Consider the following 71,582-nt stretch of genomic DNA (forward strand, 5'->3'; position numbering starts at 1 on the left):
ACGGGCGGTTCACAGTCACAAGGCTGCTGGGCTCTGAAGGATGCTGGCACCTTCAAAATGTCCGTGGGTAAATAATCGAAAATAATTACAAACCGGGCAGACTGTGAAGAAGAAAATTTCCACGGTGAGTTCCACACACACTGTTTAAAACAAAAAAACGTGAAAACGTGCTGCACATCACGAATTGTTTGAGACGTGCAATCAAAACCCAACAAGGGATCACTGTGCACCTTTGAAAGGCCATCCTGGGCCTACAAAGAATCAATACCGAAGAAGACATAGAGAAAAGGGAGCACTTCTATGGTGCCGATGGGATGTAATGGTAAGAATCACTACTGAGAGGAGTATGGAACTGCCTTCCTTTTATTTGGAAGACAAACACTGATTCCAGCGCAGGTCACAGGAGGACTTGAAACGTGTTCTGCTCTGTGCTTCCTCATCGTCAGCACCAACAAGGCAGGAAGAGGCCTCAACAGCGGCTCCACCTGAAGCTGGTAGACAGCTGCTGTGAGGGACCGAAATTCCTGTAAACCTTATACAAACGCAACACTGGAAATCAGCTCTACTTCAATATAAGATCAAAATGAAATTCCAGGGAAAAAAAGAAACAGAAAAAAGGGACAGGAAGAAGTGCTTGTGACTGTTTTCCCTAACAACAACGTCAAAGGCTGTGCTCACGGGCGCTTAGTCTTCACAAGGGCTGCGGGGTTGTGAGGAAACAGCAGCTGTCCTCAAGAAACATTCCAGGAGTGTTCGTCCAGAACCAATTCTAAACAAGGCAGATGTTCAAGAAGTCATTGGCAAGAGGTAAGTTTCACTCACACCCTTTAAAAAGAAAATCACAGAAAGTTATGTCAACATTGTTAGTTATTTGAGAAATGCAAATCCAGACTGCAATGAGATATCACCTCACACCTGTCAGAATGGCCATTGTCAAACACTCCACAGAAAATCAGTGATGGAGAGGGTGCTAGGAAAATCAGTCTGTAACCAGAACGGTTAATTTTGAATTAACACCGGGTCTGCTTCTGCAACTTTAGCCTGTATCTTGAGGATACTGTGGGTATCCCTAACGGCCTGCCTCAGAAAGACAACCTGCCCCTCCCACCTGTGAAGGACTGTAAGATTCTTGAATTCTGAGAGCGGGGCTACGATGGCGGAGGAATAGGACGGGGAGACCACTCTCTCCTCCACAAATTTATCGAAAGAACATCTGAACACTGACCAAACTTCACAAAACTACTTCTGAAGGCTGGCTGAGGACGTCAGGCTTCCACAAAAACTGCGCATTATCTTCAAAAGAGATTATGTGCCTAAAGCAACTCCCAGCAAAGAACTCCAGACGCTCGCATCATCCGCCACCAGCAAGTGGGGGCTGAACGTAGAGGAGCGGGCGGCATTGCCTAGGGTAAGGACCGGGCCCGAGTGCCCCGAGGGCAATCTGAGGGAGCTAACGTGAGATAGTAACCTAAACTGTGGGACAGCGAGAGAGAGAGAGAACTATCCCGCGAAAAGCCCAACTCTAAGGCACTGCCAGCCCGCTCACAGAACAAAGGACTGAGCGATACCAGAGGAGAGCTAGCCGGCTGCGGACCGCCCCATCCCCCGCCGGACACAGCGGGCAGGCGGGGCCCGCCAGAGCCGGAAAGGGGCAAACTCGGCTCCAGAGAGGGCACCCCCTACCAAACTGCAAACAGGCTCCCAGTTTCTAAGCAAAGACTGCCTGAGATCCCGGAGGGTCGACAGCCGCCGGGAGGGTCGCAGCCAGAGACCAGCTCCCCAGAACCGACACAAAGCACACCGGAGCCGGGCGCGCCCGTAAACCGAGGCGGGGACCAGGGAGGTGATAAGCCGCACCGCCCCAACAGGGGAGAGCGCCCTCGCCAAACTCCTGGCCGCCTGGGCAGCTCCGACCGTGAACGGCACAAGCCGCGGGCGAAACCGAGTCTGCGCCTTTGTGGAGTAACCGGGAGCCTGAACCTGAGCGGCTTAGACCTGGGAAGTGCACGCAGCTCAGGGCCCGCTCCCCGGCCGAGTAACCTGAAGCCTGAGCAGGGTAGACGGGGAAAGCACACATGCCGTGAGCGGGGGCGAACCTAGTGCGGCCGAGACACTGCGAGCTTACCACACACACGCCAGAATTGCAGTGTTCCTTCCTCCCCACAGCACGATTGAACAAGCGAACCTAGAGAGATCACCTCCACCGCTTTGTTGCAGGGCGGAAATTAGATACTGAAGAGATCTCCAAACAGAAGCCAAATAAACAGAGGGAAGCGCTTTGGAAGGGACAGGCCAACAGATTAAGATCCCTGTAGTTAATACCGACTGCATTGAAAAGGACCTACAGATCTTGAAAAGTATAAGCAGGAATAAGGATCTATCTAAAACTGAGCAGATCCCACACTGCTCACAACAGCTCCAGAGAAAGTCCGGGATATATATATTTTTTACTATTATTTTTTTTTTTTTTAATTTTTTTTTAATTTAAAAAAATTTTTTTTTCTCTTCTTTCCTTTTTCTTCAAGTCCTCTATTACACCTTTAACTTTCATTTTCATAACCCACTATTAACTTGCAAAAAAAAAACACAAAACCCTATTTTTGAAGCAAACTACATACATATATCTTATACCTTTTGTGTTTTCTTTTTTTTAATGTTTTTTTCCTGTTCTACATTTTTTTACTGTTTCTTTTTTTTACTGTTTTACTGTTTTTTTTTCTTTTTGCACTGTTTCCTTTTTTTCTTTTTTCTTTTTCTTTTTTAGATTGTAAGTTTTATAAGAGTCTAACCTCTACTCTAGATTTTTAATCTTTGTTTTACATATTTGATATCAACTTTGTACATTTAAGAACCCAATCTTTAGAACCCATTTTTACTCAGGAGTGTGATCACTGGCCTGATCACTCTCTCCCCCTATTGATGCTCTTTCTTCTCCCTCAGGGAACCTCTATCTCCCACCCTCCTCCTTCTCTTCTCAACCCAATTCTGTGAATCTCTGAGGGTGTTCTGGGTACCGGAGAACACTTCAGGAACAGGATACTGCCCAGATCTCTCTCTCCCCTCTTAATTCCTCCCTTTCTACTCATGCTCACCTCTGTTACCTTCCTCCGCCCTCTCTATGTATCTCTGTGAATCACTTTGAGGGTTCCAAACTGTGGAAAGCACAGAGGGAAGTGCTTACTGGCTAGACTGCTCTCTCCACATTTGAATTCCCCTCTTCCCCTCCTGGTCACCTCAACCCACCCCCCACCCCCACCTCATCTCTCCATGTAACTCAGTGAACCTTTCTGGGTACCCCTCACTGTGGAGAATCTTTTCACCATTAACCTAAAAGTTTTATTATTGAGGCTGTATGGATGGAGAAGTCTTGAGGCTACTGCAAGAATAAGACTGAAAGCCAGGGGAAACATTAATTAATAAGAGACCATCCAATAGCCTCCATAAATTCACTGAAACCAAGCTCCACCCAAGAGACAATAAGTTCCAGAGCAAGACATACCACACAAATTCTCCAGCAACGCAGGAACATAGACCTGAGCATCAATATACAGGCTGCCCAGAGGCACACCAAATCCATAGACATCTCAAAAATTAATACTGGTCACTCCATTACACTCTAGAGAGCAGAAATCCAGCTCCACCCACCAGAACACCGACACAAGCTCCCCCAACCAGGAAACCTTGACAAGCCACCTGTCCAACCCCAACCGCAGTGAGGAACCTCCACAACAAAGAGGAACTTCATACTACCAGAATACAGAAGGGCCACGCCTAACACAGCAATCTAAACAAGATGAAAAGGCAGAGAAATACTCAGCAAGTAAAGGAAAATGAGAAATGCCCACAAAGCCAAACAAAAGAGGAGGAGATAGGGAATCTATCTGAAAAAGAATTTAGAATAAGGATAATAAAAATGATCCAAAATCTTGAAAGCAAAATGGAGTTACAGATAAATAGCCTGGAGACAAAGATTGAGAAGATGCAAGAAATGTTTATCAAGGACTTAGAAGAAATAAAAAGGAGTCAATATAGAATGAATAATGAAATAAAGGAGATAAAAGACACTCTGGAGGGAACCAACAGTAGAATAACGGAGGCAGAAGATAGGATAAGTGAGGTAGAAGATAGAATGATGGAAATAAACGAAGCAGAGAGGAAAAAAGAAAAAAGAATCAAAAGAAATGAGGAAAACCTCCGGGACCTCTGGGACAATATGAAACGCCCCAACATTCGAATCATAGGAGTCCCAGAAGAAGAAGATAAAAGGAAAGGCCATGAAAAAATACTCGAGGAGATAATAGTTGAGAACTTCCCTAAATTGAGGAAAGAAATAGTCACACAAGTCCAAGAAACCCAGAGAGTTCCAAACAGGATAAACCCAAGGCGAAACACCCCAAGACACATATTAATCAAATTAACAAAGATCAAACACAAAGAACAAATATTAAAAGCAGCAAGGGAAAAACAACAAATAACACACAAGGGGATCCCCATAAGGATAACAGCTGATCTTTCAATAGAAACCCTTCAGGCTAGAAGGGAATGGCAGGACATACTTAAAGTAATGAAAGAGAATAATCTACAACCCAGATTACTGTACCCAGCAAGGATCTCATTCACATATGAAGGAGAATTCAAAAGCTTTACAGACAAGCAAGAGCTGAGGGAATTCAGCACCACCAAACCAGCTCTCCAACAAATGCTAAAGGATCTTCTCTAAACAGGAAACACAGAAAGGATGTTTCAACACGAACTCAAAACAACAAAGTAAATGGCAACGGGATCATACTTATCAATAATTACCTTAAATGTAAATGGGTTGAATACCCCAACCAAAAGACAAAGGCTTGCTGAATGGATACAAAAACAAGACCCCTATATACGCTGTCTACAAGAGACCCACCTCAAAACTAGAGACACACACAGGCTGAAAGTGAAAGGATGGAAAAACATATTCCATGCAAACGGAGACCAAAAGAAAGCAGGAGTCGCAATACTCATTTCAGATAAAATAGACTTTAAAATAAAGGATGTGAAAAGGGACAAAGAAGGGCACTACATAAAGATCAAAGGATCAATTCAAGAAGAAGACGTAACAATCATAAATATATATGCACCCAACATAGGAGCACCACAATATATAAGGCAAATACTAACAAGTATGAAAGGGGAAATTAACAATAACACAATAATAGTGGGAGACTTTAATACTCCACTCACGCATATGGATAGATCAACTAAACAGAAAATTAACAAGGAAACACAAACTTTAAATGATACAATAGACAAATTAGATTTAATTGAGATTTACAGGAGTTTCCACCCCAAAACAATCAATTTTACCTTTTTCTCAAGTGCACATGGAACTTTCTCCAGGATAGATCACATCCTGGGCCATAAATGTAGCCTTGGTAAATTCAAAAAAATTGAAATCATCCCAGCCATCTTCTCTGACCACAATGCAGTAAGATTAGACCTCAATTACAGGAAAAAAACTATTAAAAGTTCCAACATATGGAGGCTAAACAACACGCTTCTGAATAACCAACAAATCACAGAAGAAATCAAAAAAGAAATAAAATTATGCATAGAAATGAATGAAAATGAAAACACAACAACCCAAAACCTATGGGACACTGTAAAAGCAATACTAAGGGGAAGGTTCATAGCAATACAGGCGTACCTCAAGAAACAAGAAAAAATCAAATAAATAACCTAGCTCTACACCTAAAGCAACTAGAGAAGGAAGAAATGAAAAACCCCAGGGTCAGTAGAAGGAAAGAAATCTTAAAAATTAGGGCAGAAATAAATGCAAAAGAAACAAAAGAGACCATAGCAAAAATCAACAAAACTAAGAGCTGGTTTTTCTAGAAGATACACACAATTGACAAACCATTAGCCAGACTCATCAAGAAACAAAGGGAGAAGAATCAGATCAACAAAATTAGAAATGAAAATGGAGAGATCACAACAGACTCCACAGAAATACAAAGGATCATAAGAGACTACTACCAACAGCTATATGCCAATAAAATGGACAACTTGGAAGAAATGGACAAATTCTTAGAAAAGTATAACTTTCCAAAACTGAACCATGACGAAATAGAAGATCTTAACAGATCCATCACAAGCACGGAAATCGAAACTGTAATCAGAAATCTTCCAGCCAACAAAAGCCCAGGACCAGACGGCTTCACAGCTGAATTCTACCAAAAATTTAGAGAAGAGCTAACACCTATCCTACTCAAACTCTTCCAGAAAATTGCAGAAGATGGTAAACGTCCAAACTCATTCTATGAGGCCACCATCACCCTAATTCCAAAACCAGACAAAGATGTCACAAAAAAGGAAAACTACAGGCCAATATCACTGATGAACATAGATGCAAAAATCCTTAATAAAATTCTAGCAAACAGAATCCAACATCATATTAAAAAGATCATACACCATGACCAAGTGGGCTTTATCCCAGGAATGCAAGGTTTTTTTAACATCCGCAAATCAATCAATGTAATACACCACATTAACAAATTGAAAGAAAAAAACCATATGGTTATCTCAATAGATGCAGAAAAAGCCTTTGACAAAATTCAGCATCCATTTATGATTAAAACCCTCCAGAAAGCAGGAATAGAAGGAACATACCTCAACATAATAAAAACTATATATGACAAACCCACAGCAAACATTATCCTCAATGGTGAAAAATTGAAAGCATTTCCCCTAAAGTCAGGAACAAGGCAAGGATGCCCACTTTCACCACTACTATTCAACATAGTTTTGGAAGTTTTGGCCACAGCAATCAGAGCTGAAAAAGAAATAAAAGGAATACAGATAGGAAAAGAAGAAGTAAAACTCTCACTGTTTGCAGATGACATGATCCTCTACATAGAAAACCCTAAAGACTCTACTAGAAAATTACTAGAGTTGATCAATGAATATAGTAAAGTTGCAGGATATAAAATTAACACACAGAAATCCCTTGCATTCCTATACTACAATATTGAGAAAACAGAAAGAGAAATTAAGGAAACAATACCATTCACCATTGCATCAAAAAGAATAAAATACTTAGGAATATATCTACCTAAAGAAACAAAAGACTTATATATAGAAAACTATAAAACACTGATGAAAGAAATCAAAGAGGACACAAACAGATGGAGAAATATACCGTGTTCATGGATTGGAAGAATTAATATAGTGAAAATGAGTATACTAACCAAAGCAATCTATAGATTCAATGCAATCCCTATCAAGCTACCAATGGTATTTTTCACAGAACTAGAACAAATCATCTCACAATTTGTATGGAAATATAAGAAACCTCGAATAGCCAAAGCAATCCTGAGAAAGAAGAATGGAACTGGAGGAATCAACCTGCCTGACTTCAGGCTCTACTACAAAGCCACAGTCATCAAGACAGTATGGTACTGGCACAAAGATAGAAATATAGATCAATGGAACAAAATAGAAAGCCCAGAGATAAACCCACGCACATATGGACACCTTATCTTCGACAAAGGAGGCAAGAATATACAATGGAGAAAAGACAATCTCTTTAACAAGTGGTGCTGGGAAAACTGGTCAACCACTTGTAAAAGAATGAAACTAGAACACTTCCTAACACCGTACACAAAAATAAACTCAAAATGGATTAAAGATCTAAACGTAAGACCAGAAACAATAAAACTCCTAGAGGAAAACACAGGCAAAACACTCTCCGACATAAATCACAGCAGGATCCTCCATGACCCACCTCCCAGAATATTGGAAATAAAAGCAAAAATAAACAAATGGGACCTAATTAAAATTAAAAGCTTTTGCACAACAAAGGAAACTATAAGCAAGGTGAAAAGACAGCCTTCAGAATGGGAGAAAATAATAGCAAATGAAGCAACAGACAAACAATTAATATCAAAAATATACAAGCAACTTCTGCAGCTGAATTCCAGAAAAATAAACGACCCAATCAAAAAATGGGCCAAAGAACTAAACAGACATTTCTCCAAAGAAGACATACAGATGGCTAACAAACACATGAAAAGATGCTCAACATCACTCATTATTAGAGAAATGCAAATCAAAACCACAATGAGGTATCATTTCACACCAGTCAGAATGGCTGCTATCCAAAAGTCTACAAGCAATAAATGCTGGAGAGGGTGTGGAGAAAAGGGAACCCTCTTACACTGTTGGTGGGAATGCAAACTAGTACAGCCACTATGGAGAACAGTGTGGAGATTCCTTAAAAAACTGGGAATAGAACTGCCATATGACCCAGCAATCCCACTGCTGGGCATATACACCGAGGAAACCAGAATTGAAAGAGACGCGTGTACCCCAATGTTCATCGCAGCACTGTTTATAATAGCCAGGACATGGAAGCAACCTAGATGTCCATCAGCAGACGAATGGATAAGGAAGCTGTGGTACATATACACAATGGAATATTACTCAGCCATTAAAAAAAATACATTTGAATCGGTTCTACTGAGATGGATGAAACTGGAGCCCATTATACAGAGTGAAGTAAGCCAGAAAGAAAAACAATACAGTATACTAATGCATATATATGGAATTTGAAAGATGGTAACGATAACCCTATATGCGAGACAGAATAAGAGACACAGATGCATGGAACAATTTTATGGACTCTGAGGGAGAAGGTGAGGGTGGGACGTTCTGGGAGAATAGCATTGAAACATGTATATTATCATATGTGAAACAGAACACCATTCCATGTTCGATGCATGTGACAAGGGCTCAGGGCCGGGGCAATGGGATGATCCAGAAGGATGGGATGGGGAGGGAGGTGGGTGGGGGGTCCAGGAAGGGGAACACATGTAAACCCATGGCTGATTCATGTCAATGTATGGCAAAAACTATTACAATATTGTAAAGTAATTAGCCCCCAACTAAAATAAATAAATTTATTAAAAAAAAAAAAAGATTCTTGAATTCTTTGTGTGGCAAATGGCGCCCCTCACCTGCTTAGCACTCGGAAATCCACATTTGCAGAGGCCAGAATCCCAGATAGCTGTGGCATCTTTGTTTGTTGATATGACAGAAGATATTCCATTTCACACCACCCATGAAATGACTGTAAGGAAATAAAACTAACACATTCTGCCGCCTGAGGCTTGCCATTCTAGGAGATACTCGCAAGGATTGAATGGTCATTTTACTTTGTTTCCTCACCTCCCCCCATCTCTGATTCGTAAGAGCACCTGGCATCTAGGCCCCGATGAGGTGGCTATTAGGAGACGCTAGTCTGCCGTCTTCTCGGTCAGCCAACTTTCCAAATACAGCTGTGTTCCTTGCCTCACCTGGCCTAGGGTGTGGCCAGCAGAGTGAGCTTGAACTGGGTAACAACTGGGCGTGCCAGTGAGGGAGCTTTGCTGCTTGTGGCTCCACGTATTGAGACGGGATCCTACGCAGCTCCTGGACTGGCTGCTCTGGGAGTCTTTCCCTCAAGATTCCATGATAATGGCACCAGCTGCCCCCAGGGCGTGGCAGTTGAAATAAGGGTCTGACTTAATTTCTAGGGTAAGTCTATGCAATTCAGTAGCCGGCTCATTTGTTTGTGGTTTGTGAGCCACTCTGTGTTATAAGTTGATGGGATCGGGTTTTGTAGGGTAGATCACTCTGATGTGCACACTGCGAACATTTTTGAAGAAGGAATTCATAGGGCCTGGACTCCATCTTAGGCCTCTTCATGTTGATCATGTTCGGCCACCTCTCTAATGGACTCTGAACTAAATGCTTAGTTCCTATGGAAACGACAATAGAAGGATAAGACCCCCTCTGGACAGGGGAATCTTGAAGACTGTATCCAGGTTACTCATCACCTAAGAGAAAACATACACGGATCCCCCTACCTCTGGAAAGGTCATAAATTTTTCTGTAACCTCGGGCTTATTGATTATTAACTCTTTGGAATGTAACCTCGGGCTTATTGATTATTGACTGTTTGAACACATAACACATGAATGATGGGGTTATTGTGATTGTATTTATCTTTCCTTAGTTTATGTAAGTATCAAGGAATTTGGGGTGGTGGGCTCAGACACGTACACATGGGGTATAAAAGATTTTCACAAATGCTGGTCGGGGTCCTTGGCTAAGAGGAGACTCTGCCTTGGGCCCGCCGGTGTAATAAACTGCACTCCACTATCTGCATCGTCCTTCTGAGTGAGCTTGTTTCACGGAACGCATGGCTACAACATTTTCCTCCCTCACTCTGGACTTTTCCTTTTTGGGACAAGCCAATTTGGTGGAAGGACCCTGTTTGGGGTGGGGGGAAGGTGTTTTTTGGGCTATCGGAGTGGGAACTGATTCAACTGGGAGCTAATTCTTGTGGGGCAGGACTAGTCCAGTTGGAACTGGTTCATTTGTTTTGTCGGGTGAACTGTATTTACTTGATTTGGGAGCCAGATCATCTAAGTATTGGTGCTGGACTTTGTGCTGTTTTTGTTGGAATTTGTCTACATCCTTTGTGTCTGGGTGTTACAAAGCTTATAGAAATAGGGAGTACTCCACCTATCCCAAAGGAAAGCCCTCTGGGGCATACATTAGATAAATGGACAAAATATAGCCATGAGCCTATGACTAAGAAAGATAGAATACTGTAACAAAGTGAGGACCCAATATATTTTAGGATCAGAAGAGCAAAGGCCCCTGAATGACTCCCCCAGTTATCATACAATCTCATGGTTAGAAATGTTCTGCAAAATGGCAGGAAAGAAAGATGACATTCCAGATACAGAAGCATTTATGCTATTACATCAGGAGAAAAAGAGTCGAGGACTGCTGCCTTGCGGGGCAGCAGCCTGAAAGGAAGCCCAAAGGAAAGCGCTTTCCACACGGGGAGAAGGTGGGTGTGGGGAAAGGTTATGCCAGAGCCTGAACCCCACTGGCTGAGCAGGCCACGCACGCCGTGTCCTCAGCATGTTCGCCACTTTCCTTGCCTCTTGTTTACACTGCTGATGGGGAGCAGACAGACATTTCCATGGTAACCCCCGAGTCACTGGGACCTGGCCGGGTGTCACCACCCCAGACACCACGGGGCACGCAGTTTGGCCTGGGGGCACTTTAGCAGTGGGGCGACTCCCCTTGTGCGGAGACCCCAGGGGCCTTAATGCATACGCCAGCCTTCTGGGTTCCTCTGGATGCACACTCCTTTCTCCACCTCGGATCTTCTTACCTGAGAAAGCACAGCCCTGATCACTGAGAGGACCCACTCCACGTGACTGAGTATTTCACCTCCATATCGACCACTCCCCACTCCACATGGGTGGACAGTCACACGCTTATGGATTTGACATTAACTGAAGAGGAAAGAATGGTTATTGACAAAGTTAGGGAGGAAGCGCACCAGCTGCATCTGGTGGATCCCAATGCAACTCAGGAAGCTGATTGCAGTCTCCACTGTGAGCCCAACTGGGACCTTAATAATGGGGGCATCCCACTTCTAGAACATTATGGACATATTTTCATGGGTCTTCAAAAAGGAGTGCCCAGACAAAAGAGCTTAAACAAAATTCAGGAGCTAAAACAAAAACCAAACGAAGATCCATCAGAGTGTCTAGAAACGCTTTATCAAGCTTATAGGCGTTACACAGGGGCACACTCTAAGGCCCATGAGAACACAAGGATGGTAAATATGACCTTCATCGGACAAAGCACCCCAGATACAAGGAGGAAATTACAGAAGCTAGACGGAGCCTTTGGAATGAACCCTTCTCTATTAGTAGATATTGCTTTTAAGGTATTCAACAACAGGGAACAGCACAGAAACAAGATGAAAAATGGAAGGCAACTTTTCTGGCAGCAGCGCTGAAGACAAACAGCCTTAAGGAAGGAAGGTAAGCCACCCCTGGGGAAGGAACAGCGTACTTATGTAAGGAGAAAGGGCGCTGGAGGAAAGATTGCTCTAAACTGAAAAATAATAAAGGTGGGAGCCTCTCTCACGGCGAGGAGAGGAACACTCCTGATGATGAATGCAGAGGCCTGGGGGCTCCCTTGGACTTAAAACGTCGATCTTAATTTCCCCCAGGAGGCCCAGGTGATACCGACAGTGGGGAGCAAGTTGATTTGACTTTCCAATAGACATGGGTGCCACCTACTCTGTGGTAAACACCGAAGAGGCACAGAAAACATCCCCGTCTATCTGGGTCATGGGGATTTCTGGAGAAGTAAAACAACTAAACATTTTTACAACCTCTGGAATGCTAACTAGGGGATCTTACCCTTCCACATAGCTTCTTATATAAGGTAGAGGGTCCAATTCTCCTTGAGGACAAGATCTCCTTTGTAAATTAAATGCTCAAGTAGCCATCTCACCAGAAGAGCTTGACATCAGAGTTCCGCTGGAGCACTCCTTGTGCCTACAGGTGGCACCCATAGAAACCCCAGAAAAGGAAACAGAACTCCTTCTCCCTGAAGTCTACCACAAGGTAAGATCAGAAGTGTGGGCTGATGACACACTGGGGAAGGCCATAAATGCAAGACCAATATAAACCCCACTAAAAATGATGCTGGAACACCTAACTTAAAACAATATCCCCTGAGACGAGATGCCCAAAAGAGAATCCAGTCAATTCTGGTGAAGTTTTTAAAAACAGGACTGATCAGACCTTGCAGGTATCCATGTGACACCCCTATCCTCCCAGTGAAAAACCAAACTCAGGAGAGTATCGCCTCCTTCAGGACTTGAGGGCTAATAATGAAGTAGTCCACGACTTACACCCTGTGGGGCCTAATCCACACACTGCTCACAACTGTTCCTGGAGCACACAGTTGGTTCTCGGTCCTGGACGTGAAGGATGCTGTCTTCTGCACTCCTGTTGCAGAGGAATTGCAGCTGCTATTGGCCTTCGAATGGCAGGACCTGGAAACACAGGCAGTCCAACACTACTGTTCGACAGTCCTGCCTCAAGTATTCAAAAATTCCCCTACCTTGTTTGGGGAAACGCTGGCTAGAGACCTTAGAGACTTGATGTTGGATGAAGGACTCGCTCCAATACGTGGATGACATGCTCATGGCAAGCCCTACACATGACAAGTATCTAGAGAATACTGTCAGGACCCTGCACTATTTGGCCAGATGTGGATATAAGGTCTCCCAGGAAAAAGCCCAGATATGCAAACAAGTCACATATCTGGGCTTTGTCCTCTCCCAAGGACAACTGGATCACTTGCCTGATGGAAAGCAAGCAACTGCAGGTTTGGGAGCACCCAAGATCTGCAGACAACTGAAAGGATTTCTGGCAATGGCAGGGTTTTGTCCGATTCAGGTCCCAAATTATGGGCTCACAGGGAAACCCCTGAGACACTGAAGGGACATGACCTTGAGCCTTGGAGTAAAGAGGGCCAAACAGCTTTTGAGGCAATAAGAAGGAACGTAGTCTCAGCTCCAGCTTTGGACTACCAGACCTAAAGAAACCTTTCAAACTGTACATCCATGACACACAAGATAAGTGTTGGGGTGGTAATCCAAAGCCTGGGGAATGTCCCCCAACCTGCTGCCGACTTCTCAGAACAACTACAACAGCCTGTCAAGGGCCGGTCTCCTTGTCTGTGAGCTGCGGCAGCTCTTGTGACACACTTGAGGACGCTGAGAGGTGCACCCTGGGGCAATCCACGCTGTGTGTTCCTCATCACGGCCTCCTTTGCTGGAACCAAAACGGGGCTCCGCTGCCTTCAGGAAAGTGCCAAGCCGTTCTCCCCGACAATCCCCCTGTGGGACTTCAAGTCACTCCAGCCCTGAATCCAGCCACATGGCTCTCGTTTTATGCTGCGCCCACAGGTCATGGAGCTGCGTACTCCAGCGGACCGGACCTGACGGACAAAGCCCTGGCTGAGCCGAAAACAGAACTGGTCACCGAGGGACGCGGATCCGTGGGCCAGTATGAGCGTGCCCCGGTGTGCAGTGGTGACCCTGACACAGACATGGAGGCAGAAGCCCCGCCCCGGGAGCTCAGCTCAGAGTCAGAAGCCACTGCCTCCATGGGAACTCTGTGCAGCCCCTGGGGGTCAGGTGCCCCTCGGCCGCCTCCCCTTGAAAAGAACAGACAGGAGTGCGGGGGGCGTGGCTCTTTTATTATGATGGGTGGCGGGGGGAGGGCCGAGTGCGGCTGCCAGCTGGGCAGGCTCCAGGTCTGCAGGGACCGGGTGGGGGCCTGTGCAGGGTGCGGACAGTGCGGAGCAGGAGAAGGTGGATCAGCAGCGGACAGTGAGGAGCAGGTCCTGGAGAAGGAGGCGCCACTCTACTTCCAGTACCCGGTGACCTTGGCCTTCCCTGGGGTCTTGGAGCTGCAGGAAGCAGGGCCCAGTCAGGGGGGACGGGGTGGGGGGGCAGCCTCTGCGGGGTGTGGGGGTGCTGAGGTCCGATAGGGGCAGGGGCACACTGAGCTGCCTGCAGAGGCTTAGCCCAAAGCAGCCTCTGGTGGGGTCTCTGACCACAGGAGGGGGGATAGGTGGGAGACCATGAGAAGGGGGGAGGGGGAGGGGTGGGAGACGAGGGGACGGGGGAGGGCTGGAGTCAGACACTCACACTTTCTGGTTGTCATTGATCCTGTTTCAGAGAACATTGATCTGAAAGAAAAGGTGGCAAGAGTAGCCCAGGCGCCCTTTCCGCTTAGGCCCAGGTGGCCTGGGGAGGTGCGGGCATCCAGAGGGGACTGGGCGGGGCTAGCGGAGCTGAGCCATCCAGCCATCCTCCTGCCTGGTGTCTGCACGGCGGGGACCCCACTACCTCTCCCAGGACCCGCACTGAAACCCCAAGTGAGCATGGGGGGAGTAAAGGGGCTGGATCACTGGTGAGCCCCCGACTCTACAGGAGGCCTGGCCTGTGCGTTCCGTCCTCCCATTGGACTCAGGGCACTGAGCTGCTGCCTCAGGCCAGAAGTAGGGGCCCTCAGGGCCGGAACCCCAGGAAGTGTCTGCTCAGCCCCAGTGACCCTCAGGCTCTAGGAGCACCAGCCCCGGCAAGGGCGGGAGCACCATCAGACAGACAGGGCCCAGGGGCAGGAATGGGGGGGGAACAGAGGGCTGTGGGGGGGGGCAGAGGGCTGCTGGTGGGGGGCGCGGGCGTGGGCAGCGGCTGCTCACCTCCTATTTCTGCTGCTTGAACTTCTCCTGCAGGTCGAACTTCTCTGCCTCCAGGTCATAGGTGCTCTGCCACAGCTCCTTGGCCTTCTCCCTGCACAGGCCGGCGGGAGGGGTGGGCGGTAAGAAGGTCCCCACCTGTCTGCATCCGGATCCTGACCCGGCCCCAGCCCTGCTCTCCTTTGCCCCCAGGCCCCGCACCCTGGCTCGGCATGGGCAGTGCCCAACACTGCAGGTGGGACGCCAGCGCTGCTAGGACAAAGCCTCAGGACATGGAGCTGGGGAGCCCCGCGGGAAGGAGAGGTAGCCGAGCGCCACCTGCCTGAGAAGCCCCAGGCCATACCCCTGAAGCCCCCGGGGGAAAGTGGGGCAGCAGCGCCCGGTGACACGAGGCCGGATGCCCTCCGGAGGTGCAGCCCTGGCAGGCGGCCCACCTCAGCTGGTCTTCGTTCAGGTGGTCGATGGCCAGCACCTTCCTCCGCTCAGGCAGAATCTTCTTCTTCTCCCGCTCTGTCTCTTCCCACTTTTATGCTCCATCTGGAGAGAGTAAGAAGCAGGGGAGGGCGCTAAAGACGCCCTAACTTCCCCGCACCCCCAGACCCGGCAGGGAGACAGGCCTGCCTGCAGCACCCAGGCCAGCAATGCCCGGCATCCCCGGAAACACTGCAACCCCTCTCCACACCCCGCTTCCAGCCCGGCACCTTGCCCTCCCCAGGCTCCCCGAAAGAGAGGAGAAGGACCTGAGGACTGGAACCTACCTGGGCCTGCACAGCGGGACAGCGAGAGGAGGAGCCCCAGAGAAAGACAGGAGAGGCGACAGACAGAGGGACGGACAGGGACAGAGCGGAGAGGCATCAGCCGCCACGGGCGAGCCTGGACCCGCGTGCGGCAGAGGCAGGGCCTACTGCTACCAGGGCCCTGCTTGAGGGTCGCCAGGAGGCAGGGCCCAGGGGCTGGCCCAGTTCATGGCACAGAGAGTTCAGCTTCCCCTCCCCTTCCCTCCAGGAACTGGGGGGGGGGGGGGGGCGCACCACACTAGGCCCTGGGATAAGCCCTAGGAGGAAACCAGCCCGCATCCAGGCAGCACTCAGCTGCTTTCCAGGGTAGCTCCTCTGACCATCTCAGAGCAGGCAGACGGCACCATTAATGCCATCCTACAGATGGAGAGACAGCCTCCAGGCTGCGTGAGGCCACACCGGGGAGACCTGAAATGGCACCCGGCCTGCCGATTGCATCAGCCCCGGGGGACCAGGACTGGCAAGAGCGCTGGTGCTCTGGACTGGCCTGGAGCCCCCAGCCCAGCAGCTCCTCCCAGGGAAAGCCAGCCAGTGAGAGCCAGCTGGGGATCTGGGTGTGAGAAAGTGGTTTCGCCGCGGTGGCTGGGCATTTCTCTCCCAGGAACCACCCGCAACAGCGCGAGTGCCACAGCAGGAGAAGCCAGAGGCCCCCACCTTCTGGATGTAGCCTCCGAAATGCATGATATTGGACAGAACCTTCTTTTTGCGCGCCTCATCCTCCGCCTTCCTGCGGTTCTCCTCCTCCTCTCGGCAGGCGCGCTCCTCCTCTGGGCAGGCGCGCTCCTCCTGATTCCTGCGGGGAGAGAGTGGGTTATGCTGGAGGCCAGACGTCCTGAGTCTGGGCCGGCACTGAGGGCGCGCCTGGCACAGGCATGGCGCTGGAGGTGCCCGGCGGGAGAAGAGTGGCTGAACAGATGGGATCCCATTCCAGAGGGTCTGTTCCACTCCAGGCCAGGAGGCCCTGCGGTGGGGGCCCTCCTGCAGAGGCGCAGGAGCGGGCGGCAGGGCTCAGCTCCCCGGGGCGCGCTGGGCAGGGATGGGGCGTCTCCTTAGACACTCGGTGCATCCCTGTCTCCTCCGCTGTCAGAGACGGGACAGCGACCCTGGGCCCTGCGGACCGAGGCCGGCGGCCACTCACCGCCAGGCGCGTCTGCCGCTCCTTCTCGCGCTCCGTGCGGATGCGCTGCTGCTCCGCGCGCTCGGCCCGCCGCTTCTCCTGCTGGGGGGACCGCAAGGCTGCGGTCACTGGGGACGGACCTCAGCCCCCGGAGAGAGCCCGGCGGCCTTCGCCGCGGCCCCTGAGTGCCCGCCGCCCCCGCCCCCGCCGGTGCGGACGCCACCCTGTGCGGGGAGGTGGAGGCCAAGCCTTGTGGAGCAGGAGCCGGGCGGGGCGGAGGGGCTGGTGGGTGGAGGACAGAGAATCCTGACCTGGGCTCTGGGGTCACCGCATTTGGCCTCTATCAATGGGGCGGGATTGTGTCCAGAGGGCTGGAGGTGGGGGCGGGGATGCCGACTCCACCCTGCCCTGGCTGGTGGAGGAGGGAAGAGAGCGTGGGGCTGGGCTCTAGGGGCTCCTGCTGGACCCCCTCACAGCCACCCAGAGGGCGCGACACCCACGATCCTGTCTTTGAGGGAGACTAGCTCCTCCTCCTCCTTCTTGCGGTTCTGGAAATGCACCTGGATCTGCATCTGCAGCTCCTTGAGGTCCTCCAATGCGCTTCTGGTGGATGTCCTGGGGTGGGGATGGGGGCGGCACTCAGAGGCGACCCCGCCCGCAGGGCAGGGGCGTGGCCTTGGGGTAGTGGGAGCAACTGGGGCCGGAACCAAGGGTGTTGCTGGACACAGTGCCCCTCCCCGCCATGTCCTCCCCCAAGCCAGGGGGTCCTGAAGTCTTTAGTAGGGCAGGGGGCTGCCCTCCTTGAGCCCGCACTCACATCGAAGTCCACCCTGTCTCCATCAGGGATCTTGGGCGGCACCAAGTTGGGCATGAAGGGCCTGGTGGGCAGAAGGAGGGGTGAGCACCAAGCCCTCCCTGGACAGAGGGGCTGCCTACGGGGGTGGACAGGTCCCTCTCCTCCCTGCAGAAAGGCCGCCACCCAGCCACCCACGCGGTGACACCAACATGGTGTCCACCCAGGATCCCCACGCCCGCTCAGGACTGGGGCGCCTACAGCGTCCACATGTATCCCTACAGTTACCCAGAGTAGAAACCACTCATCTCATTCAGGAAGACGGAGGCTCAGAGACATAAGGTTTTGCTCAAAACCACGAGGCCAGGAAGTAGAGAGGCTTGGCTCTGCCCCTGGGATGATCCACACTCCCAGGAGCCCAGGATGCGGTGGTCGGCCTCCCACCCCTCACCCACTCGCTCTGGGACTCTAGGCTGCGACACTGAGCCCTGCTTTCCTGTCTGCCCTCTGGTGTGGGGATCTGAACCAAGGCACCGCAGTGTTTGCTCCAATGAGGAGATGGAAGGGGCTTGGGTTGTCAGGCTGGGCTGCTTTTGGAGCATCTCCTGGACTGTGCGGGGAGGCACCATCAGCTAGCAGGGTTGGCATTTCTGAAGCCCCGCCCCACTCTGTGCCCAGAGCTCCCACGTGTGTCCTGTGTGGCACCAAGTCGCCTTGTGTGGCCCTTCGTGACCCTCTGAAGCCACATGCCTAGACTGACATGCTTTCAGTGGCTCCTCCAAATTTGGCTCCTCCAGATTTTCTTCCCCCAGGTCCTCCTCCAGCCACCAAGGACAGTGTCCAAGCTCTCCTGTGGGGTCAGACAGGGTGTCCGCCCAGGGCCATGGCTAGCCTATCCTTTCCCTCTAGATGGACACACTGCTGACTGTAGCAGGGCAAGGCTTTGGTGATGGAGTGTGGGTGGTTTTCAGCCGCCCCATCCCCCCACCCCCACACACCCAGCAGAGACTCTTGTGCAGTACACAACCTGTACAACTGTACATGGTGTTCTGTGCTGCTGCACCCAGCCTGTGCGCACTGTGCCACGTGCACTCCAGTCCCGTCCCGGGGGTTCCCTCTCACGGCCCTCTGCTCCCAGGCCTTCACCACTCACCTGGGCTTGGGCTTGGACTCCTGCACTGGGCCATCTGGAGAAGGAAAGCACGTGAACTCGGGGTCAGGAGGCCTGGATCTGGCCCCACTGTGCCCCTGATTAGCTGGGCACCCGTGAGCCTCTGTTTGCCTGTCACCAGTGAACCCCTCCCGTCCCAGGATTGCAGGAGCACCCAGAGCACTAAGCTGCAGGGCTGTGAACCCCAGGCTGCACTCAGGGCTGTTGCTCAGGGGGTCTCGGGGACGCAAGTGGGACGCTCAGGAGGTATCAGGGACAGGATGCTGATGGCTCCCCAGGCCCCGCCATCATGGCTGAGACCCACCCAGGCAGTCATCTGCAGATGTGCCACCAGCCTCATCTCTGGCAGATGGCATGGTGTCCACCACAAGGCAGCCCCTTTGAGGCTAAATGGTGCTGATGGAGCCCTGCCTGCAGCCCCTGGGGGAAGACTGCCTTGGGCAGCAGCCTCGGGGTGGCGACTCTTCTGAACCTGCTTCCACTCGTCCAGCCCTGCTGGGTCAGGGCAAGCAGACCTACAGTGGGGCAGGGAGCGTGGGGCTGGCAACAGTGCGCTTTGGACTGAAGCTGGCACCCCTGGGTTGGGGTGCTCACCCCAGAGGGTCTCCAAATGGGGCCTGGGGGAAGAGCGGCAGGGGGACAGGCCCCTGCCCAGGGTGTGTGAGGACTGGCAGGTCAGCACTGCTTGCAGCCTCAGGGAAGCAGTCAGACCAGGGGCCTGAGCCCCGCGAGGAGTCTGTCACCTTGGGGTGCAGGGAGGCCTCCAGGGAATAGGTGGCCAGCCTGGGGTGCGGCTCTCACGCTCTCTCCTCTGCAGCCCACCCCCCTGCCGGCTCAGTGCCCCAGCACGGCCCTGTGGGCCCCCTGCTCCTAAAAGCAGAGCTCCTAAAAATAGAGTTGCTCAAGAGGCAGGTCGGCATGGAGGAGGGCTTCCAGCCCAGGGGAGGCATCTGAGATTGTGTCCAGGCACCGGTGGCAGGGAGGCAGGGGGCCGGGGGGGCCTCCAGCCTGGAGAGGGGCCGGAAGGCCTACACCGAGCCCCCATCCGCCCTTTCTAGCAGGTCGACCTCAAAGCCAAAAGGCCAGGGTCACCTTTCTTGGGGAGTAAAGCAGAAACCACAGAAGGCAGAAAGAATACTGGCCATACTGTTAAAGATCCAGGTTTAACACCCAGCTTTGCTGTGTGACCTTAGCTGAGTCACTTAACCTCTCTGTGCCTCCATTAACCTACCCCTGAAACAGAAGCGTGGAGGCCCCACTCCTCAGCCCTGTGCCTGGCAGGCAGCTGGACTCTTCCTGACCGCAGCTGTTGGCCCACCTGCAGAGCTGGACCAGGGCAACCGACCCTCCCAGATTCCTCTCCTGCCTGAAGACCCAGGTCAGAGGAGGAATTTGGGAGGTCAGGCCTCCCAGCTGCACCAGGACAAGAATGAGCCTCAAATGCCTGTCTCCAGGCCCGCCCCCCGTGTTCCTTCAGGAGGGAGTGGTTCTCCCTCCAGAGCTCCAGCAGGCGCTCTCCCGAGCGGGGTAGGGGGGCAGGGGCCCTGGGGTAGGGGCACTAGACTCAGGGTTAACACCCTGACCCAGGGAGCTGCGCCCTCCCCCTCAGGAAAGGGGTCTCTCCCCGTCACTCAGCCTGGGCCCTGTCCAGGGTGGGGCCCAGCCCTGCATCTGCCCAGAAGGGCCTCTGGGGACCCTGGTCCCCTGGAGGGTGGCCTTTCTCAGCAGATTCGACAGCTTCTGAACCCCAGGGAGGAGAATGTGGCCGCGAGGACTGTTCTGACTGGCATGGGCGCCCACGGCCTGGCTCTACTCCCTGGGGAGGGGGGAGGACCTGCCCAGGACTGTGAAGGGGCTCCTGGCCTGGAGGGAGGAGGCGCCAGGAGGGGGGAGTCCCCGAGGGCCAGTGCATCATTTCATTTAGAGGCCTGGCAGTTATCTCTCCATCCTACAAACGAGGAAACAGATCCAGGGAGGGACAGCTATTCACCCAAGATCTTCTACCTGCCCAGGCCTTCAGTGGGAGTTCTGTGACTCAGATCCAAGTCTCCAGCCTCCGGCTGAGGGTCGCTTAAACTAGGCTCAGGGATTCATCTCCGAGACCCCCTCCCCCCTGAAGCTCCCGAGGGAATGGGGCCTCTCCCAGCTCCGACACCCACTCAGAGTGGACGCTGGGACTTGGGACAGAGGGCCCACATTACAGGACACCCTCTGCTCTTACAGTCTGCCCCAGTCTTACCCAGAACAGGCGCTGCCAATGGTCTTGTGGTGTCTGCTCCACCTCGTGGGGTCTGGGCAAGGGCAGGAGCTGGACAAGCTTTAAGCAGGCCCATGGCCAGGCGGTGGGAGGAATGTGCTCAGGAGTCACTCCAAGCATGGCAGGGGCAGGGAGAGAGGGGGTCGTGGCTACTAATTTGGCAGGTGTCAGGGACATGGCTAAGGAAACGTGTACTACAGGTCATATAAGCCCATGTGGTTATCCACCTGCTCAGATAAGCTATTTAATACCAGGACAGACAGGCAGGGGACAGGAAGGAGCAGGCACATAACACAAGCCAGCTGTCTGTCCTGATGACCCCGATAAAGCAGACACCAGCAGTCGGGAAGGCAGGCTGGGGGCAGGGCAGGGGCAGAAGGCACTGTCAGTCCCCCCGGGGGTCTGGGGGCAGAAACAGGGCTCACCTACAGCTCAGCTGCAGTGATGTGTGGACAAGGATGCTTCTAGGCTACTGGCTCCTCTAGCAGGTGAACACCCTTGGGGAGAGGCAGGCTCTGGCCGCCTCAGTGAGCACACCTACAGAGGGGGTCTGCTTGCCCCCCAAGCCACGTGGCAAGCCCTCCCTACTGGGCACAGAGTAGGCCCACTGCAGGGAGTCAGATTCAAGGTCGAACTTTCAGCCAAGAAGGAGGGTTCTCTTCAAAGAGGCAGCTGGTAGAGTGAAGCGGCAGGGAAGATGGTTGAAGTTCACACCACGATGGCTTTAAAATTACAATCTGCTAAACCCACTAGATTACAAGGTCCACACGGCCAGCACTCAGGGGCCTCGCACTTGCTTGCACACCTGCGTCTGCGGCCTCCAGCACAGCTCCTGGGTCATGGAAGGGCTGGGAACTGGAGGACAGCCGGAGAGGAAGAAAAGCTGGGGGCGGCCTGCTCTCTGAATTCTCAGGGCCCCTGTCTTGCCTGACTCCTCCCAGGCTCTGAACCCCGGCCCTGCCAAGGGCCACCTGTCAGTGATGCAAACTCCTCTCTGTGGACAAGGAGAGCCTCTCCCTCTTCCCCCCTCATCTGACATGCATCCAGCCCCCCCTCAACTTTGCTACCTTGGGAGGCCTCTCTGTAACGCGTTCCTCACCCACTCTGCTATCGGCCTGGCCCCATCTCAGCTGAGACTGACCTTCCGTGGTCCCTGGGAGCCTCTGAGCCCAGTGGCCTGACTCGCCTCCTCCAGGCTCAGTGGCCCTTCCCGCGCCAGCAGATCCGGGGCGGGACTGGCTGAAGCCACGCGCCAGCAGCCGGCACCCAGGGACAGTGAGAGGCCAGGCTGCCACCCGCTCTCCTGGTCTAGCGCTCGGGCACCCAGCTGGGCTTTGTGTCCTGGCCCAAATTCTCCTGGAATTTATGAATTGCTTTTCCTACACCCTCCCTTAACTTGAGCTACTTCAGTGGGCGCCTTGTAAGCTCAAAAATCCTTCAAATGGGACAGAATTTGCTTGTGTGGATGCCTGGGAGAGGGGTCTGGCACTTGAGGCCCCACAGGAAAAGCCTGGCAGGTTTCTGGCATCCGTGGCCTGACTGTGTGTGGCCTCCAGGGACCGTGCTAATGAGGGATGGACTCGGAGTGCGGGCTGCCGTCCCTCCAGCCGCTGCAGCTGGCCTGCCCTGGACGCCCTGCCCTTGCACACGAGCTAAAGTCACCTCCCCGAGCTTACAGCAGAGGAGGGACGAGAACTCAGAGACGGTGCCTGCAGCCCTGAGGACCCACAGGAGGCCCGGCATGCGGGAGGGTGTGTGCCACACCCAGAGGGAGCAGGGTGTCCCCTCCGCGGTCCGTCAGGCACCCCAGGCTGCATGCTGTCCTCACCTGTCACCCTGAGGCCTCCCTGGGCGTGCGTCCCCCCAGGAAGGGTGAGTGCAGGGCCTTGGTGTGTGTGATGAGTGTGTGCAAGGGGGTGGGAGGCGTGGCGCTGCTCTCCACACCCTGCCCAAGCAGCCCCGATGGGCACCGAGGGCTCCCCCCAGGGGCAGCAGCACCAGACACCCAGACCCCCTGGGCCAGGTGGGCCAAGACCCCTCGGGCCCCCATGCTGGGGGGAGGGCTCTGTTGTGCTGGGCAAACCCACCCGCCGGGACCTTCCCAAGTTTACCACTCGAGCATCTGGCACCTTTCAGTCGCTTGCTGACCCGAGTTCCTGGAGGAGCAGTGCTGAGTGGGCCTGCCACTCTGGGGGTGCCCAGCCCATCCCTCCCTGGCTCCGTCTGGGAACTCCGTGGTTGGACGTGTGGAGGTGAGTGGGGGTGGCTGGCCAGGGCCTTCAGGTCCTGCTGCCCCCAGGTCCGGGCGGGCACGAGGCCGCCATGGGAGACCCCCTGCTGGAGGCGGGCCAGTCTGCAGTCACAGGCGGGGCCCCAAGGCCCTTCAGTCCCTGCCTCCAGGACGCGGGATGGGAGCCTCCCTCAGGAGCAGGCCCACAGCGGGGCTGGAGCAAAGGGTGTGTGGGGTGTCGCTAACTCCAGAGAAACCCAAGCAGACACCTAAGAACAGGTTTTTACATAAGTCTAGTGATGGGAAAGCGTGTGGACCACACACACACTCATGCACACACACATACACCCCACACATACACAAACCCTCAGCCACACACAGCATGCAGGGCTGATAGCACCAGGCTGGCCCTGGCTGCTTGGTCTAGACTCAGTTCAGCGTCCCCCGAGCTCGCCCGGTCCAGGAGGGCAGGGGAACGGAGAATCGGGTTTGGGGGGCAGGTGTGCTGGGCTGTGGCAGCAGAGGCTGCTGGCAGACTAATGACTGCCCCCCTTGGGACCCTGCAGCCAAAACATTCTCCCCACGCCTTTTAGTCTCCACTGAAAAGCAAAGCCTCCAGAAGGAATGATTTTTAAGGTATTATTGGTCACACCTGAGAGTGAATGAGTTTATCAGCTCTTTCCTGAGAGTGGCGAAGGGGCACAGGATGGCTTGGACAGAGCAGCAGGTGGGACGTGAAGGGGAGTGAAGCAGGGCCTGGGAAGGGTCAGCGCAGCTCCTCCAGCCCAGCCAGGAAGCCCAGAGACGGGGGCAGGCCAGCCTGTGGGAGGTGCACGGAGACACTGGTGTGACCCGACAGCCCCGGAGTAGCAGGAATCAATGTGGATGGGGTGGCGAGGCCGTGTGCAGATGCGCGGTGCCCGCAGCTGGACAAGGTGCCAGGCACACCTGCCCCAGATGGGCGGGAAAGCATTCTCCTGGGTCCAGGGCAGAAAGTGGGTGGGAAAGGCAACCAGCGCCGCTGCTGACCCGAGACTGGCTTCTCACACCTGCGGGACTGAGGGCTGTTAGGGTGAGGGGGTTCCTGGGGCAGGGCAGGGATGCCCTCTTTTTCCCAGCCCCCCCCCCCACTGGGCCAGAGCCCCTGGCCTGCAATGGAGGAGTGGGCATCTGCCAGCCAGCCCCTGGGCCCCCGCTCACCTCAGCACCCAGCAGGGGCTATGGCTTCTTCCTCCACTGGGGCCTCCTGCCAGCTGCCGACTCCCTCTGCGTCTCCTGGTTGTGGCATTGGGACTGAGATGGGGCTCAGGCTGGCGCAGAGCCCCCGGGCCCACCCCTTCCCAGGGGAGGACCCCAGGCCCTCCTCCTCTCTGCGCTCTGACCCGCAGGCTTCTCCACGGCCGTCCCGCGTGCAGAGACCCGTGTGCAGAGCATCTCCACTGTGCTCGGGGCTATCCCTCCCCTGACAGGTCATTCCATTACCCGAGAGGGCCTGCAGGGAGACTGCAGGGGGGCAGAGGGGCACGGTACCTGAGGACCCTGCTGTGCTGACTCCTGGGTCCTGCTGATCCACAGGTTGAGCCGCGACTTCACCAACCCTGAGAGCTGCAAGTTCTCCTGAAAGAGAGCTCCTACCTTGGGGCCGGGCTGGCGGCTCCAGAGGGCACCCCTCACCACATCTGTTCAGCTCAGGCCACGGGACCATCCCCTGGAGCTGTGTGCACAGCTGGGGTGGGCTTCAGCGACACGAATGGCCTGGCCCTAGAGTCCGCCAGACGGACGCAGGAAAACCGGAGCTGTCCCGCAGCACCCAGGCTCCAGCTCTGCAGATCCCAGGCTCAGCGGTCTGCAGACACCTGGCGGGCCAGAGCCACTCACCTTGCTGCTGGAGGCTGGGCTTTCTCGGCTCTGGCCCACCAGCCCTTTCTCGAAGAGGTGGCGCTTGCTGGTGACATCCACAGAAGCCACAAGGAACCCAGTGCGGGATGGGCTTGCACACTTGACAGACTCTGATCTCTGGGAGCAGAGAGCACAGGCCATTGACCCCTGATGGTGAGGCCCCCAGCATGCCCAGCACACTCCAGGGACTGGCCCTCTCACCTGTATGGCTAAGTGGTATTGCTCCAACTTCGGGCCTAATTTGACCGAGCTGGCCGGGAGCTTCACGCTGGTGGTACAGGGCAGGAAAACAGGGCGAGACACAGCAGGTGAGGCCCTGCCCGCCCCACGGGACACTGGGCCTGCCCCTGCACCCCACCTCACTCTGGCAAAGAGAATGCGGCCTCAGATACAGACTCTGGGGGCTCCCCTGTCCTCCCGAGAATGGTCCATTCGGCAGGGCCCCCCAGGCCAGAAACAGCTGCCGTCTCTGCCCCGGGGTGTCAGTCCCACCTCAGACGCTGCTCCCCTGTCTCCATCTTCCACCCCCTCCGGCCCCCAGGCCCCCTGATCCCAGGTCAACCCCATCCCAGATCAACCCCACCCTGCCCTCAGGTGCAGACAGCGTGAAAGCCTCACAACCCGGGCCTGATGCCCTCCTGATCCCGGCGTCCCTACCCTGCTCCCCCTGCGGCTGGCCGGCCTCCACTTAGGCCCCGCTCCAGACCCGTCCACTCACCAACCCCCCGTCAAGAGCTGCCTGGAGAGTTCTCTCCACCTCATGCCCCCTGACGCCCGCTGCCCTGTGCCCTCACCCTGCTCTCACACAGAGCTCTCCTAACCTCATGCCCCCCTGACACGCCGTGCCCTCTCCACGCTCTCTCCACCTCAAGTCCCTCCGCTGCCTTGTGCCTTCACCCCGCTCTCTCGCAGGCTCAGCTCTCCTGGCCTCAAGGGGCTCTGGCCCTCGGTTCCCGTTCTGAAGTCACAGCATCTCCATGCCCACTGGTTCCTGCATGTCTCAGTCTGATGCAAGGGCAGAGACTCTCTCATCCACTGTGTGCCCCATGCCCCCCTGCCCCGGTCTCGCCCAGAACCGCTGGCCTCAGAGACAGTCTTGGGGCAGACGGTGCAGCCTGCGTGCATGAAATCCCCAATGCTTGACTCAAATGCACAGCCCTCTGGGGGCTCCTGGGCCCTGTGGGGGAGGGGGTGCAGTGCTGCTGACCCCAGCGCACCCACCCCCCTCCCTGGGCACCCCTTGGCTCGTGACGGCCCCTACCGCCCGCCCCCTCCAAGCAGCCGGACCCTCCCCTTGCTCCACCTTGGGCCTCAGCCCTGCGTCAGACGAGCCCCGGGGCCCCCAGGCCCTGACCTGCTGGTTAAGGCCGCCTCTGAGCTGTCTCTCCGGGGGCTCATCTGGAAGGAGAAGGAAGATGCCAGTGAGTGGGCTCCCTGGCAGCCATGGCCTCTGCCAGGGAGGACTCAGCTGTCAGAACACAGCCCTCTCTGTGGTCTCCCACTCCCCTCTGCAGACCCCAGCCACACTCCCATGAAAGGCCCGCCTCTGGCCTGCGGCACGGCCCCTCCCAACAAGCCAGGTCAGCAGCCCCGCCATGAGGCTCCCAGATCTTCTCGGGGTGCCTCCTGCCTGCCTCCCCACTGCCCCGAGCCCTGCAGGGAGGGGACCACAGCAGCTAGGCTCATCTGGAAGGAGACGGTGCAGGGGCTGGAACACTGCAGAGCCCTGCTGAAGGTGGGTGAGGCCCGTGTGGGCAAGGGGGCGTCAGCCTCCGTGCTGGGGGTCCTCACCTGGACCAAGCAGAGGGCGAGTCACGCGGGAGGATGGGCATCCCAGAGCCCCCACAGGCCTGGCTCACCCCAGGAGCGGCGGGGCAGGAGCAGCAGGCCAGTCCTCCGCTCCCGCCTGCTGCCTGGGCTGTGGGGGTGCATCCATAGGCACAGGGCCCGGCCACCGGACAAGGCTTCCGGGGGCAGGGGCCTTCTAGAAGCATCTAAGGCTTCCCTGGAGTCTGCGCCTGGTATGAGGGTGTGGTGTGGGCGCCAGGTGAGACCCCAGCTCAGTCCCCTGTCCTGCGGGCGGTGGAGCAGGCAGGGAGAGGAGACACAGCTGCGGCCAGCGTGGAGGTGGGAGGACAGGAGACAGGGAGGCAGCCAGAGTCGCCGGAAGGACTGAGGGGTGGCAGCCAGAGATGCCCATGAGGATAGGAGATGGGGAGGAAGCCAGAGACCCAAGGAGGACAGGAGGGCGGGCAGGGGGGGCACCACGCACCTGCAAAGTGATAGCTGGGAGGCCACCAGCCCCGTGCAGCGTCCCCACCATGGACTCGAGCTTCTCAGGCGCAGCCCTCCGCTGCCCCATGGGACTGGATGGGCACTCCGCTGAGGCTGGCTGCTCCCGGGCCTGGGGCCGCACTGGGGCCAAGGCCCTGCCTGGGACTGGCTGCGTCTCCGGGGCCGGGGTCTTCTCAAAGATGGCAGCTTTCTCAAACACTAGTCTCTTCTCTGGGATGCTGGTTTTGTCTGGAACCGCCCTCTTTCCTGAGCTGGCTCTCTCCTCCAGCACCGCGATCTTCTGGGACACGGACCATTTACTGGAGCTGGGGGTCTCAGACACTAGTCTCTTCTCTGAGACGCTGGTTTTGCCTGGATCCACCATCTTTCCTGAGCCGGCTCTCTTCTCCAGCACCGCGATCTTCTGGGACACGGACCATTTACTGGGGCTGGGGGTCTCAGACACTAGTCTCTTCTCCGAGACGCTGGTTTTGTCTGGAACCACACTCTTTCCTGAGCCGGCTCTCTTCTCCAGCTCCGCGATCTTCTGGGACACGAACCATTTACTGGGGCTGGGGGTCTCAGGGTCCAGGCTCGCTGCAGGCTCAAGGGTCTTCCTCGCAGCAGATGGCTTCTCAGAGCCCCGCTTCCTGTCGCCTGCAGGCGCCCTGACCACCAGGGCCCCCTGCCCTGCGAAGCTGCGCTCGGGGCTCAGTCTCTGGCCAGGGGGCGACTGCACCTGTTCCTTGGGCAACAGGGGTAGCTGCCTGGCCTCCTCCTCCGCCCCCAGCGGCTCTGAGACCGGGGCCTCCCGCTGCCTCTGCCTCCGCTCCTGTGGCATCCTGAGGACGGCCCGGACATCCTCCTCATCTCTGGAGTCTGGTGCCGGTGGCTGGGGCCCCTCTGTTTCCTCCATGCTTGGTAGTCTGAGTCAGAAGGGAGATGGGTGGGAGACAGTGAGAGGCGGGAGAGACCCGTGGTGCATGCGACCCAGGGGGATGCCTTGGGGCCGCCTGGTGCCCTCGCCCCCACCTTGAGCCACCGTCCCTTAAATCAGGATTGCTTTTATCTGCTTTACCCATCAAGCTTCCGAAGTATCATCTGAACAAAGCACAAGAGGCTTTAAAAAAAAAATATATCAACTCCTGTAAGGTGCAACCACTCCATGTACAACAAACACTGCTTCTGTGTCAGGCCGTGCCCCTTACAGATGAGGAGCAGAGACCAGCAGGGAGCTGGCCTGAGCCACACAGCTAAGGGCTGGGAGCTGGGAGTGGCACCCAGGCCTCCGCACCTCCTTGGCCACATGGGTGCAGCATAGGCTGCACGCCCCGCGGCCCCCTTTCCAGGAGCCTGGGAGCAGCACACGAGGCCGCCCCAAACCTGGCCTCCAGTAGAGGGGCCCCTCCTGCGCCTCCACCCGCCTGCTCGAGGCTCGGGTGAGTTCATTTGCTGGCTGAGTCCACTGCCAGATCTGCGAACTGGGCTTGTTCGGAGGCAAGAGGAGACTTGTTCTCCGAGTGGGCCCCATCCCCAAGGACAGGCGTGTCGGGGTGCTCAGCCTCATGGCTGGTGCTCAGACCAGCGGCGCCTCCTTCCTGTCAGAGACACGGGGTCTGCTAGCAGGAAGGGGCCGGGCTAAAGGGGCATGGTCGGCCCAGGGCCCGACGACCCCCAGGCCCTGCCCTGGCACATGATCAGCGCACTCTCCAACCGCTGCCCACCCGTGAGGCGGGTTGAGACCCTCTCTCAGAAGCGTGGAAGGCTCTTATGCTTATAAAATACCCAGCAAGAGTGGCCCGGCTCACGCACACCAGTCCTGACTGCTGTCCTGAACAGGGTGGGGCCTGCAGAAGGTCAGCTCGCTCCTCAGGCAGGGGCGCTGGTCCACCCTCACCGGGACCGGGTCCCGTCTCCCACCCGCACCTCTCGGCGGCCGGGTCCTCCTCGTCGTCCGCAGGAAAGCTCAGGTTCTGGTATCTCGCTCCTGTTCCTCCTCGTCCCCCAGAGTCCACTGCCGGGCCAGGCTGCGGGGAATGGGGGGTCAGCCCAGCCTCGGGGTGAAGCCCAGAGCGTCCCCCATTGACATCAGACTGCCCAGTCCGCCAGACAGACTCGCAGATGAACTAGCCATCTCCAAAGGGGAATACAGCATTGCTTCCCTAAGCGCCTAGGCACTCCATCAGCCTCCTACACCTCCAAAAACCAGCCTTCCCGTGTGCGGGAGTGAGGGCACAGCCCGCTTCTGGCCCCCGGTCACTCTCCCAGCCACAGTCACTCACAGTCACTCTCACACTGGTCACTCTCACACCCACAGTCACTCACAGTCACTCTCTGAGCCATAGTCACTCACAGTCACTTTCACACAGGTCACTCTCACACCCATAGTCACTCACAGGCACTCTCACACTGGTTACTCTCCGAGCCATAGTCACTCACAGTCATTCTCACAGCGGTCACTCTCAGAGTCACAGTCATTCACAGGTACTCTCACACTGGTCACTCTCCCAGCTATAGTCACTCACAGGCACTCTCACACTGGTCACTCTCCTACCCATAGTTACTCACAGGCACTCTCACAGTGGTCACTCTCCCAGCCATAGTCACTCACATGCACTCTCACACTGGTCACTCTCCTACCCATAGTCACTCACAGGCACTCTCACAGCGGTCACTCTCAGAGCCATAGTCACTCACAGGCACTCTCACACCGGTCACTCTCCGAGCCATAGTCACTCACAGGCACTCTCACAGTGGTCACTCTCTGAGCCACAGTCATTCACAGGTACTCTCACACCAGTCACTCTCCCAGCCTTAATCACTCACAGGTACTCTCACAGCAGTCACTCTCTGAGCCATAGTCACTCACAGGCACTCTCACAGCGGTCACTCTCAGAGCCATAGTCACTCACAGGCACTCTCACACCGGTCACTCTCCGAGCCATAGTCACTCACAGGCACTCTCACAGTGGTCACTCTCTGAGCCACAGTCATTCACAGGTACTCTCACACCAGTCACTCTCCCAGCCATAGTCACTCACAGGCATTCTCACACCGGTCACTCTCATAGCCACCTCAGACCCTGCCTTCCACCATCCTGCCTCCAGCCCTGTGTCCCCACAGCACCCCGCCCCACCCTCCCACCGGTCATGCTCACCCACCTGCCTGCGCATCTACCTCCCCCCAACCCCCCACCCCCATTCTAGCCAAAGAGGAAAGAATCTCTGAGGAAGCAAGCTGGGCCAGCCTCCCACTGGGAACTGTGGGCTCACAGATCTACCCGCCAAACACCGAGAAAGGGAAGTGAGACCCACTCTGCACCGGGAGGGGAAGGGCTGTGACTGGACGGCCCCAGACAGACTGAGCTGGGCAGGACTTCAGAGGGGGGACTGGACAGCCTGGAGGCCAGAGGCGGGCCCACAGGGAGGGAGGTGGAGCTTCCCCCAGGGCTGGAGAAGCTCCAGGCCGAGTGGGTCGGGGGTACCCGTCCAGCGCTGTCTGGGCCCCGATCAGAAAGGTCCAAGGAAAGCCACCTTCACGCCTCCCAGCATCACTGCAGGGGAGTAAGGCCCCTCCCTGGTCAGTGCCCAAACCTGCTCCCCAGCCTCTCCACTGCCCTGTTCCTGCCTCGTCCGCCTCTACAGAGCCTCACATGCAACCACGGAAAGAGGATCACGGGAGGAGCAGGCATGTTTCCAGGGGAAAATCTCACAAATTTTATCAACTGAATGACATATAAAATCTATCTAAGAAGCTTCCTAAAGGAAAGAGCCCCCGGCCCCTGGGGAGACTTCTGCAGGACCAGGTCAGACAGCCTGCTTGATCCTCCCACCTAAGGGGGGTCACTTGCCTGCACCTTCCCAGTCCTCCTCCCTAGAAGGGGCAGGAGCCAAACCACGGCCCTGACCTCTTCATTCAGGCCCAGTGTCACGTTCGCTGACCCGGTATTTAGTAAACTCACATTTTTGAGCAGGTTCTACACACAAGCAGGTTCCAGGGCTCCCTCTCTTTGGGGCACATGTCTGGATCAGGGAATTGGACAATGTGCATGGAACCCACTTGTGAACAAAAGGCCAGGAGGGACCAAGGACAAGGGGCGGCAGGCCCGGAGGGGATAGAGCTCCAAGGAGATGGGTCTGCTGGTGGAGTGTATGCCCAAGCCTGGCCAGGATGTGCCAGGGGGGACGCTGGACTCAGCAGAAGGGGTGCCAGGACGGGGGCTTGGGGACCAAGGGAGACGCGGATTCACTTCGTGTGTGGGGAGCCACTAGGAGACTTAAGTGATGAGTTCAGGACAGATTTTGAAGGCAGAGGCCACTGGGTTTGCTGAGGGGCCGGATGGGGATGGGGGGCCAGCAAGGAAATGAAAAAAATGAAGGAAAACTGGCTTGAGCAGCTCCTGGTGATGCTTTTAGAAGGCTGGGGGCCATCGGGGAGGGAGAGATTCAGTGAGATATCTGCAGCAGTGGTGGGTGGTGGGGGGCGGGAGGACGTGAAGAGGGAGCAGACCAAAGAAGACGGGACACTCGGCAACGGAGGATGGAGGGGAGGAGGGAGGTGCCAGCCTGGCCGGACCGCTGGAAGTGCAAGACCACCAGGGGCAGTGCTGGGCAAAGAGGCTCCCAGACCCTTAGAAAGGACTCGACTGGACAAGAAAGGACAAGGGGGCTTCAGAAGGAGGAGCTGGCGATGCCCAGCATCTGAGAAGGGTTAACAAGAAGCCAAGCCACTAAGACAGGACTACACCTGCCGGAGGACATGGACACAAAGACTGCTTTAATTGAGGTGTGATTTACCCACAGTAAATGTGCACACCTTACGTGTCCTTCTTAAAGATGGACAGAGGAGGCAGAGGGGAGAGGGTATCAGAGATTTGCAAAGAAAATGTGGAGAGGTTGCCCTGTGAGGAGAGAAAAGGCCATGGGACAGGGCACATCCACAATGGTGCCCAGAACACTCATGGCACCAAACGTGGCGCCAGGTGTGGGGGCACAGCGCTCCACCTCAAGGAGTCACCAGATCTCTGCCTCACGCAGGAGCACGAAGGGGCAGCAAGCCCTAGGCCCCACACTGGCAGCCTGCCCACGCCAGGCCGTCAGACTCGCTGACAGTGCAGACGTCAGCCCCCTGCCTGTCAGGGCTCAACTCGCCCTGAGTAGGTGGGAAGGGCTCCAGCCCAGGCCCCACAGCCTTGATCACAGAGTGAAAACTGGACCGCCCCAGGCCTCTGCCCTCACTCACTCCACGGGAACCCACGGCTCCTCCAACCAGGCCCCGATGCCCTTGTCCAGGTGAGAAAGGCCCCGGGATGTGGCTTCCTCTGGGTCCACATAGTCAGCTCTTTCCCTGTGGACCCTCCCTCGAGTCCACAGTTTGGGGTCAGCTATGCCCTGCAGAGATGAGGGACCACTCCCCGCAGGGAGACTCGCCCACAGAGCTGGGACTCCCCCCCACACCTGTGGCCAGGTAGGGATGGAACGCCCTGGATTCCCTGGGCCTGAGCAAGCCTGTTCCCATGCAGGCCACTCAGCCCTAGGGGAGCTGCTGGTTTGTCAGTGGAACCTGGGTCAGGGAGCGTGTGATCTGTCAGAGCCTAGTCTCGAGGAAGTGACTCACCCCAGGCAGCTCCTTGCCTGGAGGGTGTCAGCCCAGGCATCCTCGAGTGACCCCCAGCTGTATGTCAAGACCCCACTGCTCACCTCGGTGACATGGTCACCCACCAACCACAGCCCCCAGTGCAAGAGAAATGTTATCTCCACCAAACAGAGAGCTACCCCGCTAAAGAGCAGGAGAGGGAGAGAAGGACAGGAGGGGCGGAGATCAGGCTCCCAGGGGGGCGGGTGATGCCCCAGGAATGAATATACGGTACCCAAAGGCAGAGGGCAGTGCGAAAGAAAGTTCAAACTTCTAGACAATTGCATTCATTTCACATGCTGCTAGAGTTATGCTCAAAATCCTCGAAGTTAGGCTTCAACAGGACGTGAACTGTGAACTTCCAAATTGTGAAACTGGGTTTAGAAAAGGCAGAGGAACCAGAGATCAAATTGCCAACATCCTCTGGATCATAGAGAAAGCAAGGGAATTCGAGAAAAACATCTACTTCTGCTTCATTGACTATGCTAACGTCTTTGACTGTGTGTATCACAACAAACTGGAAAATTCTTTAAGAGATGGGAATGCCAGACCACCTTACTTGCCTCCTGAGAAATCTGTATGCAGGTCAAGAAGCAACAGTTACAACCTTAAATGGAACAAAGGACTGGTTCAAAACTGGGAAAGCAGTACATTAAGGCTGTATATTACCACCCTTACAATAACTTATATGCAGACTATAATAACTTATATGTCTGTAACTTATATGCAGAGCACAACATGAAAAATGCAGCTGAATGAATCCCAAGCTAGAATCAAGATTGCCGGGAGAAATATCAGCAACCTCAGATAGGCAGATGACACCACCCTTATGGCAGAAAGTGAAGAGGAACTAAAGAGCCTCTTGATGAAAGTGAAAGAGCAGAGTGAAGAAAACTGGCTTAAAACTCAACATTCAAAAGACTAAAATCACGGCATCCAGTCTCATCACTTCATGGCAAACAGATGGGGAAAACGTGGAAGGAATGACAGATTTTATTTTCTGGGCTCCAAAAATCACCGTGGACGGTGACTGCATCCATGAAATTAAAAGATGTTTGCTCCTTAAAAGGAAAGCTATAACAAACCTAGATAGTGCACTAAAAAACAAAGACATCACTTTGCCAACAAAGGTCCATGTAATCAAAGTTATGATTTTTCCAGTAGTCATGCATGGATGTGAGAGTTGGACCATAAAGAAGGCTGAGCACCAAAAAATTGATGCCTTTGAATTATGGTGCTGGAGAAGACTCTTGAGAGTCTCTTGGACTGCAAGGAAATCAAACCAGTCCATCCTGAAGGAAATCAACCCTGAATATTCATTGGCAGGACCAATGTTGAAGCTGAAGCTCCAATATTTTGGCCACCTAATGGGAAGAGCCAACTTACTGAAAATACCCTGATGCTGGGAAAGACTGAAGTCAGGAGGAAAAGGGAATGACAGAGGATGAGTTGGTTGGATGTCATCACCCACTCAGTGGACATGAGTTTGGGCAAACTCTGGGAGATGGTGATGGACAGGGAGGCCTGGTGTGCTGCAGTCCATGGGGTCGCAAAGACATGACTGAGGGACTGAACAACAACAAAGGGCCCAGAGCAGTGCTCAGCACTCAGAAGCACAACGTGGTGGTGAATACAGTGACCAGTAAACCAATAAAGAAAGGAAGCAGTGAGGGCTCTGATGTGCCTAGACAACACCGGGTGCTCACAAGCACCATTGACAAGAGGGCCCCACAACCTTGAGGAATGAGGGGTCACCTCCATTCTGCAGATGAGGCTTCCAAGGCTCGCAGGATCAACAAGGTACCCAAGGCAGGATGGACAGTAAAAGAAGGAGCTGAGGTTCCCAGCCAGGTCAGCCTGTTAACCAGAAGGCCCAGTGCCAGGAAGGAAGCCCTGGGAGGCTCCACATTCTCAGGAGCCCAAGAGCTGAGCAGTCAGAGGGAGTGGGGTGCCTGGGAGGGGCTGGAAGTTGTGGGACTCTCCAGCCCAGCTTGAGCTCTGGCGCAGCCTGGGGAAGCAGGTTTGGGGAGACCCAGCAGCCAACAGCTTGTCGTTTAGAGCGCCAGGGTTGGTGCACGCCGACACCCGGGGGTCCCAGCCACGGCCACCAGCTGAAGCTGAAGCCCCAGCAGCCGCCCCCGCCTGCCCCTGCCCTCAGCACGTAGCCGGCATCGGGACACACGGCCCACTCCACTCCAGGCAGGCCTGTCAGCCCCCATGACCATCCTTAAGGCAGAAAGTGAAGAGGAACTAAAGAGCCTCTTGATGAAAGTGAAAGAGCAGAGTGAAGAAAACTGGCTTAAAACTCAACATTCAAAAGACTAAAATCACGCCCCCCACCCTCACCTGGGAAGCTCAGTTGACAGTGACTCACAGCCCTTCCCTCTGCCAGCTGGGGCTTGTTCCCGGGAGTGGGGCGGAGGGTCCCGGCTCCAGCTGCCTCCTAGGTGACCACTGGCAACACCTGCGGCTGCCCAGGGTGCTGGGAAGGCAGGGCGGGCTCCTCAGGGCACTCGATCCCACCCCTGCAGCCACAGGAGCCCAGGCCTCTGAGCAGAGGGCCAGCGAAGTCCAGGCCCCGCTCCATCGCCCTCAGTGGACATCTGAGGGACATCCTGTTGTTCCCTTCTGTGGTACAGGAAACTCCCTGCCTGCTGTGCAGGGGAGAGCCGGTTCGGCTCCATCCCCCAGGCCCTTCTTTCTGAGTCTGCCCTGCCCTTGGTCAGTAGCTGAGGGCAGGGGTGTCCCTGCAGGCAGGTTGACCAGCAGAACCCTTCCTTCCTAAGGGAATCGCACCAGAAGTCCACTGTTCGACAGGTGAGGGCTCAGCTGCCTGGGGAGGGTTAGCAGGGGAGGGCGTGGAGGCTGCCCCAGGCTCAAAGGGCAGGATGTGCAGACCTCAGGAGGGGAAGAGGGGGTTCAGGCCTGACAGCAGGCCTTGAGACCTGGGGCCAGTGTGCTGCCCGAGGGGAGCAGGCCTCCCCATGCGAGGGGCCGCTGTGGGTGGTCAGTGAGGTCCCCTCCATCCCTGACAGTCTAGGGAGAGGTGCCAGGGAGAACCAGGCAGCTTGGGAGGTGGCAGGGCTGCAGGAGGCCAGGAGGGGAAATGATTAACCCCCCGCTGCTCTGTCCTGGGCACCTGACCCATCCTCACCCACCATGGACAGGCCCGCCCTTCCTCATGGGGAGGAGAGGGCGGGGCACCAGGCTCTCGTCCAGGGCTGGGCGTCTGCATTTTGACCTGGTGCCAAGGATGGGGGTCCCGCTGGCCCTCCACTGCCCACCTGGGCCCTGCCTGGAGCCACGCTCCTCGCCCCCTCCTCTGCGCCCCCCACCCTCACCTGGGAAGCTCAGTTGACAGTGACTCACAGCCCTTCCCTCTGCCAGCTGGGGCTTGTTCCCGGGAGTGGGGTGGAGGGTCCCGGCTCCAGCTGCCTCCTAGGTGACCACTGGCAACACCTGAGGCTGCCCAGGGTGCTGGGGAGGCAGGGCGGGCTCCTCAGGGCACTCGATCCCACCCCTGCAGCCACAGGAGCCCAGGCCTCTGAGCAGAGGGCCAGCGAAGTCCAGGCCCCGCTCCATCGCCCTCAGTGGACATCTGAGCGGACGCGGACACCCAAGGCCCAAACGACAACACCAGAACCTCCCAGCCACCCAGACTTGTCCACACTGCGCAGGGCCCACACGAGCGTGTGCACATACACCGGAACACAGACAGGCCCCGCCTGGAAGCACAGACACTCCTGCATCAGACCCACACGCAGAGTCCAAGGCCTTGACGGCCAGCCCCACCCTCTGCACAGACCCTCGCTGGGTGTGACTGGCCTCTGAGACGCCGGGGCCCTGGCCAGAGCACCAAGCGCCTCCTTTCTTGGGACGTATCCTCCCCCTCTCCAGACCCCACAGGCCTCTGCACAGCAGTGAGGACAGAGTCCAGGGGGACCCCAGCCCTGGGAGGGTGCTGCCATGGGGGTCCCTGGAGCTTGGAGCCCTTGGGGGTGAGGGGAGGGGAGGGTCAAGGTCCTGATTGGAGGGCCTGGGAGGGGCTGCCCACACCTGCAGAGGCAGACTGGCCTCACCCCCAAACGCCCGCCTGGGGCCAACTTCTACCAGCCAGAGACTTCAGGTCAAGGAGTAGGGGCCCAGCTCCTGCCCATCCACTACATGGCCCTCAGTCTCCTGGGGGTGGAAGAGGGGTCAGGAGATGCTCTTGGGGGCACCCCAAGAGGAGTTCAGGAGTCACCAATTGCATGAGGGTGCTCCCTCCTCGACACCCACCCCCAGGCTTCTCACCCTGACTAGATGTCCAGCAGACAAGGACGAGACACCCAGGCCCCGGACCCTTTAAAGGCTCCGCTCCTGGGTGAAGACTGAAGCGCAGATGTGGAGAGTGCCAAGCGTGAGGTTTCCCAGCCCCGACAGCACCCCCAAAACGCTGCGCCCAGAGCCTGAGCCTCATCCCTGGGAGGGCACCTGCCCGCTGGGCCTACTCACTGACCCTTCAGGGCACTGAGGCCGCCTCCCCCCGGGATGGGCCTCTCAGACTCTCCAGAGAAAGACAGGCAGTCAGGGGCGGCTCAGAAGCGAGACTTGGGCATTTACCTCCGGAACGCCTCCCCAGCCCCCAGAGCGGCCTCTCCAGGCTAGTCAGCCCTCCGCAGGCAGCCTCCTAGGGCCTGAGTCCCCAAGAAGGAAGGAGGGCTGGAATGCCCCGGGTCTGCGCGGCGTGCGCCGACCCTGTGGCCCCGGAGCAGTCAGGACCCCGGCTCACCTGAACAGAACGGCCCAGCTCTTCCTGCTGACCGACGTGCCGTCGGACCGCCGCGAGTGCCGTATGCTCCGCGCAGCCCCGCGCCCAGCCTGCGGAGCAGGTAGGCTCACCTGGCCTCTTATCCCGGACCGCGCCCGCGCAGCCGCGCCGCCAGCCGCCTCGGATTGGCCTGCGGGTGGGGGCGGCGCGGACGGAGCCTCCCCGGCCCCCACCCCGGCCTCCCGGCCCCGCGCCCTAGACCGGTCGCCGCACCGAGAGACAGACGGACGGATGGACGGGTGGACGGGCGCCCAGGCCGCGCGGGGCAGGGCGGCCGCCCAGGGTGGGCACCCAGAGTTCCTGCTCGGAACCTCTCGAACCAGCCCGTCTGGCCGTCCACTCCCGCGGGTGCCCAACCGGGAGTGGGGTGCCCCGGGTCAAACCCGCTCTCCGCCCGCCTACCAGCTTGACTACGCGAAACCCAGCTGGGAAGCGGGCGGGCAGGCGCGCATCTTGGGCCGGGAGCCAGAGCTCTCCCCAGGAGCGCACGGGGCGCAGAAAACTGCGGGCACGTCCCGTGCAAAGCCCGCCCCTCCAGAAAGAAGAGCCGGGATCCCTTCTGCATACGCAGCGCTCACGGCTCCGAAGAAGCCAAGGCTTCGGAGGCGCGCTTGGACTTTGGGCTGGCGGGGCAGGGGGTTGAACCCGGCCGGCTTCCTCCGGCCGGCCGGGAACAGCGAACAGTGGAGTAGCGCGGGAGTTCTGGAGCGAGTGAGGGACCACCTGGCTCCCTTTAGGTGCACATCTGGCTGCGCGAGCCTCCTATCCAGCAGGACCTCAGTGGACCAGGGAGGGTCAGTGCCTAGCAGGGGAATCTTGTCTTCCCTGCGCATCAGAACTGCAAGGTCAGCGGCCATTGTTGTGGCTTCCAGAGGAATGAGGGGCAAACCTTGACACCAGTAGGAGAAGACAGGGGTAGGAGGGCTGAAAAGACCTGGCCTGCTGGGTCAACCCAGGCAGCTCTCAGCTGTGCTTTATGTGAGGGACGTAGTGCCAGAGACCTGACTTCCTGTCACGATTATGGGAAAGTGAGAGTCTTTATTTCATATGTCAAAGTAAAAACTGATCCTCAGATTAACTTTGTGGAACATCTGATCACAGTTCCTCTTTCTCCTTAAAATATATGTCATCACTTAAGTAGCGATCAAAAATTTGATGTTTTTAAAAACATTCTAAGAGAACGTGTCAAAGCTAGGGTTATGTTTACTATAAGTAAATGCATTTATTTGGTAAAAATTTCTTTGGAATGCTTAGTGGGTTCCCAGTGGGAATATGCTACTAAGGAAAAGAAGCAGACATGGAACTTAGATGATGTTGGAGGAGATGACAGTAAATGCTGGGGCTGTGTGTGGAACATCCAGGCTAAGTACTCTAAGGGTGAGGTTGCTCTGAGTTTATAATAGGAGGGTCTTTGACCTGGAAGAATGAATGAGGGAGGATTGATACAAAAAAGATGCTCAAGTCCCTTAAATAAAATGACAGAGTTCTTGCATAGAACACCCCACCCTACCCTCTTATATACTTTTAATCACCTTAATTACTTATAATGCCTAATATGATGGAAATGCTATGTAAATGTTGCTGGAGTGCAGTGAATTCTAGTTTACCTTTGGGAACTTTATGGAATATTCTCCCCAAATATTTTGGATCTGCATTTGGTTGAATCCATGAAATCGGAGCCCAGGATGCAGAGCGCTGACCACATCATGAATCATACTGGTCACCAGGACCACAGAGATACACAGGACGTGGCCCTTCCCTTACAGGAGTTGTAAACATGTCTGCACATCACCAGTAAGACATGGTGGTATGTGTGGCACAATACAGAGCAAATATAAGGCTCTGTGTTGTTCTAGAGAGAGACTGGTTATAGTAGGGGTTGAGGTGGGCGAGGCAGGCTTTGCAGCAGTTGTATCTTTACTTGTCAGTATCCTTTTGTTGCATCATATTCCAAAAGCAAAATTTATCAAACCCTCAAGATTGACCAACCTGTCATCAAATCTTCTTTCCCTGCTAAAAGAAGTTTTCTTGGAGGAACTAGTCTTTGCTAATTAACCCCACCAACAGAAATACACACCTTTCAGAATAATCAGTGAGTTCAAAACAGAACCATCCCTTCACTTAAAAGTTGATCAGGTTCTGTCATGTACAGCAGTTTTTGGCTGGGCTGCTTTTCTGTGTAAACAACAAATAATCGTGAAGGGATTTTACCTTCTGAGGACTAGACTCAAACCCAAGGTAGGGTGATCTACACAAATTTCTTCATACCCTTAGAAAATGAAGTATTTAGGCTGTTTTGAAACATCCTTGTGAATGATAGAGACATGAAAATAAAAAATAAAAATCATCCAGATTCTCCATAAAGCATAAGTATGTGTTTTGGTCAGACTATAAAATTCTCTACCTTATGTTAAAATGTAGAAAATCCTCTCCCATAAAGACACACATTTAGAATTACAAATTTTTCACTTGAGATTTTCAAGGGTAAAAGAAGACACTTGGGAAAAAAAGAAGCCTGGAGCTATTTTTGTATGAAAAAGAAAATTCAGGAGAATCAAAATCTTTTATTTGTGTTCCATGACTTAATAATTCAACTGTACTTTTCTTTCTCCGGAAGCAGATAGGCATAGACAATGATTGCAATAGGTAAATAGGTACTTTTTGTTTTAAAAATCTGATAACAGCTTTAGGATCAAATTCCTTCCAAATTTAATTTGATTAACTTCTAAATAAGAAATACCATTGTTTAAGTAAAATTATTCCATTCCAGAAAGTATTATAGTTTATTTGGCATGTGGGATCTGAGTTCCCTGAGCAGGAATTGAACCTGTGCCCCACTACAGTGGAAGGTCAGAATCCTAGCCACTGGACTGCCAGGGAAGTCCCTTCAGAGGGTACTATAAACAGCTAAAAAAACAAGAAAGGGAAATCATATTGATTTAAACCATGCTGGAATAAATATTTTGCATGTAACCAATAGCCAATAATGGTTTTGCTGATAGCTCAGTTGGTAAAGAATCTGAAATTGAGCTGCAGGAGTTGCTTGTATATTTTTGGGATTAATTCCTTGACCGTTGCTTTGTTTGCTGTTATTTTCTCCCATTCTGAAGGCTGTCTTTTCACCTTGCTTAGAGTTTCCTTTGTTGTGAAGAAGCTTTTAATTTTAATTAGGTCCCATCTGTTTATTTTTGCTTTTATTTCCAATATTCTGGGAGGAGGGTCATAGAGGATCCTGCTGTGGTTTATGTCAGAGAGTGTTTTGCCTATGTTTTCCTCTAGGAGGTTTATAGTTTCTGATCTTACGTTTAGATCTTTAATCCATTTTGAGTTTATTTTTGTGTATGATGTTAGAAAGTGTTCTTGTTTTGTTCTTTTACAAGCGATTGACCAGTTTTCCCAGCACCACTTGTTAAAGAGGTTGACTTTTCTCCATTGTATATTATTGCTTCCTTTGTCAAAGATAAGGTGTCCATAGGTACTTGGATTTATTTCTGGGCTTTCTATTTTGTTCCATTGATCTATATTTCTGTCTTTGTGCCACTACCATACTGTCTTGATGACTGTGGCTTTGTAGTAGAGCCTGAAGTCAGGCAGGTGGATTCCTCCAGTTCCATTCTTCTTTCTCAAGATTGCTTTGGCTATTCGAGGTTTTTTTGTGTTTCCACACAAATTGTGAAATTATTTGTTCTAGTTCTCTGAAAAATACCGTTGGTAGCTTGATAGGGATTGCATTGAATCTATAGATTGCTTTGGGTAGTATATTCATTTTCACTATATTGATTCTTCTGATACATGAACACAGTATTTTCTCCATCTATTTGTGTCCTCTTTGATTTCTTTCACCAGTGCTTTATAGTTTTCTATATATAGGTCTTTTGTTTCTTTAGGTAGATATATACCTAAGTATTTTATTCTTTTCATTGCGATAGTGAATGGAGTTGTTTCCTTAATGTCTCTTTCTGTTTTCTCATTGTTAGTGTATAGGAATGAAAGCGATTTCTGTGTGTTGAATTTATACCCTGAAACTTCACTATATTCATTGATTAGCTCTAGTAATTTTCTGGTGGAGTCTTTAGGGTTTTCTATGTAGAGGATCATGTCATCTGCAAACAGTGAGAGTTTTACTTCTTCTTTTCCAATCTGGATTCCTTTCATTTCTTTTTCTGCTCTGATTGCTTCCAAAACTTCCAAAACTATGTTGAACAGTAGTGGTGAGGGTGGGCACCCTTGCCTTCTTCCTGACTTTAGGGAAAATGTTTTCAATTTTGCACCATTTAGGATAATGTTTGCTGTGGGTTTGTCATATAAAGCTTTTGTTATGTTGAGGTATGTTCCTTTTATTCCTGCTTTAAAAGTGGGCCAAAGAACTAAACAGACATTTCTAAAAAGAAGACATACAGATGGCTAACAAACGCATGAAAAGATGCTCAACATCACTCATTATCAGAGATATGCAAATCAAGACCACAATGAGGTACCATTTCACACCAGTCAGAATAGCTGCTATCCAAAAGTCCACAAGCAATAAATGCTGGAGAGGGTGTGGAGAAATGGGAACCCTATTACACTGTTTTTTTTGCATTCCAAATATGTCCTTTTCATTATAGGGGACTGGAATGCAAAAGTAGGAAGTCAAGAAACACCTGGCGTAACAGGCAAATTTGGCCTTGGAGTACAGAATGAAGCAGGGCAAAGGCTAATAGAGTTTTGCCAAGAGAACACACTGGTCATAGCAAACATCCTCTTCCAACAACACAGGAGAAGACTCTACACGTGGACGTCACCAGATGGTCAACACCACAATCAGACTGATTATATTCTTTGCAGCCAAAGATGGAGAAGCTCTATACAGTCAGCAAAAACAAGACCGGGAGCAGACTGTGGCTCAGATCATGAACTCCTTATTGCCAAATTCAGACTTAAATTGAAGAAAGTAGGGAAAACCATTAGTCCAGTCAGGTATGACCTACATCAAATCCCTTATGAGTATACAGTAGAAGTGACAAATAGATTTAAGGGACTAGATCTGATAGACAGAGTGCCTGATTAACTATGGACAGAGATTCGTGACATTGTACAAGAGACAGGGATCAAGACAATCCCCATAGAAAAGAAATGCTAAAAAGCAAAATGGCTGTCTGAGGAGGCCTTACAGATAGATGGGAAGAGAAGAGAAGCGAAAATCAAAGGAGAAAAGGAAAGATATTCCCATCTGAATGCAGAGTTCCAAAGAATAGCAAGGAGAGATAAGAAAGCCTTCCTCAGCGATCAATGCAAAGAAATAGAGGAAAACAACACATTGGGAAAGACTAGAGATCTCTTCAAGAAAATTAGAGATACCAAAAGAACATTTCATGCAAAGATAAAGGACAGAAATGGTATGGACCTAACAGAAGCAGAAGATATTAAGAAGAGGTGGCAAGAATACATAGAAGAACTATACAAAAAAGATCTTCATGACCCAGATAATCATGATGGTGTGATCACTCACCTAGAGCCAGACATCCTGGCATGTGAAGTCAAGGGGACCTTAGAAAGCATCACTACGAACAAAGCTAGTGGAGGTGATGGAATTCCAGTTCAGCTATTTCAAATCCTCAAAGATTATGCTGTGAAAGTGCTGCAGTTGATATGCCAGCAAATTTGGAAAACTCAGCAGTGGCCACAGGACTGGAAAAGATCAGTTTTCGTTCCAATCCCAAAGAAAGGCAATGCCAAAGAATGCTCAAACTACTGCACAATTGCACTCATCTCACATGCTAGTAAAGTAATGCTCAAAATTCTCCAAGCCAGGCTTCAGCAATACGTGAACCATGAACTTCCAGATGTTCAAGCTGGTTTTAGAAAAGGCAGAGGAACCAGACATCAAATTGCCAATATCCACTGGATCATCGAAAAAGCAAGAGAGTTCCAGAAAAACATCTATTTCTGCTTTATTGACTATTCCAAAGCCTTTGACTGTGTGGATCACAACAAACTGTGGAAAATTCTGAAAGAGATGGGAATACCAGACCATCTGACCTGTCTCTTGAGAAACCTGTATGCAGGTCAGGAAGCAACAGTTAGAACTGGACATGGAACAACAGACAGGTTCCAAATAGGAAAAGGAGTACGTCAAGGCTGTATATTGTCACCCTGCTTATTTAACTTATATGCAGAGTATATCACGAGAAACGCTGGGCTGGAAGAAACACAAGCTGGAATCAAGATTGCTGGGAGAAATATCAATAACCTCAGATATGCAGATGACACCACCCATATGGCAGAAAGTGGAGAAGAACTAAAGAGCCTCTTGATGAAAGTGAAGGAGGAGAGTGAAAAAGTTGGCTTAAAGCTCAACATTCAGAAAACTAAGATCATGGCATCTGGTCCCATCACTTCATGGGAAATAGATGCGGAAACAGTGGAAACAGTGTCAGACTTTATTTTTTTGGGCTCCCAAATCACTGGTGATGGTGATTGCAGGCATGAACTTAAAAGATGCTTACTCCTTGGAAGGAAGGTTATGGCCAACCTAGATAGCATATTTAAAAGCAGAGACATTACTTTGCCAGCAAAAGTCTGTCTAGTCAAGGCTCTGGTTTTTCCAGTGGACATGTATGGATGTGAGAGTTGGACGGTGAAAAAAGCTGAGCACCACAGAATTGATGCTTTTGAACTGTGGTGTTGGAGAAGACTCTTAAGAGTCCCTTGGACTGCAAGGAGATTCAATCAATCCACCCTAAAGGAGCTCATTCCTGGGTGTTCATTGGAAGGACTGATGTTGAAGCTGAAACTCCAATATTTCGGCCACCTCATGCAAATTGTTCACTCATTGGAAAAGACCCTAATACTGGGTAGGATTGGGGGCAGGAGGAGAAGGGGACGACAGAGGATGAGATTGTTGGATGGCATCACCGACTCGATGGACATGGGTTTGGGTAGACTCCGGGAGTTGGTGATGGACAGAGAGGCCTGGCGTGCTGCAATTCATGGGGTCGCAAAGAGTCGGACACGACTGAGCGACTGAACTGAACTGAACTGAACTGATTACACTATTGTGTGGGAATGCAAACTAGTACAGCCACTATGGAGAACAGTGTGGAGAGTCCTCAAAAAACTGGAAATAGAACTGCCATATGATCCAGCAATCCCACTGCTGGGCATACACATCACATAAACCAGAATTGAAAGAGACACGTGTACCCCAATGTTCATCGCAGCACTGTTTATAATAGCCAGGACATGGAAGCAACCTAGATGTCCACCAGCAGACGAATGGATAAGGAGGCTGTGGTACATATACACAATGGAATATTACTCAGCCATTAAGAAGAATACATTTGAATCAGTTCTAATGAGGTGGATGAAATGGGAGCCTATTATACAGAGTGAAGTAAGCCAGAAAGGAAAACACCAATACAGTATACGAATGCATATATATGGAATTTAGAAAGTTGGTGAAGATAACCCTGTATGTGAGATAGCAAAAGAGACATAGATGTATAAAACAGTCTTTGGGACTCCATGGGAGAGGGTGAGGGTGGGATGATATGGGAGAATGGTGTTGAAGCATGTAAATTATGATATATGAAACAAATTGCCAGTCCAGGTTCGATGCATGATACAGGGTGCTTGGGGCTGGTGCACTGGGATAACCCAGAAGGATGGGATGGGGAGGGAGGTGGGAGGGGGTTTCTGGAAGGGGAACATGTGTACAACCGTGGAAGATTCATGTCAATGTATGGCAAAACCAATACAATATTGTAAAGTTAAAAAATTAAAAAAAATGAATTTAATCTAAAAAAAAAAGAATCTGTCTACAATGCTGGAGACCCCGGTTTGATTCCTGGGTCAGGAAGATCCCCTGGAGAAGGGATAGGCTACCCACTCCAGTGTTATTGGGCTTCCCTTGTGGCTCAACTGGTAAAAAATCCACCTGCAATGCAGGAGACCTGGGTTTGATCCCTGGGTTGGGAAGATCCCCTGGAGAAGGGGCAGGCTACCAAATCCAGTACTCTGGCCTGGAGAATTCCATGGACTGTATAGGCCATGGGGTCACAAAGAGTCAGACCCGACTGAGAGAGTTTCAATTTCACTTTTGATAGCCAATAATATTTGGAAGATTTGGAGATGATCTGGTTTGCATTACACATATACACTTTAAAATACCTCCTGAATTAAGTCAAGCTTTACCTCAAACAGATGCTGAGAAATATGAAAATACATAGAGTTTTGCTGTATTTAAGATCATCATCTAAAAACTGCTTGGTTTTTGTTTTTCCAGAGAGCACAGTCAGTTGAACTGGAAAAAAACTGAAAAGTATATTCAGTCCTCCAAAGACAAGGAAAACGCCAAGTCTCTGGACAAACCTGAGCAGTAAGCACACCGTTGGCCCCTTGGGCAGCATGTAGGCCATGGGGGGCTCTTTCCATTGGGAAAATAAAGTATCTTCTGTGCATCAGTGTCATGAATGATGTGAGGATGAACGTGTTTACGTGCATCGTCTTTCTCCTTAGTTCAGTTCAGTTCAGTTGCTCAGTTGTGTCCGACTGTTTGTGACCCCATGAACCGCAGCATGCCAGGCCTCCCTGTCCATCACCAACTCACAGAGTCCACCCAGAGCCATGTCCATTGTGTCGGTGATGCCATCCAACCATCTCATCCTCCGTCTTCCCCTTCTCCTGCTTCCCTCAATCTTTCCCAGCATCAGGGTCTTTTCAAATGAGTCAGCTCGTCGCACCAAGTGACCAAAGTATTGGGGTTTCAGTTTCACCATCAGTCCTTCCAATGAACACCCAGGACTGATCTCCTTTAGGAGGGACAAGTTGCATCTCCTTGCAGGTGAAGGGACTCTCAAAAGTCTTTTCCAACACCACAGTTCAAAAGCATCAATTCTTCAGCGCTCAGCTTTCTTTATAGTCCAACTCTTATATCCATACATGACCACTCGAAAAACCATAGCCTTGACTAGACAGTCCTTTGTTGATAAAGTAATGTCTCTGCTTTTTAACATGCTGTCTAGGTTGGTCATAACTTTCCTTTCAAGGAGTAAGCATCTTTTAATTTCATGGTTGCAATCACCATCTGCAGTGATGTTGGAATCCAGAAAAATAGTCAGCCACTATCTCCACTGTTTCCCCATCTATTTGCCATGAAGTGATCAGACCAGATGCCATGATCTTACTTTTGTGAATGTTGAGCTTTAAGCCAACTTTTTCACTCTCCTCTTTCAATTTCATTAAGAGGCTCTTTAGTTCTTTTTCACTTTCTGCCATAAGGATGGTGTCATCTGCATATCTGAGATTATTGATTTTTCTCCTGGCTATCTTGATTCCAGCTTTTTCCTGTTAACTTGGCTTCATTTCCTTAGGTTCCTTTATGAACTGTCACTAATCGCCAACTTTTCAGTCCGAGTCTTTTGCATCTCGTTTCAGTCCACATTTTCCGAAAGCATTTGCTCAATTCGGTGCAAACTAGAGCTGCTACAGAAGTTGTGTGAGGTGGGTGCTTGGGTTCTGATACTTAGTTGTGCTCAGTCATGTTCATATTTCAAACAAGTTGTCTTTTATTTACAGTAAATACTGCCAACTGAGTACCATTTGAAGGCATTTTATTTATTTTCCTCCATTTTGCAGAGAGCCCCTCAACAATTGTTAATGATTCCAACCAAATGCTTCATGAATAGCTGTATGACTCGACAGAAGAGAAATATTCTTCTGAAAATAAAGAACAAATGCTTGGCAGAAACGACCAACGTTAACATCTAAAACAGTTTGTCAAAATTTAATAGTACCATTCATTCTGGTTGTGGTAAATTATTTTGAAAAGTAGCCTTATGTCATTAAAGAGATTTTCAGAGGAAGTGATGCACAAATTCAAGTTAAACTGTGTGTTTTGGAAGAAGTGAGTGTGAACCTTTCAGGGATAAATCTAAATTTGGAAATTAAACTTTATAACTGTGTTTCGGTTTCCCACACTTTATGCTAAAAATGTCACCCAGAGGCAGGTGCAGTTGGACTGATGGCAGTGACATTATACTGTGGTGGTTCTCATGTCACAGGTGTATTTGGTTTCCTTGCAATTACACCACAGAAGCATCTTAGGCTGGTACTTCTCAGCTGGAGAAGCACAACCTTCATGCTGTTAGTGGTGCAGCTTTTTCAAAGTTATCTTTGGAGACGCTGTTCTTAAATATACCTAAAATGAGCACTGATGAAGTTTGGATGTGATCCATAATTATTAGTATGATATGAATATCTGCCACTGACTTAAGAAAATTCAAATAGTGAGTGAGAAATTCTTCTTTATCTTGTTTTACAGACATTAAAACATGGCTCAGGGGTTATGCAGGTTTTGGGTTTGGTTCTTGCCTTTGGCAACTACATGAATCGTGGAAGAAAACTCGGGGACAGGCAGACGGTTTTGAATTAGATATTCTCCCGAAGCTGAAAGATGTTAAAAGCAGTGTAAGTATTTTGAGTGAGTGCATGTAGCAAACTGAGGAGTGGATGTCTGTTTTGTAAAAAGTTGAACTGTAAACCAGTGTGATAAATGTTCATGCTCCAAGGTCCAAAGTTCTATTATGTTCTGAGCCAGATAAAGGTAATGGCCACCATATATTTGTGATCAAGAGAAGAATAATTTTCCTAAAGTGAGTAATTTTGAATCATGTATCTAACGAATAATTGAATAGACAGTATTTTAAAATAAAAATAATTAATTTTTACTTTCTTTACCATGTCTGCTAATATTTATTTATTTGGATCTGAGGACTAGTTAATTTTTATGATGTAGACAGTATAGCCATCACTTTCTTCTTCTTTCCATGTTACGCAAGTGACCCCCAACAGGCCCAGATTTTAAAAACAAAACAGAGATGAGTGAAAGTCACTCAGTCGTTTCTGACCCTTTGTGACCCCATGGCCTATACAGTCTGTGGAATTCTCCAGGCCAGAATACTGGAGTGGGTATCCTTTCCATTCTCCAGGGGATCGTCCCAACCCAGGGATCAAACTCAGGTCCTCCCCCATTGCGGGTGGATTCTTTACTAGCTGAGCCTCAAGGGAAGCTCAAGAATACTGGAGTGGGTAGCCTACCCCTTCTCCAGTGGATCTTCTCAACCTAGGAATTGAACTAGGATCTCCTGCATTGTCGGTGGATTCTTTACCAACTGAGCTGTCAGAAAAGCCCCAAATTTAAAAGATAACTCTCTTTTTCTCCATATAATCCTCTCTTTGATACTGGTATCTATGGGAACATCTAAGCCCTCTTCGTGAAGCTTCTTTAATCTCTATTCTTTAGAAATAAATTCTATTATTTTCAAAGTTTACAATGTCAGACTTTAACACTCTGGTAGTTTCCCTGATCTTATATTTCTACCAACACTCTCATAATCTCTTAGACATTAATTTTAAGCAAACACAACTAGAGAAGTAGAATTTTTTAAAAATAATTAGGATTCCTAAAGGATGTTCCCGTGCCTACCAATATCAAGTAGAGGATTATATGGAGAAAAAGAGAATCATCTTTTAAATATTTTTTCTCCATATGATCTTCTTCTTGATATTGGTAGGCATGGGAACATCTAAGCCCTTTTGCAAGAATAATTATTTTTTTTAATTCTACTTCTCTAGTTGTGTTTGCTTAAACTTAACATCTAAGAGATTATGAGAGTGTCAGTAGAAATATAAGATCGGGGAAACCACCAGAGTGGTTAAAGTCTGACATTGTAAACTTTGAAAATAATAGAATTTATTTCTACAGGATAGAGATTATAGAAGCTTCACAATGATCTATATGGTGTAGGAAATGTTTTTAAAATATTAAGTTCAAGTGAGGGAATTCCCAGGTGGCACTAGTGATAAAGAATGTGCCTGCCAGTGAAGGAGACATAAGAGATCCTGAGTCAGGTTCGATTCCTAGGTCGGGAAGTTCCCCTGGAGGACGGCATGGCAACCCACTCCAAGATTGTTGCTGAAGAATCCCATGGATAGAGAAACCAGGCAGGCTACAGTCCACTGGGTCGCAAAGAGTTGGACATGACTGAAGCGACTTAGCATGCACGCCCACAAGTTTAAGTGAACAATTGGCCTATAAAAATGAAAATATAGAGAATTATCCTCCTAGATAAGGAAATAATAAGGAAATAATCTCCCTGACAGAAGGGAGAGACTTATTTGGTTTTTTCTGCGGTCAACAGCTCACTGGTTTATTTAGTCATACACTCATATGTTCATTTGACATTGTTTTATCCAGCTTCTATGAAATGCCAGACATTGTACTTTTCCAAAATTGGGAAAAGCATAGTCCTTTCTTGGAACACCAACAGCATATAACTTTTGTGATTTTTATGGTTCTGTTTGTTCAAGTGCCTTTTTATTTGTATGACACACATTTTCTCAGGAACCTTCAACATGTCAACCTGATAAATCACATTTCTTCAAAATTTATTTATTCTTCTAAACACATGATAGGTTTTGAATAGTTCTTTTTTAAAAAGATGTATTTATTTATTTATTTTTATGTTTGTGCTGGGTCTTCACTGCTGCACATGCCGCTGATGCTGCTAAGTCGCTTCAGTCGTGTCCGACTCTGTGCGACCCCATAGACGGCAGCCCACCAGGCTCCCCAGTCCCTGGGACTCTCCAGTCAAGAACGCTGGAGTGGGCTGCCATTTCCTTCTCCAGGGGATTTTCCCCACCCAGGGATTGAACCCATGTCTCCTGCATTGGCAGGTGGATTCTCTATTGCTGAGCCACCAGGGAAGCCCATAATATGTTCAGGGAGTCTGTGTTGTGTTAGTCACTCAATCGTGTCCAACTCTTTGTGACCCCATAGACTGCAGCCCTCCAGGCTCCTCTATCCATGTGATTTTCTAGGCAAGAACACTGGATTGGGTTGCCAGGCAGGTTCTTTACCATCTGAGCCACCAGGGGAGCCCATCAGGGAGTCTAATAGATATATTAGCATATCCTGTCAGACTTGTTTATAAAGGAATGTTTCTCTTTTTATCAATGAGGGGAAAGTCATGGTTAGATTGACTATTCCAGAAAACTAAGTTTTTATTATAGGATATGTTTTTAAAAACGTGTATTTGGTTTCATACATCCCGATTATCTAGCATTTCTTTTGAGAATTAAAAAAACATGTATTAATACCTCTAAATGTGCCAGAAAGGAAGGTGGAAAGCTCTTCTTTGAAGATTGTTAGATATGAAGCAGTTTTTCTTCTTTAGAACTACATACATTGCATTTTTATAGCTGCATAGATACTAATTCTTGAATCTCAGTTGCTGACATAATATATAACATGAATTTGCATTTTCAAAGCTCCAGCTTACTTGAGATAATACTTAACTTTTAAATTTTCTTCATCTACTTAGTAATAAACTTCAGTCAAGCTTCCTGTGGGAGTGGTCCCTATTGGTTCAGCCATACAGAAATGCTGGTGTTATTTAGTCATTTCTGTTTAGATAGTAGTTATACCTGTTAATAATTAGAAATAAAATTAATGAATTAATTTTCTGGCTGAGGAAGGTGAAAGCAGGAAGGTGTGTACAACTGAGACAACTCTTGAAACAGTTGTGCTTCCACTTGGGGCTCAGGTGGGAACAGAGGTGGGGAGGAGAAGACTATCTGGGCCATTAAACTATAGTAACACGAAACAGAGAACTTCTCCTTTCATCCTAAATATTCTCATCTACATGTGTGGGTTTACTGGGATGAGTTTTATGTAATGCTGTATATTTAGTCATTTTTAAAAATGTATTTCTACTCACTTTGGTCTCTCTGTCTAGGACAATAGCAGAAGCCTGTTGTCATATATCGTGTCATATTATCTTCGCAATTTTGATGAGGTGAGATAATGTTCACAGAGTCACATTTTGTTATTCCTTGTTGTTGAGTGATGTGGTCGTGTTTGGTGTTGTTTGTCGTTGCTGCTGCTGTTCTGTCCTCATTTATTTAAATGTTCTGTGCTCCGTGCTGACCAGGACGCTGGGAAAGAACAGTGTGTGCTTCCACTGCCCGAACCCCAGGACCGCTTTCAGGCCTCACAGATGAAGTTTGAAGATTTTCAAAAAGACCTCAGAAAACTCAAGAAAGACCTGAGAGGTAACTTACAATGTTAAGGAGACTCAGTTGTTATTTATGCTTCTTTAATGAGAGAACAGATTTTTCAGTGTTTCTAAAGAAAGTAAACATCAATGTAAATAAACATTTTCATATGTGGCAAAAGAAAAAATTTATAAGTAATCTTATTCTTTTGTTGTTTAAAAAGTTATGTGTATTAGAAATCTAGTTATTTAATCACATCTTGGTTATTTGAATAGCAGCCTCTTTCATCAGGGACAAATTTTATTGTCTTACTTTCACTTTATGTTCAAGAATATTTGTACATTTATCATATCTTGTTAAAAGACACATATTTCCTCCCCACCCGCCCTTGGTATACTTGCCTAAGATTTTGTGGCATGTGAACTTTCCTGGGAAGAAAACGTTTTTTCATGTATTTGGTTAAAAATAAATGCATGTGTAATGCTTTATTGCTGTTGTTCAGTTGCTAAGTCATGTCTGACTCTTTGTGACTCCATGGACTGCAGCACACCAGGCTTTACTGTCTCTCAGAGTTTGCCCACACTCATGTCCATTGGGGCTTCCCAAGTGGCACTAGTGGTAAAGAACCCACCTGACAATGCAGGAGACAGAAGAGATGCAGGTTCTATCCCTGGGTTGGGAAGATGACCTGGAGAAGAGCATGGCAGTCTACTCCATTATTCTTGCCTGGAGAATCCCCATGGACAGAGGAGATAGGCTGGATACAGTCCATAGGGTCTCAAAGAGTCAGACACCACTGAAGCAAATTAGCACACAGGCATGCATGTCCATCGAGTTGGTGATGCCATCCAACCATCTCATCTCTGTCACCCCTTCTTTTATTGCCCTCAGTCTTTCCCAGCATCAAGGTCTCTTCCAATGTGTCGGCTCTTCGCATCAGGTGCCCAAAGTATTGGAGCTTCAGCTTCAGCATCAGTCCTTCCAGTGAATATTCAGAATTGATTTCCTCTGAACTGAGTGGTTTAATCTCCTTGGTGTCCAACGTACTCTTAAGAGTCTTCTCAGTTGTTAGTTGAGAAGCCTTAGATCACTTTGAAGAGACTTTGAAATTCTTCAAAATGGTAAATTTAAAGTAATGCACAAAAGCAAATAGTTTACAATTTTTTATTTTTTGTAAATAAAAATCCTTTCATCTGTCCTACCTTTATAAATGAGGTACAGTTGGCTTATAATATTATTATTAGTTTCAGGTGTACAACTTAATGATGACAAAGGTCCTTATAGTCAAAGTTATGGTCTTTCCAGTGATCATGTATGGACGTGAGAGTTGGACCATAAAGAAGGCTGCTGCTGCTAAGTCGCTTCAGTCGTGTCCGACTCTGTGTGACCCCATAGACGGCAGCCCACCAGGCTCCCCCGTCCCTGGGATTCTCCAGGCAAGAAGGCGGGAGTGGGTTGCCATTTCCTTCTCCAATGCATGAAAATGAAAAGTGAAAGTGAAGTCGTTCAGTCGTGTCCGACTCTTCGCGACCCCATGGACTGCAGCCTACCAGGCTCCGCCGTCCATGGGATTTTCCAGGCAAGAGTACTGGAGTGGGGTGCCATTGCCTTCTCAGACTTAGCAGCAGCAACCTAATATTTTAGTTTAGCCTGTGCGCCCCCTGCTGGCTGCAACTAGAAAAACCCACTTGCATGTGCGTGTTAAGTCCCTTCAGTTGTGTCTCTGCGACTCCATGGGTTGTAGCCTGCCAGGTTCCTCTGTCCATGGGATTCTCCAGGTGAGAATACTGGAGTGAGTTGCCATACCCTCCTCCAGGGAATCTTCCAGACACAGGGATGGTCTCTTTTTGCACTGGAATGGTAGAATGTTTTAGTAGTTTTGTAGACCTGCATGTCTCTGTTTTCCCCAGGTTTGTGAGGTTCTCAGCTGTATTTCTTTCTTTTTTTGATTGCACCACTTGGCTTGTGAGATCTTAGTTCCCCCATTAGGCAACGAACCCAGGCCCATAGCAATGAAAGTGCCGAGTCCTAACCACTGGACCACCAGGGAAGTCCCTCAGCTACTGTTTCTTTAAACAAACTATCTGTCCCCTTTTTTCCTCCCCTCCTTTGGAATCCCAATTATTTGGATATTTGCCTTTCTGACTGAAACCAGTGGCTCTTTTAGGCTTTCTTCACTATTATTAAGTCTTCAATTCTTCTAACTGTATTCTTTCTGTAGCCCTACCCTCCAGGAGATCATTCCTCCCCCTGGTCTGCCTTGCTGCAGATGCTCTGCATTGCATTCTTCTTCTCATTCCTTCATTGAGTCCTTCAGTCCAGATTTTTAAAAATAATTTCAAAATCTTTGCTAAGGAAATCCTTACATTTTTATTTATTTCTGGGTTTATTAAATTGCCTTCTTGAGTTTTCTTGTAGCTTGTTGAATTTCTTCATAATAGCTATTTTGAATGCTTTATCAGTCAGATCATAATATTCCACGCGTTTGTGTTCAGTTGCTGGAGAATTTTCTGTTTGTGATAACATATTTCCCTGAGTTTTCATAGTGTTTGCATACATGCAACTGTGCATTCACATTTGAAGTAGCAGACACCTTTCTTAGTAAAGAATTTATGTTTACTGGTTCTTACAAACTGTGTTGTGCTGTGCTTAGTCGCTCAATCGTGTCTGACTCTTTGCGACCCCAGGCTCCTCTGTCCATGGGGATTATCCAGGCAAGAATACTGGAGTGGGTTGCCATTTGCTTTTCCAGGGGATTTTCTCAACCCAAGGATTGAACCCAGGTCTCCCGCTTTGCAGGCGGGTTCTTTACTGTCTGAGCCACAGTGGACCAGGGCTACTAGAAGCATTTATTTTGTATTCCAGAAGGTGGCGCTATAAGTCAAGTTTGTGATTTCGCTTTTGCCCACCGTTTGAGGTCTGTTTTCTGAGCAAGCTCCCTGTATCCTGGATGCCTCTCTCACAGTGGCACTGGGGGTGCACACCGGAGCTGACAGCAGAATGCGGGGAGGTGTGGGGTTAGCACTGGGGCTTTGAGGATGTCTTTAGGCCAGGTGGAGATTCTTATGTGTCGTAATCCAAGCCTGGTGGGCAGATCCCATGCTGACTTCTGAAGCAGACAGCAGTAACCTGCTCATATGATGTTCGAATATTTCTATCTGCTTTCTTTCCATCCTCCCCCCAGAAACCAGGGTGCTGTTGGAGAGAAACAAGTTTCTCCAGCCATAATCCCTAAACTGGGTAGCTTGGTGGTTACCACTTTCCACCTCCTCTCAGGAGAGTTTGCAGTTGCTGTCTCCCCAGGCAGTATCCAGGGAAGGGGGTAGTTCTGGTATAGTTCTCCATCTGTCTATCCATGGCAGTGGCTTGCCAGACTCTCTCTCCAGACAGACGGGGCTTTCACAAAATCTCTTGCCTGTACTTGCCCAGGTCAGAACTCTCCTGACCTGTTGGGGTAAGGCTCTCTGACTCCTTGAATCCACAGCCCTTACCAAGGTCTCATTTATTTATTTTTGGATTTATATTTGGATAGCCCTCTGAGTCCCTTGGCCTAGGGTGCTAAGTACTTTAGTTCCTGTATGTCTGTCTAATTAGTTGTTTACAAAGGGCTGGGGGAGAAATGACTTTGCTGCTGTGAGTTCATGTCACTGCCTAGAAATCAATACTTTTATTTATACGTCAACACAGTCATTCCATCCCAAAGGAGGGCAATGCCAAAGAATGTTCAAACTACCACACAATTCCACTCATTTCACATGCTAGCAAAGTAATGCTCAAAATCCTTCAAGATAGGCTTCAGCCGTACGTGAACTGAGAACTGCCAGATGTACGAGTTCGATTTAGAAAAGGCAGAGGAACCAGAGATCAAATTGCCAACATCTGTTGGATCATAGAGAAAGCAAGGGAATTACAGAAAAACATCTGCTTCAATGACTATGTTAAAGCCTTTGACTGTGTGGATTACAACAAACTGTGGAAAATTCTTAAAAGAGTTGGAAATACAAGACCACCTTACCTGCCTCCTGAGAAACCTGTAGCAGGACAAGAAGCAACAGTTAGAACTGGATATGGAGCGATGGACTGGTTCAAAATTGGGAAAGGAGTACATCAAGGCTGTATATTGTCACCTTGCTTATTTAACTTCTATGCAGAATACATCATGCAAAATGCCCAGCTGGATGAAATGCTGGAATCAAGATTGCTGGGAGAAATATCGATAACCTCAGATATGCAGATGGCACCACCCTTACGGCAGAAAGCAAAGAGAAACTAAAGAGCCTCTTGATGAAGGCGAAAGAGGAGAGTGAAAAAGCTGGCTTAAAACTCAATATGAACCTAGAGCCTATTATACAGAATGAAGTCAGAAAGAGAAAGATAAATATAGTATTTTAATGCATATATATAGAATCTAGAAAAATGGTAGTGAAGAATTTATTTACAGGGCAGCAATGGAGAAACAGACATAGACAATAGACTTATGGACATGGGAAGAGGGGAGGAGAGGGTGAGATGTATGGAAAGAGTAGCATGGAAACTTATATTACCATATGTAAAATAGATAGCCAACAGGAATTTGCTCAGGAAACTCAAAACAGGGGCTCTGTATCAACCTAGAGGGGTGGGATGGGGAGGGAGATGGGAGAGTTCAAATGGGAGGGGATATATGTATACCTATGGCTGATTCATGTTGAAGTTTGACATAAAACAGCAAAATTCTATAAAGCAATTTCCTGCAATTAAAAAATAAATAAATTAAGAAAAGAATAAAATACAATTTCCAATATACTAAAAAAAAAACCTCTCAACATTCAAAAAATGAAGATCGTGGCATCTGGTCCCATCACTTCATGGCAAATAGATGGGGAAATGATGGAAACAGTGACAGACTTTATTTTCTTGGTCTCCAAAATCACTGTGGATGGTGACTGCAGCATGAAATTAAGACACTTGTTCCTTAGAAGAAAAGCTATGACAAACCTAGACTGTGTATTAAAAAGCAGAGACATCATTTTGCCGACAAAGATCCATATAGTCAAAGCTATGGTTTTTCCAGTTGTGATGTATGGATGTGAGAGTTGGACCATAAAGAAAGCTGAGTGCCGAAGAATTGATGCTTTCGAACTGTGGTGTTGGAGAAGACTCTTGAAAGTCCCTTGGAATTGATAGGAGATCAAACCAGTCAAATCTAAAGGAAATCAACCCTGAATATTCACTGGAAGGAATGATGCTGAAGCTCCAATATTTTGGCCACCTGATGTGAAGAGCCGACTCATTGGAAAAGACCTTGATGGTGGGAAAGATCAAGGGCAGGAGGAGAAGGGGATGGCAGAGGATGAGATAGCTGGAGAACATCACCGACTGAATAGACATGAGTCTGGACAAACTCCGGGAGATAGTGAAGGACGGAATCGTGGCGTGCTGCAGTCCATGGGTCTCAAGAGTCGGACTTCACTTAGCAACTGAACAACATGTATAAATGCCACATCACTTTTAGCCATTTATCCATTGATGGGCACTAAGGTTGTTTCCATATCTTCTCTTTTATGAATACTGCTGTGGTAAACATGGGACTGCATACACAACTTAGATATCCTGTTTTCATTTCCTATAGGTATATACCCAGAGGTGGAATTGCTGGATCTATGGTAGTTCTATTTTAAATTTTGAGGAACTTCCATATTATTCTACATAGTAGCTGAAACAATATACCTTTCCATCAAGCGTCCCCTTGGTGTACAAGAGTTCCCTTTCCCACACATTCTTGTCAACACTTGTTGTTGCTTGTCTTCTGGATGCTAGCCGTTCTGACAGCCATGAGGTTTTTCTCATTGTGGGTTTTTTTTTTTTCCCCATTTTAAGAATATTTTATTTATCTTTGGAGATTACATATTTATTATTGCTGTTCTAATACAATCGCTTAGACATAAAAATTTTCAAGAGCCTCTCAGAAATGGTGATCCAGAGGGGACCACAAGGAGCAGAAGAACCAACTGGCTGAGTCCTGCCTGGATTCTTGACCCACACAATTGTCATAGAATAAAATGGCTGTAACTTTAAGTTGCTCTCTTTTAGAATAGTTTGTTCTGGAGTGGTGTATAATGGGGAAACCTCAAGTGAACCGTAGTACTGAAAGCACTCTCAAACCCTATGGGAGCAGGAGATGCTGGGGAAACCTTTCCAGAAAGCAACTTGGCAATATGTACCTAATTAAGATATGTGTGTATATATATTATATATATATATATATATATATATATATATATATATATATGTATTTAAAGAGAGAGAGAGAGAGGCTGTGCTGGGTCTTAGTTGTGGCATGCAGAATCTTTGATCTTCCCTGCAGCATGCAGGATCTTTAGTTGTGGCATGCTGGAGTCTTAGCCACTGGGCTAAGTTCCCTAATTAGGATCTCTCTTTTTTTAAATTTATTTATTTATCTATTTTTTTACTTTACAATATTTTATTAGTTTTGCCATACATTGACATGAATCTGCCATGGGTGTACAAGTGTTCCCCTTCCAGAGCCCCCCCTCCCACCTCCCTCCCCATCCCATCCCTCTGGGTCATCCTGGTGCACCAGCCCCAAGCACCCTGTATCATGCGTCGAACCTGGACTGGTGATTCGTTTGGTTTTGACTTGTATTTCCCTGATGATTAGTGATGTTGAGCACCTTTTAATGTACTTGGGCCATTTGGTTGTCTTCTTTGGAAAAAATGTCTTTTTAGTTCCTCTGCCCAGTTTTTAGTTGTAGGAGTTCTTTTTATACTTTGGATATTAACCCTAATCTGATATATTGCTCACAAATATTTTCTCCTATTCTATAGGCTGCCTTTCCATTTAAATTGTTTCTTTCACGGTGCAGAAGCTTTTGAGATTAATGTTGAGATTAAGTCCTACTTGTTGCATTTTTTGCTTTTTATATCGTATCTAAGAAATCATTGCCAAGACCAATGTCAAGGTACTTCTTCCTTACATTTTTTTTAAGGAGTTTTATGCTATCAGCTCTCATATTTAAGTCTTTGATCCATTTCTAGTTAATTTTTGAGGGTGATGTAAGATTGGGGTCCACTTTCAATTTTCTTGGGTATTTATCTGCTGCTAAGCTGCTAAGTCGCTTCAGTAGTGTCTGACTCTGTGCGACCCCATAGACGGCAGCCCACCAGGCTCCCCCGTCCCTGGGATTCTCCAGGCAAGAACACTGGAGTGGGTTGCCATTTCCTTCTCCAATGCATGAAAGTGAAAAGTAAAAGTGAAGCCGCTCAGTCGGGTTCAACTCTTCACGACCCCATGGACTGCAGCCTACCAGGCTCCTCTGTCCATGGGATTTTCCAGGCAAGAGTACTGGAGTGGGTTGCCATTGCCTTCTCCGGGTATTTATCTAGTTTTCCCTATATATGTAGAGATTTAATTCTGAGCTCTCTATTCTGTTCCATCAGTCTATATGCCTATCTTCATACCAGTAAGATATAGTTTTGATTTCTATAACTTTGTATGATGGCTTGACATTAGGAAGTGTGCTGCTGCTGGCTTTGTTTTTTCCCCTCAGATCTGTTTTGGCTATTTGAGGTCATTTATGGTTCCATATAAATGAAAAAAAGGTGTTTTTTTTGTTTTTTTTTTTTTACTGTTTCTATGACGAATGCCATTGGAATTTTATTAAGGATCGTGTTGGATATATAGGTGGCTTTGGGAGCCATGGGCATTTAAACAATATTAATTATTACACCCACGAACAAGAAATCTCTTTCCATTTGTGTCTTCTCCAGTTTCTTTCAACAAAATCTTGTAGTTTTCATCATACACATCATTCACTTCCTTGGTTAAACTTATGTTTATGTATCTTGCTTTTTATGCTATTCTGAATGGGATAGTTTTAAAATTTCTTTCTTAGATGTTTCATTATTAGTATATAGAAATGCAATTGATTTCTGATTATTGATTTTATACCTTGCAACTTTACTGAAATCATTGATTAGCTCCAATACATTTTTGGTTGTATATTTGGGAGAAGGCAATGGCACCCCACTCCAGTACTCTTGCCTGGAAAATCCCATGGACCAAGGAGCCTGGTAGGCTACAGCCCATGGGGTCGCTAAGAGTCGGACACGACTGAGCGACTTCACTTTCACTTTTCCCTTTCATGCACTGGAGAAGGAAATGGCAACCCACTCCAGTATTCTTGCCTGGAGAATCCCAGGGACGGGGGAACGTGGTGGGCTGCCGTCTATGGGGTCGCACAGGGTCGGACACGACTGAAGTGACTTAGCAGCAGCAGCATATAAAATCATATAATCTGCAAAAATGACAATTGTACCGCTTCCGTTCCAATTTGGATGAATTTTATCGCTTTGTCTTGCCTAATCAGTCTGGCTTGGACTTCCAGGATTATACTGAATAAAAGTGGAGGGAGTGGACATCCTTATCTTGCTCCTAATCTTAGAGGAAGAGCTTTCAATGTTTTTACCATTTACTATAATATTAGCAGTGAGTTTGCTGTATTTGACCTTTATTATGTTGAAGTATGTTTCTTCTATATCCAATCTGTTGAGGAATTTTATCATGAAAGAATGTCGTATTTTGTTAGCTGTTTTTTCTATATCTATTGAGCCAACCATGAAGTTTTTCTCTTTCATTCTATTAGTGTGACATGTTGCATTTATTAATTTGAGTATTTTGAACTATCAGAGCATGACTGGGATAAATCTCAGTTGGTCACATTGTATAGTTATTATAATATATTTTTGAATTTGGTTTGCTAACATTGTTGAAAAATTTTGCATTTCATTGAAATTATTGATCTATAGTTTTCTTGTAGTGTTTTTAACTGGCTTTGGTAACAGGATAATACAGGCCTCACAGAATGAACTGAAAAGTGTTCCTATCTCTTAAATTTTTTGGAATAATTTTAGAAGGACTGGCATTAATTATTTTTAAAAAAAAATTTGTCGAATTTGCCAGATAAGACTCCTGGTCCTGGAAAGACGTAGAAAATCTGAACAGACCAATAACAAGTAAAGAGAGTGAATTGGTGATCAAAACTGCTCAGCATAGTGAAGTGAAAGTGAAAGTCATTCAGTCGTGTCTGACTCTTTGTGACCCCATGGACTATGTAGTCCATGGAATTTTCCAGGCCAGAATATCAGAGTGGGTAGTCGTTCCCTTCTCCAGCGGATCTTCCTAATCCAGGGATCGAACCCAGGTCTCCTGCATTGCAGATGGATTCTTTACCAGCTGAGCCACAAGGGAAGCCCTCACAGCATTGTACTGGCTTTTAAATTAATATGCATTGGCAATATGTACTGACAATTTAATATGGTGGGATTTTGATAGGAACTGTCTTGAATCTGTAGACCTGCTATCTTAATAATATTAAGTAATTTGATTCATTAATATGGGCTATATTCCCACTTACTTATCTTTTAAAATTACTTCCAAAATGTTTTGTGTTTTCGATGTGAAAGTTCTATACTTAAGTTAAACTTCTTCCCAAGTATTTTACTCTTTTGTAGACTATCACAAATTGAATTGTTTGTTTCATTCTTGTTTTGTTTATTGCAATTTTGAAAAAATACAATTAGTTCATTTATATTGACTGTATCCTGCAACATTGATAGCTCCTTGAGTAGTTTCAGTAGTTTTCCTTTATCCCATAGGACTTCCTGCATACATGACCATGTTGTTCTTCATTTTTGGCTTAATTTCCCTCATTAAAACCTCCATATAAAGCTGTATGAAACTGGTCAAAGCAGATGGTGCCTTTCTTGTTGACTTTCTTGCTTCTCATTGTATGGAAAGCATGCAGTCATTCATCATGAAGAATGGTGTTGTCCAGATTTCTCATGTTGTTGCTGTTCAGTCGCTCAGTCCTGTCTGATTCTTTGTGACTCCATGGACTGCAAGACGCCAGGCTTCCCTGTCCTTCGCCATCTTCCAGAGCTTGCTCAAACTCATTTCCATTGCATCGGTGATGCCATCCAACCATCTCGTCCTCTGTCATCCCCCTTTCCTCCTGCATCAGGTGGCCAAACTATTGGAGTTTCAGCTTTAGCATCAGTCCTTCCAATGAATATTGAGAACTGATTTCCTTTAGGATTGACTAGTTTGACCTCCTTGCAATCCAAAGGACTCTCAAGAGTCTTCTCCAACACCACAGTTCAAAAGCATCAATTCTTCGGTGCTCAGCTTTCTTTATAATGCAACCCTTACATCCATCCATGACTACTGGAAAAACCATAGCTTTGACTAGATGGACCTTTGTCAACAAAGTAATGTCTCTGCTTTTTAATATGCTGTCTAGGTTGGTCATAACTTTTCTCCCAAGGAGCAAACGTCTTTTAATTTCATGGCTGCAGTCCCCATCTTCAGTAATTTTGGAGCCCCCCAAAAGAAAGTCTGTCACTATTTCCACAGTTTCCCCATCTATTTGCTATGAAGTGATGGGACCAGATGCCATGATCTTAGTTTTCTGAATGTTGAGTCTTAAGCCAACTTTTTCAATCTCCTCTTTCACTTTCATCAAGAGGCTCTTTAGTTCCTCTTCACTTTCTGCCATAAGGGTAGTGTCATCTGCATATCTGAGGTTATTGATATTTCTCCCGGCAATCTTGATTCCAGCTTGTACTTCATCCACCCCTGGATTTCACAAGATGTACTCTGCATATAAGTTAAATAACCAGGGTGACAATATACAGCCTTGATGTACTCCTTTCCTGATTTGGAATCAGTCTATTGTTCCATGTCCAGTTCCAACTGTTGCTTCTTGACCTGCATACAGATTACTCAGGAGGCAGGTAATGTGATCTGGTATTCCCATCTCTTGAAGAATTTTCCACAGTTTCTTGTGATCAACACAGTCAAAGGCTTTGGCATAGTCAGTAAAGCAGAAGTAGACATTTTTCTGGAAATCTCTTGCTTTTTTGATGATCCAGTGGTTATTGGCAATTTGATCTCTGGTTCCTCTACCTTTTCTAAATCCAGCTTGAACATCTGGAAGTTCTCTGTTCATGTACTGTTGAAGCCTGGCTTGGAGAATTTTGAGCATTATTTTGCTATGGTGTAAGATAAGTGCAATTGCGTGGTAGTTTGAACATTCTTTAACAGTGCCTTTCTTTGGGATTGGAATGAAGACTGAGCTTTTCCAGTCCTGTGGCCACAGCTGAGTTTTCCAGATTTGCTGGCATATTGAGTGCAGCATTTCACAGCATCATCTTTTAGAGTTTGAAATAGCTCAACTGAAATTCCATTACCTCCACTAGCTTTGTAATGATGCTTCCTAAGGCCCACTTGACTTCACACTCCAGGATGTCTGGCTCTAGGTGAGTGATCACACCATCGTGATTGTCTGTGTCATTAAGATCTTGTTTGTAAAGTTCTTCTGTGTATTCTTGCCACCTCTTCTTAATATCTTCTGCTTCTGTTAGGTCCATACCACTTCTTTCCTTTATTGTGCTCATCTTTGCATGAAATGTTCCCTTGGTATCTCTAATTTTCTTGAAGAGATCTCTAATCTTTCCCATTCTATTGTTTTCCTCTATTTCTTTGCATTGATCACTGAGGAAAGCTTACTGATCTGTCTTTGCTATTCTTTGGAACTCTGCATTCAAATGGGTATATCTTTCCTTTTCTCCTTTCCCTTTTGCTTCTCTTCTTTTCTCAGCTATTTGTAAGGCCTCGTCAGACAACCATTTTGCCTTTTTGCATTCCTTTTCTTGGGGATGATCTTGCTAAATACTAAAATCCTTGGTTCTTGTTCTTGGCTCTTACGTAGGAAAAAAAATGAGCTCCCAAATTTAAGGATATGCTGACAAGTTGTAGACAAAATTTACTACAAAGTGAAATATGTAGATACGAAATAATGGAATATTCTAGGATCCAATTAAGTTAATTACGTCTCATTATAATTTGGCTTACTATGACATGGTTTAAGTGTACTACCAGTTTCTGAGTCCAAAAGCCTAAAACCACCAGAAAAATCCCATCGTTGAGTAACCTATAAGATATGGGTTATCTGGATTAAGGGTGATATTTATCTCTGGTAAAGTTTACAATATATGATGGTATTTAGTTATAAGTTAGAAACATTTATATAAAATCAATGAGGGCAGTATGAAGTAACTCCAAAATTGAGGTGAAAGAGATTTCACATAAGAATTAGTGAAATGGGCCATTGTGAAATAAAAATCCCAATGCTACTGTAAAAATCAGACCACCATAGAACAAACGTGTCTGAATCCTCACTCCTTCTCAGGTGGAACTTGAATCCAACCAAAATTCAGATTGGGATCAAACCCATGGGCTGGGACTTGAAACCATAATCCCTGGCTATTAAGGGGACTTGAGCCACTGCTTTCAACTGAAACTACTCACCTAGTGTCAGGACTTACTGAAGCTTAGGTCCTTTTGTCTGCACAAAAATTCAGAGAGGCAAAGTGGGAGTCAAAGAATGAGTTTATTAGTGTAGTGCACCTGTGACAGATACAAGTGGGCAGGTGAGAAGGCTCTGCCTGGAGGACTGAGAAGGCTTTATTTTTATAAACAAAAGTAGGGAGGGGGAGAGGACCACTTTCTTCCTCATTTTTGCACAGATGTCAAGGCTTGCATCATTAGTCCTCCTTTGGCTCTATAGGGTCTAACTGGGACTGTCGTGGCACTGTTCAAATCAATGCCTGAAGGGGCATTGGTGTCCTGGGAAGCGGCTTTGCAGAGATCATGCTGAGACGGAGGCAGGAGAAGGGTAGTGACCAGCACCCCCAGTTCCCAGCATGGAGCAGGTGGTAATGATGAATGGGCCTCAGGGAGGCCAGCAGCAGTGGAGAGGCTGGGGTGCTCTCCGCTCCTAGGTGGACAGTGACTCCTGGGAAGCTGACTAGCTCCATGGCATACAGCGACTTCTGGGAGGTGGGTGGGCTCCATGTTGAACAGTGACTCCTGGGTGGCAGGTTGGCTCCAGGGCAGCCAATGACTCCTGGGCGGCCAGCGGCAGCAGAGAGGTGAGCGTGCCTTCCACTCCTGGCAGCAGATTGGCTCCAGGGTGACCAGTACCTCCCAGGTGGCAGATCAGCCCCAGAGTGACCAGTGACAGCAGAGAGGGTGTGGTGCCTTCTGCTCCTGGACATTCTTCAACATAAGCCCTAGCTGTCCCTGGACTCACTTCCCAGCCATTCCAGCAGGGCCTTGGGCTTGACCCCCAGCCACACATTGACCAACACCTGATGACCAGTGAAGGTTTACATGATCAACAAGGACCAATGGTGGGAGAACCAGGGCACTGGGCATGTCGTGAGGTACAGGGAGCAGCTGAATGGCATGTCCCTGCTAGTTAGGGCCTAACAAAACGTGGTCCACTGGAGAAGGGAATGGCAAACCACTTCAGTATTCTTGCCTTGAGAACCCCATGAACAGCATGAAATGGCAAAAAGATATGACATTGAAAGATTATTCCCCCAGGTTGGTAGATGTCCAATATACTCTTGGGGAAGACCAGAGCAATAGCTACAGGAAGAATGAAGAGGCTGAGCCAAAGCAGAAACAATGCCCAGTTGTGATTGTATCTGGTGGTGAAAGTGAAGTCTGATGCAGTAAAGAACAATATTGCATAGGAACCTGGGATGGTACGTTCATCAATCAAGGTAAATTCAGTTCAGTCGCTCAGTCATGTCCAACTCTTTGTGACCCCATGAGCTGCAGAATGCCAGCCCTCCCTGTCCAACACCAACTCCCGGAGCCCACCCAAACTCATGTATATTGAGTTGGTGATGCCATCCAATCATATCATCCTCTGTCGTCCCCTTCTCCTCCTGCCCTCAATCTTTCACAGCATCAGGGTCTTTTCAGATGAGTCAGTTCTTCACATCAGGTGGCCAAAGTATTGGAGTTTCAGCTTCAACATCAGACCTTCCCATGAACACCCAGGACTGATCTCCTTTAGGATGGACTGGTTGGATCTCCTTGAAGTCCAAGGGACTCTCAAGAGTCTTCTCCAACACCACAGTTCAAAAGCATCAATTCTTCGGTGCTCAGCTTTCTTTATAGTCCAACTCGCACATTCATACGTGACTACTGGAAAAACCATAACCTTGATGAGTTGGACCTTTGTTGGCAAAGTAATGTCTCTGCTTTTTAATATTCTGTCTAGGTTGGTCATAACCTTCCTTCAAAGGAGTAAGCGTCTTTTAATTTCATTGCTGCAATCACCATCTGCAGTGATTTTGGAGCCCCCCAAAAGAAAGTCTTTCACTGTTTCCACTCTTTCCCCATCTATTTGCCATGAAGTGATAGAACCAGATGCCATGATCTTAGTTTTCTGAATGTTGAGCTTTAAGCCAAGTTTTTCACTCTCCTCTTTCACTCTTATCAAGAGGCTCTTTAGTTCCTCTTCACTTTCTGCCATAAGTGTGGTGTCATCTGCATATCTGAGGTTATTGATATTTCTCCTGGCAGTCTTGATTCCAGCTTGTGCTTCTTCCAGCCCAGCATTTCTCATGATGTGCTCTGCATATAAGTTAAATAAGCAGGTTGACAGTATACAGCCTTGACATACTCCTTTTCCTATTTGGAACCAGTCTGTTGTTCCATGTCCAGTTCTAACTGTTGCTTCCTGACCTGCACACAGGTTTCTCAAGAGGCAGGTCAGGTGGTCTGGTATTCCCATCTCTTTCAGAATTTCCCACAGTTTATTGTGATCTACACAGTCAAAGGCTTTGGCATAGTCAATAAATCAGAAATAGATGTTTTTCTGGAACTCTCTTCCTTTTTCAATCATCCAGCAGATGTTGGCAATTTGATCTCTGGTCCCTCTGCCTTTCCTAAAACCAGCTTGAACATCTGCAAGTTCATGGATCACGTATTGCTGAAGCCTAGCTTGGAGAATTCTGAGCATTACCTTACTAGCATGTGAGATGAGTGCAATTGTGCAGTAGTTTGAGCATTCTTTGACATTTCCTTTCTTTGGGATTGGAATGAAAACCGACCATTTCCAGTCCTGTGGCCAGTGCTGAGTTTTTGAAATTTGCTGACACATTGAGTGCATCACTTTCACAGCATCATATTTTATTTTTGTGAAGCCCACTTGACTTCACATTCCAGGATGTCTGGCTCTAGGTGAGTGATCACACCATCGTGATTGTCTGGGTCATTAAGATCTTGTTTGTAAAGTTCTTCTGTGTATTCTTGCCACCTATTCTTAATATCTTCTGCTTCTGTCAGGTTCCTACCATTTCTGTCCTGTATTGAGCCCATCTTTGCATGAAATGTTCCTTTTGTATCTCTAATTTTCTTGAAGAGATCTCTAGAGTTTCCCATTCTATTGTTTTCCTCTATTTCTTTGCATTTTTCTCCTTTGCTTTTCACTTCTCTTCTTTTCACAGCTATTTGTAAGGCCTCCTCAGACAGCCATTTTGCTTTTTTACTTTTCTTATTCCTGAGGATGGTCTTGATCCCTGTCTTCTGTACAATGTCACAAAGCTTGGTCCATAGTTCATCAGGCACTCTGTCTATCAGATCTAATCCCTTGAATCTGTTTGTCACTTCCACTGTATAATCATAAGGGATTTGATTTAGGTCATACCTGAATGGTTTAGTGGTTTTCCCTACTTTCTTCAATGTAAGTCTGAATTTGGCAGTAGGGAGTTCATGATCTGAGCCACAGTCAGCTCCCAGTCTTGTTTTTGCTGACTGTATAGAACTTCTCCATCTTTGGCTGCAAAGAATATAATCAATCTGATTTTGATGTTGGCCATCTGGTGATGTCCATGTGTAAAGGTTTCTCTTGTGTTGTTGGAAGAGGGTGTTTGCTATGACCAGTGTGTTTTCTTGGCAAAAGTCTATTACCCTTTGCCCTGCTCCATTCTGTACTCCAAGGCCAAACTTGCCTGTTATGCCAGGTGTTTCTTGACTTCCTACTTTTGCATTCCAGTCCCCTATAATGAAAAGAACATATTTTTTGGGTATTAGTTCTAAAAGGCCTTGTAGGTCTTCATAGAACCGTTCAACTTCAGCTTCTTCAGCGTTACTGGTGGGGGCATAGACTTGGATTACCGTGATATTGAATGGTTTGCCTTGGAAACGAACAGAGATTGTTCTATCATATTTGATATTGCATCCAAGTACTGCATTTCGGAACTCTTATTTACTATGATGGCTACTCCATTTCTTCTAAGGGATTCCTGCCCACAGTAGTAGATAAAATGGTCATCTGAGTTAAATTCACTCATTCCAGTCCATTTTAGTTCGCTGATTCCTAGAATGTCGATGTTCACTCTTGCCATCTCCTGTTTGACCACTTCCAATTTGCCTTGATTCATGGACCTAACATTCCAGGTTCCAATGCAATATTGCTCTTTAGAGCATCGGACCTTGCTTCTATGACCAGTCACATCCACAACCGGATGTTGTTTTTGCGTTGGCACCATCCCTTCATTCTTTCTTAAGTTATTTCTCCACTGATCTCCAGTATCACATTGGGCACCTGTCGACCTGGGGAGTTCATTTTTCAGTGTCCTATCTTTTTGCCTTTTCATACTGTTCATGGGGTTCTCAAGGCAAGAATACTGAAGTGGTTTGCCATTCCCTTCTCCAGTGGACCACATTCTGTCAGACCTCTCCACCATGACCCGTCCATCTTGGGTGGCCCCACATAGCATGGCTTAGTTTCATTGAGATAGACAAGGCTGTGGTCCATGTGACCAGATTGGCTAGTTTTCCCTGATTGTGCTTTCAGTCTGTCTGCCCTCTGATGCCCTCTCTCAGCATCTACTGTCTTACTTGGGTTTCTCTTACCTTAGAGAAACCCAAGTTTTACCACTTCCAAGGTATATTGGACATGGTCAGACAGGAGATGACAAGAGTGAACATTGATGTTTTAGGAATCTGAAGTAAAATGGGTTAGAATGGGCAAATTTAATTCAGATGACCATTATATCTGGCTTCCTTGATTGCTCAGTTGGTGAAGAATCTGCCTGCAATACAGGAGACCCCGGTTCGATTCCTGGGTGGGGAAGATCCATTGGAGAAGGGACTGGTTACCCACTCCTGTATTCTGCGGCTTATGTTGTGGCTCACCTGGTAAAAAAATTCGTCTACAATGCAGGAGACCTGGATTCTATCCCTGGGTTAGGAAGATCCCCTGGAGAAGGGAAATGCTACCCACTCTAGTATTCTGGCCTGGAGAATTCCATGGACTGTAGAGTCCATGGGGTCACAAAGAGTCAGACATGGCTGAGCAACTTTCACTTTCACCATTATATCTATTACTGTGGGCAAGAATCCCTTAGAAGAAATAGATTGGCCCTCATAGTTAACAAAAGAGTCTGAAATACAGCACTTGGGTGCAGTCTCAAAAATGACAGAATGGTCTTAGTTCATTTCCGAGGCATACCATTCAACATCACAGTAATCCAAGTCTGTGTCCCAACCACTATTGCTGAAGAAGCTGAAATTGAACGATTCAGTGAAAAGCTACAAGACCTTCTAGAACTAACACTGAAAAAAGATGTCCTTTTCATCATAGGGGACTGGAATGTAAAAGTTGAAAGTCAAGAGATACCTGGAGTGACAGGTAAGTTTGGCCTTGGAGTACAAAGTGAAGCAGGGCAAAGGCTAAGAGTTTTGCCAAGAGAGCACACTGGTCATAGCAAACACCCTCTTCCAACAACACAAGAGATGACTCTACACATGCACATCACCAGATGGTCAACACTGAAATCATCTTGATTATATTCTTTGCAGCTGAAGACAGAGAATCTCTATACAGTCAGCAAAAACAAGACCTGGAACTGACTGTGGCTCAGATCATCAGCTCTTTATTGCAAAATTCAGGCTTAAGTTGAAAACAGGAGGGAAAACCACTTATCCACTCAGGTATGATCTAAATCAAATCCCTTATGATTATACAGTGGAGGTGATGAATAGATTCAAGGAACTAGATCTGGTAGATAATGCCCGAAGAACTATGGACAGAGATTCATAACATTATACAGGAAATGATGAGCAGATCCTGTCCCAAGAAAAAGCAATGCAAGAAGGCAAAGTGGTTGTCTGAGGAGGCCTTTACAAATAGCTGAGAAAAGAAGAGAAGTGAAAGGCAAAGGAGAAAGATATACCCAACTGAATGCAGTGTTCCAGAGAATAGAAAGGAGAGATAAGATAGGTCTCTTAAGTGAACAAGGTAATTAAATAGAAGACAACAATAGAACTGGAAACACTAGAGATCTCTTTAAGAAAATTGGAGATACCAAGGGAATATTTCATGCAAAGATAGGCACAATAAAGGACAAAAACATCAAGGACCTAACAGAAGCAGAAGATATTAAGAAGAGGTGGCAAGAATACACAGAAGTACTGTACAAAAAAGCTCTTAATGACCCAGATAACCACAATGGTGTAGTCACTCACCTAAAGCCAGACATCCTGGAGTGTGAAGCCAAGTGGGCCTTAGAATGCATTACTACAAACTGAAGTAGTGGGGGTTATGGAATTTCAGCAGAGCCATTCCAAATCCTAAAAGATAATGCTTTTAGGAGCTTCTCTAGAGGTTCAGTGGTAAAGAATCTGCTTGCCAATGCAAGAGACACAGCTTCAATCCCTGATCCGGGAAGATCCCGCATGCCTTGGAGCAATTAAGCCCAGGCAGCACAACTATTGAGCCTGTGCTCTAGAGCCAGAGAACCACAACTACTGAGCCCATGTGCTGCAACTACTAAAGCCTGAGCACTTAGAGCCCATGTTCTCTAACAAGAAAAAACCATGGCAATGACAAGCTCCACAGCTAGAGAGTAGCCCCCACTCGCCACAACTAGAGAAAAGTCCCCACATCTTCAAAGACTCAGGACAGCCAAAAATGAATAAATAAATGAAAATTTAAGAAAAAAAAGATGATGCTTTTAAAGTGCTGCATTCATAATGCCAACAAATTTGGAAAACTCAGTAGTGGCCACAGAACTGGAAAAGGTCAATTTTCATTCCAATCCCAAAGAAAGGCAATGCAAAAGAATGTTCAAGTTACCGAACAATTACACTCATTTCACATGCTAGCAAGATTATGCTCAAAATCCCTCAAGCTAGGCTTCAAAAGTAAGTAAACTGAGAACTTCCAGATGTACAAGCTGGGCTTAGAAAAGGCAGAGGAACCAGAGGTCAAATTGCCAACATATGCTGGATTCTAGAAAAAGCAAGGAAATTCCAAAAAAATCTACTTCTGCTTCATTGCCTACACTAAAGTCTTTGACTGTGTAGATCACGACAAACTGTGGAATATTCTTAAAGAGATGGGAATACCAGACCACGTTAGCTGTCTCCTGAGAAACCTGTATACAGGATGAGAAACAATGGTTAGAACCAGACATGGAACAATTGACAGGTTCAATATTGGGAAAGGAGTACATCAAGGCTTTATATTGTCACCCTGCTTATTTAACTTTTATGCAGAGCACATCATAGGAAATACTGGGCTG

General features: G+C 49.0%; 1 protein-coding gene and 1 pseudogene across 1 annotated transcript; both read right to left on the minus strand.

The window, feature by feature from the left end:
- Positions 1 to 14,270: 14,270 nt before the first annotated feature.
- Positions 14,271 to 19,345, minus strand: LOC145539580 (troponin T, cardiac muscle-like; annotated as a pseudogene).
- Positions 19,346 to 24,676: 5,331 nt separating this feature from the next.
- LOC145523973 (uncharacterized) lies at positions 24,677 to 28,569 on the minus strand. The gene is made up of 6 exons (XM_081535258.1): positions 27,648 to 28,569; positions 26,730 to 26,773; positions 25,577 to 25,643; positions 25,355 to 25,492; positions 25,007 to 25,093; positions 24,677 to 24,751 (listed from the first exon to the last, which is right to left on the minus strand). Exons 1-6 carry the CDS (start codon positions 28,563 to 28,565, stop codon positions 24,695 to 24,697), a joined length of 1,311 nt encoding a protein of 436 aa, XP_081391384.1. The 5' UTR covers positions 28,566 to 28,569; the 3' UTR covers positions 24,677 to 24,694.
- Between the last annotated feature and the right edge of the window lie 43,013 nt (positions 28,570 to 71,582).

This window comes from Giraffa tippelskirchi, chromosome 2, assembly GCF_054371585.1.
Source record: "Giraffa tippelskirchi isolate mGirTip1 chromosome 2, T2T-mGirTip1v1.2.pri, whole genome shotgun sequence".
NCBI classification, from domain to species: domain Eukaryota; kingdom Metazoa; phylum Chordata; class Mammalia; order Artiodactyla; family Giraffidae; genus Giraffa; species Giraffa tippelskirchi.

What these genes read in the sequence shown, in the direction of transcription:
- LOC145523973 (XM_081535258.1), bottom strand. Translation starts at nt 28,565, where the DNA reads ATGGAGGAAACAGAGGGGCCCCAGCCACCGGCACCAGACTCCAGAGAT. An exon ending in TCCCAGCTATCACTTTGCAG is followed by an intron (nt 26,774 to 27,647) that starts GTGCGTGGTGCC and finishes TTCTCCTTCCAG; the next exon opens with ATGAGCCCCCGGAGAGACAG. An exon ending in AATACCACTTAGCCATACAG is followed by an intron (nt 25,493 to 25,576) that starts GTGAGAGGGCCA and finishes CTCTGCTCCCAG; the next exon opens with AGATCAGAGTCTGTCAAGTG.